Below are 62,539 nucleotides of genomic sequence, written 5' to 3'. Positions count from 1 at the left end.
AATGAGAACACTGCCCGTTTTACTCACGCTCAGCGACATGTTTTGCATTGTAAAATCATACGGTAAGATAAAAATCATTTACTGACTAACTGGCTTCTTTGTTAAACAACTTCAAGTCTTTCCGACGGGCTATCAAACTTCGTATCACGCATATGACAATATTAAAAAGTTGTTGAAAATAAAATTAAGCATAATTGACATGATACTGAATTGCAGAACTAGTTCATTTATCTGTTATCGATCTGTACCATTATTTAACTTTTTTGGATATAACTTACAATATATGAAAACTTTGTTTAAAGGGTTTACTGGAATTCAAGATTGGTAAGCTGTCTTATAATACCATTCATAGTAGGCAAAGTTATTTTCTGAAATCCAAATGACATGACAAGTAGTTCGTCTGCGTAAATCGAATTTTGAAAGGATATAATCATCACAACACTTATGGTGATTATTATTTACGTTCAAATGACAAGGGTAGTAGTTCGTGTTTAATTTCCCTAAACAACACACATTAACAAATGTTAACAATATCAAGTGTAAACAACAGGAAGAAAACTTACTCAATAAAATACGAAAGGTTAAAGGGACTTGGACACGATTTTAGCTCAATATGGTTCAACATTTATTTTTGTGATCAGCTTCGGCCGATCACTATTACGTCCATATGAGGCATCCGGCAAATGCTTCCACGTGCGCAAACATTCCGCTTGCATAAGTAGTTCTTATAAAAACTTGAAGTTTGGTTTAGTATTTATATAACATTTTACTCAGTTTTATTTCAATTCATTTACCTTAAGAAATGCAAACATACATACAATACAGTTCGACCTGTTAATTCAAGAATGCTCATTTTGTCTCACGGGTAAGAATTTCGATCGAAAGATTCATTCAGTAATGCAGTTGGCCTCGGTGAAATGACCTTAATCATAAGAAGATGCTCCATGTATTGATGTTGCATAATGGTAGCTAGGAAGACGGCTTGATTCATAAACAAGGCTACGTTAAGGTGCGACCTCAATAGGAAGTTATGTTTTCCAGTCGCATTAAATTGTTTTAATACAACTCTTTCTTTATATATGTGTTAATGCTCTTTGAAGAGCCCTACTCAGTATTCTGAAGAAGAAGAAGAAGAAGAAGATACATTACATGTAGCATTTAATAATTACGTTAAAATATAAAACTAGACAAGAAGTTTACGAGCGGCTTTCCCCAAATTTATTTCAAAATTAAATTTGTTGACGGTTTATAATGATGAAATTATGGTCTACAGATTCAAAATATTCCAATTTTATAAAAAAAAAAAAAACAGTACTTTTTAATTATTTTACATTACACTGATCATGTTGATTGCTTCTAGCTATCAGTATATTATTATTGCCGATCATTCCTTTAAAAGGAATACTTGTTTTTCCTTTTAAATGTAATATATAGTCAAAATAGATGTTTTCAACGCTTTGTCAAATTTTGAAAGTCCTTTATTGAGTTGCAAGAGTGTTGCGATGTTATAAATCTTTGTTTTGTAAACAGAACTTAAATCCTTTTATTCTTTACATTATGTGTTGTTTTTAACTATGGTTGCTTTCTGTTGTCGATAAAATTATTCATGAACACATGTTATCATTTATCTTGATTGTCACACGTTAATTTGCCGAAGAAATGGTAAATTCTTCACTTAAAATGATTTGTTAATCAATATATAGGACTCTAACTTTGTTTACATTTCAACGACTTTTTCCCTCCATATCTTGCTTATGTCTTGATTCTAACATTCAAATTTTAATGAATCATTCAAAATACACAAGTAAACCATTTTATACAAACATCAAATGTAAAATTTTCGTCTCAAATCGTTTTAGGTCCCTTTAAACAGTGAAACAAAGTCCTTAATTAAATAAAATAATTGCGTGATACTGCAAGAGAGTTTGAACGCAATAATATTTATAATTCTATAAGGTATATATGCAAAGGACCTGTACGTTCAAAGGAAATTGGTTAGCATGTTTTTAAACTAGCATTAAGGTAATTATTCATACGTAACAAAACAACGTCTGACGTAATCCATGCGTCATTACATCTTGTTAGTGTCCGGTCTGATTCGGATGCATCTTTACATGTAGAACAAAGAAATTAAACTGAAATAAAAATCTGACTTCAAACAAATCTATTGAAAAGCATCACAACTACAAGCAATTATTGTAATCCACGGAATAAAAGGGAAGATAAATACACGAAGGGACTAATTTGACCGATTCATTTCTATTTTATTCGCTTAGCAACGAACATAAATATATTATCCCAAAATACCATTTTGAGAATTAAAGTTATACGTTGACAAAAAGTTATTTTATTTTTAGAACAGTCTTTAAAACCAGTAAAATTAGCTGAAAAGGGGGTTTTGTCTTCAAATAGCGGGTCATTTACTAAACTAGTACTGCTGGATCGATAGTACATGATGACTACAAATTTTTCCTGTTCATTGATTATATGTTCTGTCACAGTGAACATACAAATAATGCAAGGCAAAGACAAAGGAGCAGGAACGAGATTTCATTGTCAATAGTTTATCATTGATAGCCTGTCGTCCTGGTTGGTATGGTGCAAACTGTGATAACAAATGCGACCCAAACTGCTATAGCTGTAACAGATTAAATGGAACCTGTCAGTTTGGATGTATCACTGTATGGAAAGGAAAAACATGCAAAAAATGGTAAAAAAAGGATTATCTAAATGTATATGCCTATACATTTGATGAAAAATGAAAAAAAAGATAAACGCTTTAATTTAAAAAGATTGAATGTATATAGGAGTATTAATCGATAGATTCATTTTTATCAAGCACAGGTATTAAAGTATATATTTTTTTACCGGAATGAAAAAAAAAACTTGCTTTGGTATAACGTCATGAATTGTGTAATTTTCTTGAATTATTCACAATATGTGCATTGTTTACATAGTATAGTGTATCAGGATTAAATTGTGAACTAAGACAAATCGATATCTTGTATGCAATATTATAAAGTTGTAACACCAATACCTTTAAAGTACAAGTATAAACTATTAAAGAATGATATACTTTGCAAATGACAAAACAATTTGTTTTTCTTCAAAGTAATTATAGTTTTAAACAAGTTGATTTTCATACGACATGAAACACTTACTTTTTTTTCTGAAAGAGACGATACTAAATAATTTCTCATATCTACATATTGTTACATGTTTAATTAATGAACCGATTTAGTCAACACATGAACACCCATTGCTATAATGCAGATACAGTCATGTTTTTTATTTGTCACTATGCCAAACTGTCAATATAAAATCGGCCAAGAAGTTTGAATCACTTTTTTGCTCTTGGTAAGAGTACTTTATGATTTATTCCCTTCAACAATATGTCGCTAGTTTTTTTTATCAATTTCCACAAAAGTAAAGTCCGGATCATATTGTATTGAATAGTGTTTTAAAAAAACCAGATTACATATATACTAAGATACATTTTTCTTTAAATCAGTGGACTTGTAAAGGATTTAAATAAGATGTTTTAGTGTTAATAATAGTCCAAAATCGAAACTTTTGTTGCATTTTATTCTAATTTAAAAAAAAAAAAGTTCTTTAGAAATTAAAAAAAAAAGATTAATGGCATGAATAGTGACATTATTTAGGAATGTGTATGTATTAAGCATAAATAACCCCCATAATAGTCAAATAAAAACATACATAATTTACCGAAATTATTTATATATCATCAATATGAAAATTTGAATTAATGAACTTTGATCTTTTGTGAGAAAAAAAAAATCCGTGAAGTGAATATAATGGTATGTAAATTTGGTACAGCTCTTAAAAATGCACGCTGCAAACCTGACCTTAAAAAGGTTAGTGGAAAGTCAAAAATTCAAATAAATAAGTTAGTTAATATCTACATGCAGCTTTTATATCGGATCAATCACATCAAATTTTGGCGAAAAATAACGGGTAGCGAAGATAAAGAAATTTGATACAGTCAAAAGTTGAGCTTGATGAATGGATACTTATAGCTTCAGCTGGTGCTGTTGACTGCATATTAGTCAATAGAGCTGGGTGGCATTGTAAACAATATTGATTGGCAAGCTGCAGTTACTATCATATATCATTTTTATGTAGCTTCAATACACTTAAATTCCTTTTTGTTGAAGCAAATTAAGTTAGGCAAATATGTTAACTCATAGGGTGTTGGAATTAGTGCCAGAGTAACAGTATTGCCCCTGAAATTATTAACATACAATAAAACACTTAAAACTGTTTTACCATACGTATTACAGACATCGGACCACTTGGAATTGAGGCGTCTACCTTTGCAAATTAAAATGGCATGAAGTTCATGGTCAAGGTCATTTGATATCTCTGTTTAAATGAGTTTTTATATTTCTTTTGTTTTTAAGATATTGAGAAACTTTTTAAAATATATAGTAGAGCTTCCTAAGACAAATAAAAATATAATCCTTCTGTCTATATCTTGAAACAATTAAGTTATTGCCCCTCTTGTATAAAATGATTGTTATCGCTACTCCTCATTACCTGTTAGAGGTAGAGAATTGAAACTTTTACCAATGTCTTCAGTACACTTAGAGGCTTCCTCAATCTGGTCAAACCAAAAGGATCCGAGATCTTCTTCAAGCAGTTATTGTCCCTGAAAGTTTCGGACATTCATTAAAAACACAAACAACTAAATTTGGGTACTTAATCTTTTGTCACTTTTTTAGGAAGTAACGCAGAGAAAATATATTGCATTAATTGAATTGAAATAGAAAAATCAATGAGGTGGGAATACCTCTAATCGTTCGAGAACAATTATTCTTCTAGTGTTTATTTTATAGTTGATTTTATATTCTTTATTTACATCTTGCTGGAAAGATTGTTTCATCACAACACGAAACTGTGCGGATAAGTCACAAGTATATAAGAAGTTTTTCAGAAAGGAATCCACTTTTAGTATAAAGAAGTTATACACCCTGATTTAAAAATTTGCAATTATGCAATTATAATCGTTGTTGTAAAACAAGGATCAGTATTTTTTTCCTTACCAGGACATTTATTTACTTTTGCTTAATTTAAGGGTGGAGAAGCTACTTTATTTGACTTGAAGGAAATAATGTCATATCAAGATAAAAAGGACATTGTCTTCCTTTACTGAAAACAGATTGCAGTAGAAATGTACTTTGTTAAGGAAAAAACTGTTAATCAGCTTGCATGATAAAAACAAGGATGTTAAAAGTACATTAAATCACATTTTTCAAGATAAGACATTCTTATATAATCATCTGATATTTATAATCAGTTTACGTTCGCTTCGGAAGGTCATAATCATTTTTTCGATTAACGGGTGTCTAGTCTATAAGACGTTTAGACTTTGTAATGAATGCGGTTTTGGTGTGTTCTTTATTCACAGTATTAATCAGTCTTGGAAAATCATATGGTAAGACATTTAATTGTCTGATGTATTTTTCTCTTTAAGAATACAAAAAGGATTAAATATAAGAATTGTTATGTGTTCAGAAATATCTTAATTTATAGGTGTAGGTTTCCAGGTTTAACTGCTCATATATACGTGTACAGCGCTAGCAATATTGTAAACACTGGGTAATTTTTTTTATATACTATACATAGCAACAGCAACTAACGGAGATTGATCTGTTGAAATTTTCTTCATTATTTTGTTGTTGTTGATATTTCTAGAAAATCTTGCATTAAACAAACCAGCATGGCAGCTGTATCCATATCATGGGAGACCTTGGGGAGCAGAGCGTGCTGTGGACGGACTGTATACAGACCTGTCTGGTGGGGGTGGGCAGTGTACGGTATCCTCGACTTACGAACTAACAACAGCAGAATGGCGAGTAGATCTTGGAAGAGTTCTCAGTATACACCATATCTTTATACAGTACAGGACGGATAATCTCTTCTGGAGTTAGTATCAAAAAAAATATCCGTGTTATTACGCACGGATATATTTTTTTTTTACTCTTCGTTTTAAATACATATGAAATACTTGTGTCTTATGTCTATATTAAAAAGCTCTTGCAATAGATAAAATTACATAAATAAAATGGATTCAAAGAAAGGATTCAAGTTTGAACTTCCAAAACATTGACGCTCTGTTATTTTTTAACTTTCGGGATAGTTGTACAGACAACGATAAAACCCCAATTTATTTGGATGTCTATCAAAATAATAGATATAAATGTATAAATAATAATGTATAATTATATCAATATATTAGATTGTTGTCAGTTACATTTTAGTTTTAATCCATGGATAAAATATACTCAGCGTGGTTGGCTATACGAGAGTATGTTTATTTTATAATTGAAAAATGTCTATATGAAATGTTGCAATACTTAAAAAGATAACAATGAAAGCAATGGTAAAATCTGAAAGTTTGGAAGGTCGCTGGTGTTTTAAACACGCTAGTTTATGGATTAATCAACAGTAAAACACTGTTTTAATCATTTATATTCAAATTGCATGTTTTTACGATTTAATATATTTTTTTTGTTGCAGTATCTAGATATACCAATTTATAACATACTTAGTAATAAATGCAAGTTTTTTTTATTGTTTTTTTTACATATTTGATACAGTTGACATAAACAAAACTCGTATTGGCATTTAGGACTGATACGGATCCGTATCACACCCCTTGCAGTACCTCTCTTCCTTTTTATTTGTGCTTGTTTAGTTTACAGATAAAAAAAATTGTTCTAGTCAACATTTTTTAAGTTCTGTTGTAAACTTCAATAGCTATTAAATGTTTTGGAGCAACTATTGTTTAAAACCTGGGGAAATTCCGGTTTTTAAGCTACATGTTTGTTAAAACAATTTGATGTCATATATTTATTTAATACATGTGCAGACTACTTGTACATGATATTTAAAATCAATTAATTCATGTTGATTTTTTTTTAATTAATAAAGAAAATATAATAATAGATACCCTTATCCATATCACAGCCAGTATTAGCCCTCGACCAATATTATCCCTCTGGCCTTCGGCCCTCATGCTGATAATGGAGTACTGGACTAATAATAGCTGTGATATGGAAAAAAGTATGCATGTATTATTTTCTATTTATTTTTTCATATCGATATATTTGTTATTCGCAAAGATAAAAGTAACGGCTATACAGGTAGATTCCTTGGATTCTCTGTATACATTTCAAACACAAGCAACAAAGATACCGGAGTACTCTGTTTCAAGGATACTTACTACACTCCTTCCACGATACCTAATCCAACAAACATAACGTGTATCACACACGGGAGATACGTCATCTACTACAACAACAGGACACACCCACCGTATCCTGATGGATATGATCTGTACGCTTTCAATGAGTTATGCGAAGTGGAAGTGTATGGCGAGTAAATCAAAATCACAATGCATTTGTAACGTGATTTTTCAAATGCTTGTCTGCTTTTGTAGTAAAAAGAAAACGTTAAGTTGCAAATAATAACATGCTAATATCACCATTACTTACAACTAATTGTAAACAGGTTTGCACAAACTATTGTTCTTAAACAAATAAACAAACGGTTACCTTTATATAAAATTATGTGACACGCTGCCGATAATATTTATTCCAAATAAGAAAGCTATATTTTTTTAAAGCAAACGTCAATCTTTTATACGTACCTTAAATGTATTAAACAATTTATTATCATTTAATACTTTATTTGAAGCTTTTGCAATCTTTTTGAATATGCCTACAATATATTTAATTTAACATTTACTTTAACATTTAAAGCAAACGTTCAAACTTCAATCAGACATGATTAAGGTATTTTTGATACGGCCAATGAACAAAAATAAAAATCTAATTAATCTAAGTTTTTGTTAAGCATTCTTTTGTAGAAATTAACTATCTAAATGGTCTATCGTCGTAATCTTCGTTTTTGACTTAAATTTTCTAGGCTGTCCCACACCTGGATATTACGGAGAGTATTGTTCCTCATCGTGTCCACAGAACTGTCAGGGAGGTCACTGTAATATCGTGGATGGAACGTGTCTGGGATGTCTTCCAGGACACACTGGACCAAACTGTGATAAAGGTATTATATTTTGTGTATTGATATAGGTACATGTAGTATATCGTTTCTATAAGGACTTTGATATTATAATGGAATAAATCATATATTAATTGGTATATGTAAATGCACCATAGGATGTCATACATGTTAAGCCAAAATATAATCACCAATTCAGTTTTTAAAAGCAGTTTCATATATGCATTAATACAACTTATTGTATTTTATAATATAAAGTAACTATATTGAAAAATAAGTGTTCTTCTAAATTAACATCTTTGCCAGTGTAAGCTTTGCTGCCCATAGATTTTGATTTCATTCAATGTATGACTTTAAATTAACTTAAAACTGAAGACGATACATATTTTTTTTATTTTAACGATTTTCGATTTGATTTGAATATCATAAGATTATTATGACCATCTGGTCCCTTTAAAATAGCACAAATGTAACACAAATGAAACACTGACAAAGAATAAACTCATTTTTTCACCACGTCAAGATTCAATACTGAATTTAACCGAATTTCATTCTTTGCCACTGCCATCTGATGAAGGATTCTGGTGGTTCTGAATTATCTACATTTAATGAGTTATTATATACAGGACAGCGGTTCGTCCTGTTTGGAGCATATCGCTGTTGCTACCTGAATACCTCCTAATATATTGTGAATGGTCAGCGATGTATGATATGATTTGGTCTTCAAAAAAGATTATATCAGCGTTGCCTAATTACTGAATAGATAAAATGTACAAAAGGCATTTATAGTTAATAACCAACACTAAAAATAAAACAAAGATAAGTATTCAATTATTAATGTAAACCTTAAAAAGATTTATTGATTTTCATGTTTCAAGGCTTTTGATTTCTGTGTTGGTGTATAAAATCAGTACTTTTGTGGATATATTGTACGATACTTATGACAGAATGTAGCAGAAACACTTTTGGTCTAGACTGTAAACGGATTTGTGGAAACTGCAGAAATGGAGAACAGTGTCATCACGTGAACGGTGGCTGCCCTAATGGGTGTGACAAAGGAGCCAAGGGCGTTCATTGTGACATTGGTAATTGAAATTGTATTAGATTACTTGAAGCACAGCGAATGCAAGTTTATAAACACAAATTAGCGATTATTGTGTTTTGACACATGTAATGGTAGATCAATAAAATAATCACGTCATTAAATTTGGTTAATTTGTGCTTCCTTAATTTTTTTTTGAATGTATATCCTGAGCTTAATGTGAAACTATTTTTTGTTTTTCATTTTAATGATTTTTATAATAATTATAATAATGTACAAGATCTTTTCTACGAATATGTAAAATGAGCATTCTGTGAAAATGTCAGCCCATTTAATTACAGCCTGTCCTTATGGTTACTATGGTTACAACTGTGAAAAAAATTGTAGCAGCAACTGTGGAGACCCAAAGAGATGTGACAGGGTATCAGGGGAGTGTGATGGAGGATGTCAAGTTGGGTGGGAAGGATTGACATGTAATACCAGTACGATATTTTTGCTCTAGTTGTACATGATGAAATAAATGTTGTTTGATACAGGTACAGATAACGGTCAAATAGATAAAACAAACAACAATACTCAAAAGAGAAACTCCGTTGTTTATAAAGGCATCCATTATAAACATGATTAAGTAATGAAAATTATTTATATTTAAAGAGTGCAACGGAGGTAAATTTGGGACAAATTGTACCTATGAATGCGGTCACTGTCTGCACAAAGTACAATGTCACTACATACACGGCACATGTTTATATGGATGTGACGATGGGTATCGAGGCATCCGGTGTAAACACAGTTAGTATATTAACCTAGTAGACTGAAGATTGCACTTAAAACATACAAAATATTTGCTTTGAATCTTTTGAAAATCATTTTTGAAAGTATAGTGAATTGTTATGGTAGATCTGGATTTTAGTATATGTCTAATTTTTTGTTTAATGTTTGTTTGGTTGTTAGTTTTTCCCTTTTCTTTTAAAATATAAATGGATAATGGCATCATAACAAAACTTTTTTTTATTATTCTTATTTAGGAAGTTGGATGGCCAATAAATTAACAATCAGATTTATGTAAAATTTTATGATAATATTTGTTTAGCTAAAAACTATTATTTAGTGAAGTTATTTTCATTTCATCTTTCATATGATTTTAGATATTTTCCAATAAAGAGTTTTGTTCTAAAGTGAGATCAATGCAGTCTAAAAAGACCATCGAGCCTTCATAAAAGAAATAAAGAAGCTGTTTAACGCTATAGTTATTATTAATAATAACTTATAAATGTCAACTTCCTGCTCAATGTCGTTATATTATTTTTGAGGATTTTGTACAAAATTGTTTTTAACTTTGACATTTTCAATATTAGTTTGCAATAACAACACGTATGGTTCAAACTGTTCTATGAGTTGTGGAAAATGCCTTTACGCGCACGGCGAACAGTGTCATCACGTGACTGGTCAATGTCCACGTGCATGTGTCAGTGGTTTTCAAGGGAGCCTCTGTGATGATGGTAGTCATTCCTGTTAAATTATAACTTAATCTGAAGAATATCACTTAAACAACTCTGAAGTTTATCAGCATAATCATTTTTTATTTGTGTCATCATGTTATTACCAAAATTTTAAAAGGTAGTTAAACAAACAAATTCTTAAATATTTGTAATTTAGAAGAAGCAAAGTCAATGTATTTGATTTTTAATGCAGAAAATGACCAGTTTCTAACATCGCCAGAAACAAGAGGTCAGCTGTCAGCTCCACTCTACACTTTTGTCACACTTTTCTGTGTCAGTGCACTCATTAACATAATTTTAATTCTAAGGTAAGATACTTAAAGATATTAAAAATGAAAACAAAAATCTATCTATCTATTTATCTATCTATCTATCTATCCATCCATATAAAGTACATGGTAATTCACTATACTGGAGCTCAACCTCTGCCCCGCCGGGGCTTGAACTCACGACCTATGGAACCCACTCTCCTAGCAGTGAGCGGCCACCGGACCAACCACTCGGGACGATTACAGTTAAACGACAATTTGAGAGGATCGTAACGATACACATTGCACAGATATATAGTTTTACGTAATAAGCACAAACATTGCAATATATCTCCATTTGACATATACCGGTCTATAGTGATTAACTTAAATGTACATACAGCAGGGGAAAATACACTTCAGAGGAGCTCCACCGCCGCCCAGGCCAGGGCTTGAAATCACGACCTCTGGAACTCATTCTCCTGGCAGTGAGCGGCCAGTTATAAATCATTATGGACAAGTTTAAGTCAATTTGAGAGTTATTACAATGTTTTATATATATGACATCATGAATTTATTTTCCTCTAAAACGACCCTCATTACATCATGACGTCATAATTAATGTTTCTAAGGAAAACAATTTCATATTTTAAGTAAGCTCACCTGAAGACAGATGTTAAAATCCAGAAAGTGCTAGTGAATAACCACTTTGGAACTATTCATTTTCTTATATAATACATGTATATATTCCTTTTAGAAACAATCTACTGAAGTGTCAACGTAAAAAAGACAACAAGGCCGCCAGAAACTTAGGCTCCAGTAAAGTTTCAAATATAATCTACACATGCAATTCTGCTTATGCTTATGATGAAGTGGGAGAAGTTACAAAGAATCAGGATTATGATATACTTAGCTAATTATAGGTGTTCATATTGGATATTAAAGTTATTATTTGCATGTGGTCTAAAGTTGTGCATCTTAAACTGATGATATATTTACAATGTGTGCGTACTTTCTAATTAAATTGTTTTTAATAAATATTACTCAAACACAGATACTTGCATTTGATTTCTAAAACTATTAACATCAATATATAAAATTAGGTAAGAACTGTGTTTGGTTTGTTTTTCATTGAAGGTTTCTCTACAATAGGGGGATTTTCGCATAGGATTATTTTGATAAAATACCTTAAATATTTTCTTCTCGAAAATCGATTTAAAATTTAAGAATTGCCTTCTCTTTTTAGATAAAGTAAAAGATCGCCAAACTTTTTAACAATGCTTATCAAAGTGTTTGTTTGTTTGTTTGTTTTGGGGTTTTGTTATTTCACACACGAAACATTAAATATCAAAGCTCTAATTCCCCTGAAAATCCCTAAGTATGTCATAAATAGGTGTGAAATGATTTTTCAAACATATATTATTACGATCAACAACATTGCTTCTATAATTCATTACAAAATCTTTATCGTTTTTAAGTTATATGTTATTACTTTACGAGTCTTTTAGTCCCTAATTAAGAAAGGCCAGACCCTTTTTCTCGATTTCGTACGAACTTTACACAAAAACTTGCATTTTTTGTTCTTTAACATGTCTTTAATTGTTGTTCGTTTTTTAGTTAGAAATGATTGAATATCCTAGAGCCTAGCCTTGTAGATCCTTAATTAGGACATACATTGGTGTTTTGACAGTGTAATCGAATAGAACAATCAACGCAGACATTTGCTCTCCCACAATGCTTAGTAAAATGTATGTCTCCTTTTCTGGATTTATTGCGTCAACTTTTGCCCCTAAAATTCCTAGTTACGTTAGAAATTAATGAGGCAATAATTTTTTTTTTTAAATAGATATTGTTACGATCAACAACTTTGCTTCTATGGTGCAATAAAAATATTGATCGTTTTTAAGTTATTTCAAAATGAATTTACAAGTGTATTGTTCCCTTATTAAAAGGGCCAGCCACTTTTTCGTCATTTCATTCGATTGTCTCTTAAATACTAACATTGTTTGTTTTGAACCCATCTAAAATTGTCATTTATTTTTGAAATACAAATGAGTGAATATTTTAGAGACCAGCCCTGTAGATCTGTAATTGGGACATACATCGGGTTTTTGATAAGTGGTATTGATAAGTATCAGACATTTTTCTTCTACAATGCTTAACAAAATATGTCTCCTTCCAAAGATAAATTGCGTCAAATTTTGAGTACTTTGGCCCTTAAAACCTAAATTACGTAATAGATGGGTATGACAATGGGTTTTTCTTCAAACAGATTTTCTAACGACCAATCCCTTTGTTTCTGTATTTGTAATAGTATTTATGAGTCTCTTGGTCCCTTCTTAATGGGGCTTGGCCCATTTTCTTGATTTTGTGAAAAGAACGTTTAATACTCCACCACTTGTGTTATATATGTTCTAACAAAACATTAACTGATAAAAAGAAACATAACAAAACGCATTTATTGTCATGGTCAACAACTTTGCTTTTTTAATGCTTTACAAAATTTCTGTCGTTTTTAAGTTATTAATAATTGAAGTTACGAGTCTCCTTGCTCTAAATTTAAGGACCAGACCCTTTTCTTGATTTTGTTAGAAAAAACTTTTGTTACTCTACAACTTTTATTATAACATGTCTCAACAAAATATCAACTAATGAAAACATGCAGATGAGAACGTATTAAAATATTGATACAAAATTTGTACCCCAATTTTGTGTCGAAGCTATCTCAAAGAAATTGCGCCTGTGATGCAAAACAACTAGAAAATTGCACAACTTCAAACTATAGATTACCTCTCCTGAAAAAATTCTGGGATCAGCCCTGCACAAAATACGTCGTAAAAAATTACAAAATCGGTCGTATATTAGGACCGGAAGTGACGACAACAAACATTTCAAAAATATATAAAACTCAGATCACATCTAATTATCTGTGTAAAAAGGCTTCAATGAGACAAATATTTTTTGAGAAGTCGCATGCACAAAATTTAGAGAGAAAAAATAATACGAAAACAATCAGGTCTTCCTTTGAAAACGGAAGACTTCAGTTAAATTCTCGAAAACTCAAATATTATTATTTATGGTTTTACTTGATTTAATGTTTTGTTTATTTTTCCAAACTGTTAAGACTTTTGCTCCTGGGCCTTTCTTTGGCACGTAAGGGGTTCAAATTTGCCCCATATATAAACACTCGTTTAAGTTTTGCCAAACAAGTACATAAATGCTCAACATGTAATATGACTATAAAATACTCATTTTACAAAAGGGATTCTATGATAAACATTAGAATACCTGGGAGAACAAATTTGAAATATTTTTTTAATATGATTCCATAAAGCTAATTTTATTATGTCCGTTGTTGATGTTCACTTATAATCGTGTCTAGGTCCTTTGAAATAAAATGACATGAACAGACAAATGGGTAAAGTAATTATGTACAAATAATTATCAGCCTTTGGGAAAATAATAATTTTGTAACATTCGTAAATAAGCAGGTAATAACAATGCTTAATTTGTTCAACCAGCCTGCTTTTGAGATTCAATTCATTGCAAGTTGTTCAAGGTAAAGAATTTTTAGTTTCTGTAGTTCTCTTTCTCTCTTTCTCACTCTATCTTATATATATATATATATATATATATATATATATATAGAGAGAGAGAGAGAGAGAGAGAGAGAGAGAGAGAGAGAGAGAGAGAGAGAGCTATCCTTTATCCCATTATAGATCATTTCTTGTTCAATTGCATTTAAACCTGTTAATGTTGCCTCAAACCTAAAATGCATTATCAGGCTATTTTTGGAATCGTGAGAATATTTTTCAATTTCTCTTTTAAATGAATATAAAATGCAATTAAAACTTTTTTATAAGGTCATAGAATATATTTTCAATTGAAACTATATATCCAAATGGAAAAAAATATCATAAGAAATGAGAATACAGTGCTGCTATCGTGAAAGTTGACAAAACTATCCTATCCTATCCTATATCCTGTATCCTGCATCCTATCCTGCAAATAAGCTATATCCTATCCTATCCTATCCCATACTTTCAAAATATAGGAATGCAAGTTAAATGAAACGAAATTTAAAAATAAAATGATTTTATCAATTAATGTAGTACTCAAAATGAATAATTAAATCTTAAAACCGAATACGGTAAAATTAAATCGTACGCGGGATGGAAACAATAACGTAAACAAACAAAGTAAGCGATTAGATTTTTGATTTAATTATATTTATGCATAAAAAAACAGATAAATAACTTCGATGCACTTATTGAGGAACTGTTTAGTCACATATTTTTATCAAATTATTTTCTTATCACATATAACTGAGCGTAATTCTCATTATTCGAGCGATACGTTCGGCGATAAATGTAAACACGATCTGAATATAAATAATTCCTTTAGGAAGTTTATTATATAGTTTATAGTTAAACCACTCGGAGTTATTTTTAAAGTATAAATTCTTAAGCCTTTATAGCTATCTGACATTTATTAATTCGATATGTTCAGGTTATTATCGGACGGAAATATGCGTCCCTGTTATTGGGCACCGAAGAAATTATATGAAACGTGAAGCAATGTCTGTTTCTTGTATACATGTTTATCTTTTAAAATGCCAAATTAGTCGTTTATGAATTCAAGCTTTTATTAATTTGCAGACTTTAAATGAAGTAAATACAGAAATCTATTTCTGACGTTGTCAAATGTTGCAACGAGTTCTCGCAGTAACTCCGTACTTGCGTACGAATTGAAATAGATGTAGCGCCGACATTTTAGCACGCATTAATGTTATGCACCGCGTTCTTGATAAAATAATTATTCTTAAATGGTTTAACTTGTAACACGTATTAAATTGACATTGTTTAGCCAATTTTCGTTTCGCAAAATAACTCTGAAATTTATACTCGAATCTGATTGGCTACAGGATGCAGGATAGGATAGGATAGAACTTAACTTTTATATTTCTATCATGTATCGTGCATCTTGCATCCTATCCTTGTCAACTTTCAGGATAGCAGCACTGTATAATTTTTGAATTCTGTAGTGGAAACTACGGCGATATTTTTTTTTTTAGAAAAACAGAAAATAATGGAAGGTAGGTCGCTCCTGACCTTAAGAGGGATTATATACAATATCTTCCTTATGTACATATTTGATTTCAGTTTTTAATATGCAAAATAGGAATGTTAACTAAGATATAAGTATTCAATGACACAGATGTTGCACTCAGTCCCAATATTGCAGCTCTTATTTTTATTATATATTGGAGAGTTTCCAACGCCAATATATGTAAATAATATAACCTAGTAAAGATTCCAAGGTTGGTATATGTAAGATACGTGATTATATGAATTATAGCGAGAACAGTTTTTCATTAAATGACAAATGCTAATTGATTTATAATCAAACGTTTTGAGTACATCGCTTTTGACACTTCATAACATATTCCTAAATAATCACTTAAAACAACAGCTAATTTTGTTCTGATGAATAATACATTATGTGAGATAACAGTTTTTTAAATGCTAGTAGTGCTCATTGAAGTACAGATTTTGTAAGCTGATTTCTTTCTCATTTCAAATCCCGCTCCCATTTTTCTCATTCTGTATCGTCTACATTCTTCAGAAGACAATTCTGGGAAAACGTGTAGGCTATTTTTACGAATAATATGTATTCATAAATATATCTTTTACACCAATGAAGTGTTGTGTCGTCATTTCCTATAAAGAATCGTTCATGCCTTATGAATCTGAAAACCATATTACTGCATATTATGATTTTATATTTTTCAATGCACCGCTCGGGCTGAAAACTTATACATGCATAAAAGCATTGACTAAGCCTTCTATGTTACGATCAAATCGACATCAATGACGATTTCGACATTTTAAATAATTGAGGAGCAACTATCAAATAAATTTTAGTAAAATATAACAGAATTCATTTTAATTCTGCAATGTTCAAAAGCCTCATATTTATCACATAAAACACTTAAAAAGAATTTAATTGAGTTGAGCCTCTCTCTCTCTCTGTTGAGTGGCATATAAAAGATAGTCGATACATGCAATGCCGACTGTTAACACAATTTCTATTCGTCGTCAAGAACATAATCTATTATTATACATAAATGAATTTATAGTTGTGCGTTAAAACCGTGCTTATAATGCAATCTAAGCATTTTCAAACAGTATAGTACTTGTGAAGAGTCTATTTGTAGACTTATCCTTAAATTGTATATGATAAGACCGTTTTTGCTCTTCAATTTAAATCGCTTGTTGAAATAATACGCTTTTGTTTACCCCATCTGGTTCATTTATATAGATAACTGATAATATTAAAAGTCAAAACAATTGATACATTTTGAAAAAAAAATGTCTATTTCTTTTTGTCACGTAACCAGCCAATACTTTTGTTACGTTAGATGCTAAAATGGGGAAAAGGTTACTGTTAAGCCCTTTTAGAGTCAATTGTGCTGCAGATTAATACTATGCGGTGAAAAATGTGTGTATTTGTAGAGACAAAAGGATTTGCTTTTTTGCGTATATTTAATTTGAATCAAAACTTGAATGAATTCTCTTTTCTTTTTTTTTAATTAAATTGACATTTTAAAAAATGTGGTTTCAATAATACTTGATTTTATTTAACTAAAGAGAAAACCAAAAACTACACTGCTTTGTTCACCTTACCAACGCTCCATTATTCTGTTGAGAGTATTTCTCTGCATGTCTTTATTCTTAATCTTATATTACATCTGCGCAATAATGTTGTTGTCTCTTGTTTTCCATTTCCATAAATTGTAATGGTGTTCACAAACGTTGTTTTCTCATAGGACCGGGCAAATACAAACGTGTTTTGTGTCCTATAAGATCCCCGATATCGATTGGTCAGCCTTAGCAACTGAAAGGTGTTCGTTGTGATCACTATATACACTAAAACTGTATTTTGATACGATCGTTTACATATTAGGTGTCGTATCTCTCTCTCTCTCTCTCTCTCTCTCTCTCTCATTGTTGTTAACGTTTTATGCCACCAAAGTCCACACAAACGTGAATCGTATTTTGATATGAAAAAGATAATAACAATTTCCCCTACATTCAATAACTGTTCTATTTGTTCATTATGTTACTATAAATACGCATGTTTTTGGTCAGTGAGCCGGGGGTCCATTAGCAGGCACTGCAATGGTAACACGATGTATAGCTATGCGTATTTTTTACCGTATCCTATCTCATTTGGGGGTAGGTTCGTTTTTCTTTATAAGACTTTTTGGTAACTGACTTTAAGACTTTTGGTAACTGTTTTATACGTGTTCGAAAGTAGTTTCGGGTTAACGTTTTACATACTTGTTTATTTACCGTAGAGTTTTGATGCGTTTGCGTGACAAGCGTGGTTTGCTAGTTTATTTGTGAGTTTATATTTTGTAGTCTGATAAGGCGTTATTGGTAATGCATTGACTGTTTTGTAATGTTAAAGGGTCTTATACACTTAACTATTCTGCGTGTTAAGAGGTCTTATACGCTTAACTGTGACAGTGTATTATACGTTAAGGAGTCTGATACACTTATCGTGTTTTTTTTCGAGCGAGTAATGTTCGGTGCGATTGTATGGTATGTCGTTACGGTAATTAGATAAATAAGTATATTGTTTAACTGGAATATTATAATTGATAAAGTGTTGTTTGTATATAATAAAAAGGTTCCAGCAAGGTTCCAGCAATGTCCCAGTGATGATCCAGCCATTGTCACCAGTGTTCCGATATTTTACATGTTACCACCCGATTAACCTCCTTCGTGTATTCACTTACTACGCTGGTAGCCGGTGGACGGAAGACGTCATCTTAAAACGTGGTACCAAAGGAAGACACATTGGAGGAACACTAGAGGGACACTGCAGACAAATGTTCCACCATTGGTTGTCATGATAAATTGGATATCATACACTTTTCTTTTCTTTTTTTTTTTGTCAATATTTTATTTTTTGTGTGTGAAAATGTATATTTCTAAATTTATTGGTTTAGATAGAGAGATAGAGATAGAGAGAGAGATACAGTAAAACACGCTTATAACGAACTCCAAGGGACGGACGATTTTATTTCGTTATAAGCGTAATTCGTTATATCCGTCAAGTTTACAACATGTAATAAAGTCACGGGGAATGAAAATCACTTCGCTGTAAGCGTCAATTCATTATAAGCGTGTCCGCTATAACCATGTTTTACTGTAGATAGATAGATAGATAGATAGATAGATAGATAGATAGATAGATAGATAGATAGATAGAAAAAGATTGTAAATACCTGTTCTTTATTGCTCGACAGCTGATTGGACACACAGCGGCTGTCATGACATTATTTATGAACAACTCTATGTAAGAATCAAAAACCCTAGCCACCGTTTGTCACCGATTCAAATGAAATTGTATATGTGGTACAATTAAAATTATATAAGACCAAAAAGAGTATCTGCAGCTTTGACTTTACAACGGTGGTCATAGAAACGGATTGTCTAAGTTGATACATTGGCAACATGGTAAAATATGTGATATATAGAACATTTCCATCATATAGATACTGTTTTGAAAAAACAATGTGAAAAATTATCATCTATTATATCTGGGGGTTTAGATACTTGGGAGGGGGGGGGGAGTCCTGTCTTTAAGCATTAATGATACATTCTTACTTTCATGTTTTGTAACTGATTGAACTATTGTCTATAGGTAAATTAGCAACATAATTGTAAATTGTTTTTAAAAGTTACAAACCACGTATAGAACACTAAGTATGGAGCACTGTTCATGTCATAAGTCCTTGTATTTGTACTTTATTGTCAAATTGCGGTAATTGTATTTTGATTCTTTTTATTCAGTTTATCATCACACACAATAAAGGTTTATTCAACTGTCTCTGGGACAGCACAATGTGAACATGAATTATGTTGAACTGTTACAGTAACATCTCTTTCCGTTTAAACTTTCTGAGTTAACCAGTTGATGGCATTATTATAGTGAGCTACTGTTAGAAGCTAATAGATTTGTAAACCTTCTGTAGTTAAAGTGATTTTTGGGGCATTTAAGAAACCAGTCCATAATAGCATTATTTAATGTTGCTGGTTACTCTATTGAACGGAACCATGATGCATTGTACAATATATATCAACTATCGGGAACCTTGATTCATTTCAGTGTTGTCATTCATGAAAATCGTTACAATTTGAGTAACATTTGTATGACTTAGAGGTTAAATCTATAGGTTTTAAAACGATTGGCGTATACATGAAGAGAATTGTTACTGATAACACATATGTTTTATGTATGATTGGATGATATCATGTCTCTGTTGTCATCTTTATTATATTTTTTTTCCACAATTGTAAGTCTGTGGTTAAGAAATAAAATTGAACACCTATCTCTTGCAAAGTGCCAAAACATACAATTCCATGTCAAAATATTTTTTATTGAATGTTTCTCCATATCTTTTTTTTTCTTCATCTATACTACTATATTAAAATAATGGACTCGAATTTTTGGGCTTTGATACCGAGAAATCGGAAGAGTACTGTCTTTTGTTTTATATATTTTTAACATTATTGGTACTTGGAGATTACCAAATTGTTGTTTTTTTTCTCAATCAGGCTTCGCTTATTAATAATCAACGAAAATTCCTTTTAAAAATCCAGAAATCGTCTGAATTTTTTCGGATTTTACAATCTTGCGCATGTGCATTACATTCACGCTTTAGTTTATGTTTCCACAATATCACATTTGCATGCATGGATAAACTATAAAACGATAATACAAATACGTGTAAATTTTCATTAAAAATTTGCTAATATATTGTTGAAAAAAATACGGGAGATAACTCTTACTCAGTGCGTTTAATATGAACATTTCCGAGAGTTCTGACATAATATGCACGCACGGGTCAAAGTCTGGTTTATATTGAAGATTCTAAGTTTGACATTCTATTGCTAAGTGTTAGAATTCCTTCTCCAAACGCAACTGTGAAAAACAGGAAAATTGCAATTTGCCAAAGCTCTAAATGACAAGAAATTTGCATAAGAGTCGGGCAAAAATAATAATTCAATATTAATAAAAACTACAAAAATTGAAAGATCAATTTTATGAAAAATAAACATTTATAAGCATTTGTTGTGAATATTTTTAAAATAATTAAATTTCATGATTAAAACTGGTAAAATTGGCTGATTTTACTAGTGCTATTAAGCTTAATATCACCACTGTCCGTTTCTATGACAACATAAGTAAGGGTTCAAAGGTCGAAATTGTGTTTGATGGTGTAATTGAAGATGACACAATCATAATTATAGTAATCTGTAACATTGATTGGCCAGACTCCTTCTCATTTCTTTGATTCTTATATCAAATTACTCTGAAGGATCTAGAAGTCGGAATCATTTATACAAACATCCGTCCACATCAAATATTCAGCAATAAATGAAAAAAATAATATTAACAAACCGTTAACCATTTCAAAAATACATTAAACGAAATACAAATTCACAGCAGAGCAACAGGGACCTCCTTCCTTTCTCTGAAATATATATATATATATATATATATATATATATATATATATATATATATATATATATATATATATATATATATATATATATATATATATATATATATATATATATATATATATATATATATATATATATATATATATATATATATATATTAGATTGGTACAACAAAGAGAACTCGTTTCTATAGAAAACACAATTGATTCACAATTCGGTTTATGACAGTAACTATACTTTGATAATCTTAAACACATATAATAAAATTAACGGATATTACAGATTGCGTTCAAAATGAATAAAACTAGGTCGTCCTTGTTGCTACCTTATACAAATGAAAGTGTGTTTAATATAGCCAATTCAGGAATTAAAGCAATCTTCTAATTAAAAACACATAGATACATAGGTAGATGGAGCTCAGTTGTACATAATAGCAACGGCGCTTAATGATCAAATAACGAGTAATCACGAATTTTGCATACATAAAAATGTGTCTGAATATTCATTTTTGTAGTTGTACGTCATAAACGATCGATATTAACTATTCAGATCACACAATCATAACTTCCCGTAATGGAGACTTTGTGGATGTTCTTACTGAGCAGTATATTTTGTAAAGTCAAATTATACGGTAATGTATAAATATTGATTATTGTCTGATTTGTTTGTTGGACCATTTGATTAATATAGGTATGAATTAAAATTGTTTGGGGATAATGTGATATACTGTTCATTTATATAGCTATCTTTTTTAGCAAGCACAGAATTACACTAAGCCATTCAGTCAACTGATATCACCGAATGCTTAGGAGTGGTGACCAGTTGGAGAATAATTTTATTTAGTTTCTCTTATTAGTTACATTTCGGTCCCATTTCAGAAGATTTAATGGAACTATTTCGCCCTTTGACGTTTTTGTTTTCTTCAGTCATTAAAGGATTTTATTTGTATTAGGTATTTTGACGTTAAAAGTAACCCCAGTACTTTTTTTATTGTATAATCTGTTAAAGGTTTATTGATTGAATGTCCAAGTGAAAAGTATATTTCCCTTCAATATTTATTGATATTTGAATTTAAAAAAAAACAACTTATGTCTCTATTTATTTACTGATGAAAGACATAACAAAGCATTTGTTATACCATCACGAGTTTCGTTAACTCACTTATTTTGTCAACTATGAGACTTTATCACAGCATAAAAATCACTCATGCCAAAATGTAAGAATAAAATCGGACATTTAAGTGCAAAATTTGACAGTTTATTTTGTCATGGGCAATGTTAAAAGTATTTTTTGATTTATTTCCTTCAACAACTAAGTATATAAAGAGAAATGTTTATAATGTGATTTGTAAGCAGCAGGAAGAAAATGCGTTAAGCATACAGCAAGTATTAAACATGAAAAAAAGAAATACCACTATAAAGCTAAAAAGGAAAGATATAAAACGAAACATATATGTAACATTTTATTCCGAATACAATTTGAGTGCACATAAAAGGCATTGACACATTAAAAAATTATAACTATTTTCAATTAAAGCTGTGCATTTTTTTTCCTTCAGAAAATTTGGCATTGAACAAATCAGCATGGCAGCAGCACCCTTACTATCATAGAAGAGATTGGGGAGCGGGGCGTGCTGTTGACGGTCTATATACAGACCTGTCTGGTTGGGGTGGACAGTGTACGGTATCTGGAAACAATCAAAATACAGCAGAATTGTGGGTAGATCTGGGAGAAGTACTCAGTATACACCATATCTTTATACAGTACAGGACGGACAATATGGATTGGGGTACTAGTACTTCGATTTGTGATTTTCTAAAATATCCATTATTTCAATTGTCCAAACTACTGATGACTTACTATTTTAGACGATTAGATTTATGCAACAAATGCGTAATTTATTCCATTTCATTTTTAACTGTCACAAAGCGTTTAAAGCGTAAAACATAATAAAGATGCAAAAATGATATTGATTTGTTATGAATAAAGAAACATTTCACGTTTATAAATGATGAAAGAAACCAGTATAAAAGACGAATTATAATTTTCTGGATTGATTTATACTTTCAACATAAAGATTGTGCGAACTTGATAGGAATGTTTACTTCTAGCACGCTCAATGTTCTTTAAACTCAGGACATAACCCCCTCTCCTCAAATATTGGCAAACAAACGCTAGTAGTTAACCACTTTTTCTCAAATCATATCTTTAAGTATAATATCAGACCTGTCTTTTACTGTCGTACATTTAAATTACCCAAAGCATGCACACTATTTTAATTTTATCTAAAGCGTTGTAAAGCAGTTGTATAGCAACCGGCAGTTGTTGAAAGTTACAAAAAAATGGCTAGACTTTGTAACAAATGCATAATTTCAAGAATGTTTTAAAGAGGCATTGAATATAAAAGGCAAATTTACAGATATCAATATTGCCGGAGAAGGGAGGGAGTAATCTGTTGTTACTCCAGGCAGTTGTAATTTTGTCTGGAAAAGCAGGATTTGATCTGTTGAAGCACAGTGTATACGTTACATGTATTCTGCTTTTTGATTCTATTACATGTTGTGTAATATAAGACAGTCAGATATCAAACAGTATACAGAAACTTTCAAAATAACAAACACAAATACTCAGTTGGCTCTAGTATATCAGTTTTCTAGGGCCGAACTGCCAAAAATGAATTTAACTGAAAATTACTTTATAACCGATGAATGCAAATATTATTTTATAACAATTCAGAAACCGTTCATTTCTAGATTTGTTAAGTTCTTGTTTTCTATTTCTATCATCACAAAAACGTATTAAACCAAGCGTTGGACGTGATTACCAGAAAAATAAGTTCAGATATGTTGATTGTTTTGGACAGGTTTCATAAATTGTTTTGTTACATGTCAAAAGGCACAATATAAAAAAAACTGAGATATTATGGCTGTCTTCTTTTTTTTTTACACTTTCAGTTTTAATAATGTGAAAATGCAACTTTAAGTTATTTTAACCAAATGAACCTGACATTGAAAAGGGGTAATACAAATGTACGATAACGTAATATTCTACACTTAAATAGATTTTGACGATGTGATTTCAATTTATTACCTTTAAAAACTTTAAGGCAAAGTAATTGCTAAAAAAGATATTTGCTCATTGCTAAACCGTTTAATACAGTCATTCGAGATATTAAGAATTTCAATCTTTATCGGTTGACTGCAAGATATGTTAAAGGTATGATTATATTTTTTTTTTGTATCACTAGAAAAGGCTCAAGCCTTCAAGGCAAAAAACATATCTGTGTCACAAAATAGTTCTATCTGTGAAATAGCGATTTTAAAAGGGGTTCTTATGAAACTACCACTTTAGGGTTACTTCCAGGTATTTGGAATCTGAAGCTTAGCTGCCACAAAACAGACTGACCAATAGAATATATTTAGCAATTTATAATTAGTTAAACTTTCTTTGTAATAATCTAAAACAAAAATGAAATTAGAATTTCAGTCTATTTTTTGAATGCTTGAATAATAATTAACAAACCCCATCAATCGCCTGTACATGCTATCTGACGAAACGGGCAAAACGTGTATATTCTAAAATTAATCTCTCTCCGCTTTAAAGTTCGTCTTTACAGTCCTAGAAATAAAAGTGCCTAAATAATTAGACCTACTTATCATATTATTGAAGCTTATAGTCTACAAATGAATAGGTGCAGAGCATTGCATTTGTACCCTTTTGAATACTTGATTTCTTTTGTTATGCAGGCATAGGAAATATTTTGTAAATCATGTGACATAATAATGTAAATAATTGATATAAAGAAGTACATTTTTTAAAGGAAAATAGTTCATTTTCCTAAAGCAAAAAAAATACTCCAATAATCATAATTTGTCAACCTGAACACATTTCAAGAAAGATATTTTTGTATAATAATTGATGAATTAAAATTCATAGATCTCATTCATTTTATATATCAGAATAAAACATTTAGTTTATACCATTAAATGTTTTTTTAGATAACTTTTTTTGTGATATAAGCAATCGGAAAATTGATCGTCAGTGGTAATTGATTTGTAAGATGTTTTTTTCAATTCTATATAAGAATCAAACTCGGTGGCAATGCATAGTCACGGATTTTCTAACAGTTAAATAGACTTTGTTGAAATAAATTGTATAATACCATTTCTGTGTTCTTATGTGGTCATATTGTCATGATAACAGAGATGTAAAAATGGCATTTTAATGCTTATTTCAGAACACATTGTGAATAAGAACAACAAAAAATAATATTATGAAAAAATTGTCATTTTTGAAGAGAAAAAAAAAATATGTAGAAACGCAAGTGTTTTGATGGTAACTAAAAAGGAATTTCAAACGACGATTTCTTCATTTGGTTTGAATTTTAAATAGAAACCTTGATTTTTTTTGTACACACTAATATGATTGTGCAATAAAGACTTTAAAGAATAAATTAAGAGCTATTGCTCTGGTTACACGCTGAAAATAAGGTTGCTTCTAGCATTTTGAGGCATGTTTGAATGGGTATCTTTCACATGTCAAAAATAAATATTTGATAGCAATGGTGAGAAAAAATCCAGATGTCTTGAACTTGTGAGCAACTTCAATAAAAAGTTAACTCAAATTTATAAAATAGCCCTTGCTATGATCTTTAAAAAAAAAAGAATTTATGTGTGAAACAGCTTGTTTTTTTTGCATAACAAAGCTTTTTTGTGGTATATAATAAAACTTAAGGAATATGTTTCTTATATAGAAATGATATAAATAAAGTTTTCTTGAAATAAAATGGTGATTAATACTTTTTCAAAATAAAAAAAAGGTAGTTCAAAGTCCATCAAGGTTCCACTAATTTCTATTTCAAACTTCACTTTTTGAATAGACATTTCGAACGGTTACACATCTAGATTCTTAGGATTCTCTGTGTACATATCGAACACAACGAAAAAAGATGATGGGGTGCTGTGTTTTAAAGACAGAAATTATACCAGAGCCACAATACCCAACCCTACAAACATAACATGTATCACACACGGGAGATACGTTTTCTACTACAACAACAGGACATATCCATATTCTCCTGGGTATTCTCACTACGCCCACAACGAACTGTGTGAACTAGAAGTGTATGGTGAGTGAATTCAATACAAAAGCTTTTGGAATCGATGATTTAAAAAACATTTAATTGCTTTTTTCTATGTAAAAATACCTACAAATATTAGTTTACCATTACCACTCATTTAAAAGCAAAACCAAAATGTTTACAATCAAATCTGCTTATACGAATGTTGTTAAAAGGTATCCAGACATTGCAGAACACGGAGATATGATCGTGTACCTCAAAATAATAGTTGCCTTATTTCAACATTGCACTTATTTAAGTATAGGCTATTTAATTTATACTTACTCGTCATATCGTTTTAGCCAGTTATTAACCTTGAAATTTTATTCTCTTTTATTCAGAATAGATATCAATTGATTTTATTTTACCATTAGCTGCATATTGACGATCACGAAAATGACATTTTTAAAGCAATTTTATTCTTAATTTATTGGCCTTTTGATGTGATTATCAAAAAGAAATCCTAAAAGGTTTTGTCCGCGCGTGCTATTTCATAATTCAGCTGATCGTCAACGATCATTATAATAGCGTTAAATCATTACTTATGAGGGGCGTATATTTAAAGCGTTATATTATGATTCGCCAGAATAATATTTCAAAAAATCTTATATTCATCTTCAAATCGAGTGCTAAGAAATTTACGACATCTCTATCCTTCTCAAAATAATATCCGCTTGCTTTTTTCTAAACTTTGCCTCTATGATCCACGGTTATGACAACGTCAAAACGGTGTGTTCCTTTTAACCATTTTAAGGACATCATGGTTAAGTTTAAAATTTTCGTAGCCAAAGATTGTAGAGTGTTCACAAATGATCTCTTTTTATATTTCTAAGATTTTTACATCTTAAATCTTAAACAATTAAGCTACTTCTAAGTGATTAAAAAAATAGCAAAACATGTTTACAGAAAACCTCATACTGAGAGGATTTTTAAAAAAGAAAAATTAAAAACATTTAGGGTCAGTCTTTAACATACAAGTAAACAATGCAGATCAAGCAATGTGTCCCTATTTAGCCTACATAGGATGATCAGACAAATCATTAAAAAAAGAACAAAACTGTATTCATTTTTTTAAAGAATTACACATATCTTTTTTAAAAGAGGATTAAAAACATTTTTGTTTTTCTTAAACATAAAAAATCCCAGGATGTCCCATGCCAGGATACTACGGAAAAAACTGTTCCTTATCCTGCCCACTGAAATGTCAAGAAGGTCACTGTAATGTTATTGATGGAACGTGTCTGGGTTGTGTTGACGGATACCAAGGTCCATATTGTAACAATGGTAATTACGTCGGTTTTGAAATTTTTAACGTTCTACCTGCAAGGTAGGATAAATACACATTCGCTGTTTTTAATGTTTTTTTTTTTTTATAGTTAAACAGTTTTTGATGTTTAGAGTAATGGAGTAGCTACACGCAAAAAAAACCTTTGCTTCACACTCATATAACATGACCATTAAAAATATATATTTTTTCAGAGTGCAGCATTGGCACGTATGGGCTTGAATGTGAAAATTTATGTGGTAACTGTAGTAACCGTAATCGGTGTAATCACGTGAACGGAAGTTGTCCAAACGGATGTGATGTAGGGTTTTTTGGTGATGAATGTAATAAAGGTAAAGTTAAATATATTACAACGTAAAATAAAATAGTCGTTTTATTCAAGAGTTATATAGAATAGTCGTTTTAATTTCTAAAATAGTATCATCCTGTGAAGGAGAACTTACCTGTACAAAAATGTCAGTAATTTAAAATACGAAACTTGAATCTTAATAACCATGGCATGATGACGTTAATTGGAATTAAACAAAAGGTTATTTTTGGAAAACATAAAAGAGGAAATGTGTTTTTGTTTTCTTATTATCATTGACAGCCTGTCTTCCTGGTTGGTATGGTCAAAACTGCACAAACAAATGTCATCAGAATTGCTTAAGCTGTAACCGATTCAATGGTGACTGTAAGTTTGGATGTAAGCCTGGGTGGAAAGGAATAAACTGTGAAAATGGTAATGACATGCTTATCTACTTCTTTATACATATATTAAATAAACAAATATCTCCTTTCAAGTAAACCAAAATATCATACAAATTAAGACTTATTTTTATAACTTTAATTAGAATAATTTGTTTTGTAGCATAGGATAATAATCCTATTACATCCGAACAAATCCTAAGGACTATGTGCGGTTTTATGCATTGTTTTTGACCCTAAAATCAAAGTTTTAGAAAGAGCTTTAAAAATAAAGTGAAAGATAGTTCAAATCATATTGGAAGTATAGGTGTAAAAGGTTATCACCACAGTGACGTCTTAAGTAGGAATGACGTCATGAAGATTGCATTATCTTGATAAAGTGTTTTTTTTGTAGCAAAATGTGGGTTTTTTCGATGGTTTTTCGACTGGGAAACATCGAGCGCAGGCTTGCGCAAGTACCATTTTTAGTATAACTTGTATAACTATCTGAAGAAAAACATATGTTAAAATAGCACTTGAGCAGACCTGCGCTCTATACTTCCGAATGCAAAGTATAGTGCAAAAAAGATAAACAGCGAATGAGCAATGATGATTTAAATAAATATTAAAGTTATAGGCATCCTCTATACAATGATTTGTGAAGATTTTATTTTTATACGATTCTATTTAAAAATTGGTTGAAATCGGGGGCAGATATTTGACCATACCGCACAAAGTCCTTTGTCCGACAAATGACCAATTCGTCCGAACAACTTGTAATTCGTTCGAACACATAACTTACTGTGGTTTCATTAATATTCAAAGGCATCAATTTTCGTGAATAAAGTAAAAACCACAGTTTCAAGGATACGTAAATTCGTACCAATAACCCTATCAATACAAAATGTTATTAAAAATTGCACTTCAATGAACATTCAATTTCGTGGATCAACTAAGCAACGAAATCCACGAAAATTGGTATTCAACGAATATTAATGAAACCACAGTATTTGTCCGAAAACAAATCCTAATTCGTCCGAACAGTTAGCTAATTCTTCCAAAAAAATAACTTAGATTGTCCGAACAAATCAAAGTTCGTCCGAACACGAATCATAATTCGTCCGAACAAATAGCTAATTCGTCCGAGCAAATAAGTTATTTGTCCGAACGAATAACTTATTTGTCCGATCAAATCGTAATTTCTCCGATCGAATAACTTATTTGTACGAACAAATCCTAATTCGTAATGGGTCTGAAAAAATACTTAATCTGTCCGAACAAATAACTTATTTGTCCTAAAAAATCGTAATTTGTCCGAACAAATAACTTATTCGTTCATACAAATTGTATCTTTTTCATGTCCCTTTCACGCCGCCGTTAGAATTAATATTGTATTAGTGATACGTGGATTTCTACACATCAGTCATGACAGAAATTTGAATTTTGTCTAAATTTAATCGAAAATTATTGCAAACAGATTCAAAATAAAAAAAAAAATCTGAGAACTCTACTAAATATTTTGGTATTATTTGTTGAGAATTGAACATGAAAATACTGAAACATTAGTTAGGTTTATCAAACATTTATGAAAAGGTATGCAATTATGCTTTTAATACTTGGCCAGGAATTCCTCTGTCGTTATAACTGATACAAACATTTCTATTTTAATTTATAGTTATCACGTGATAATGCACCGAGGTGACAGTTATGTTCTTCCCGGTTTTATTGCAGTGTCACTTACAATAAGTTTTCGGTCCGATTCAGATGAGTATTTTCATCTGATCATTTTGTGTATCACAAACAAAATAAGACGATGAATTGCTCATATGCTTCCTTAACCTAACCCCGTTAGAGACAATTTTTATTTATAAATTGCTAGTCAGTGTTATTTATTTGGTACTTTGAGGGTACTTTGTTCCCCGTGTTTTAATTTCAACTTACGACAGGAATTTTTTTTTTTATATAATGATTGGTTTCTTGAAAGCTGAAAATAAATTTTAGACCGTAAATATGCTCAAGCATACGCCTTTCGGTGTATGAACTCTGACTGTCACTTCTTGATTCGACAATGTATCGTATGTATAATTATTTAAACTGTTTAACCTTTGATAATTTACTATTATTTTACAAACATAAACCCGCGATTAATTTGTACATTCACTCCTGTATCAATACAATACATTAGTTTTACGTTTAGATTAATTTAAGATTAAAGCTTTAATCGTTTTTATTTCCCCCTTAACCATATAAAAATATGTGTAACTACGAATCCTCTAAGAGGATTTCTATTTACACTACAATAGCAAAGTACGCAATGTTTTAGATATAAGAAATATACTGTATCAACAGTAACGTTATACGTACACGTACTCTTGCTTTGATAAAATTATCACACACAATACCTAACAAAATAGGTGTGGGGTTATTAACCTTTTCTGGTTTTAAATAAAGCTAGTGTCATAAAATCAAAAGACGCTTCCCATTAAAACAAGTGTATTAAAATATGTCTTAATATTGAATTAACAATTTTTCTATTAATTATGTGAGTTTTAAAGTGTATCACAAAGTATACTGTAATACCTAAGATGTGTGAATATTATTTCCATATAGTTTTTAAAACTTTTGTCTTTAAGCATGCGATGGTCATATGTATGGGATTAATTGTACAGAGAAGTGTGGTTCGTGTCTAAACGTTGAACAATGTCACCACATAAATGGGACTTGTATGAATGGATGTGACAGAGGATTCCATGGTTCTTATTGTATTGAAGGTTATTCATTGTAACAATATCAATCCTTTTTAAAAGAGCACTTGCAATTTTCAATTTGAAATTTTTCCACTATAATCTTTTATAATGTTTAAAAATTAATTTTTTTTACTTTATCAAATTGTAAAAAAAAAAATGAATGAACAAATGATTCAAAAATAAATATTGCATAGATTATTTCACGTTGAATAATTTACGTTAGCATGTTCAAACGGGTCGTATGGATACAACTGTAACGATACCTGTAGCACTCATTGCCAGCTGTCTGGGATGTGTGATAGGAAAACAGGACATTGTTACTGTCAAGTCGGTTGGAAACCAGAAAAATGTGACTCATGTAAGAATATGTTGTTAACAATGAATGAATTTTACATGAATGTATAATCTACAGCGCATCTTTGATAAAGATACGCTGCCCCATGTAGTAGTTAATCGTTTTCTTTCAGTCATTTACGACATAAACACACCACAGAATATCAAGATATTGTTAATTGTTAATATCAATAATATTACATCAAAATAGTAAACCAGTGATGACAGCTATTAATAATTTATTTAAGAACTGTGCTGAAATAAATACAATATTGTGATATTATTACAGAAATATGTATCATAAAAATGAACTAAAAGGAAAATTCCTAAAATGATAAAAAATGCTGTTTTTATACTGATTTTTGTTTCTGTGAACCTATATCATATCTTTATTTGATTACCGTAAAAAAAGCAGGTTTCGCGAATATTTTTAACGGCCCTCGTAAAAGAGTGCACGAAAAACAATGTGTGTTAAATTGTATTACACAGTAAAACCATTTTCATTTCTATATTATTAAAATCTATGATCATGAGTTATCTTTATCTTTAAGCATGCGATGGTCATATGTATGGGATCAATTGTACAGAGAAGTGTGGTTCGTGTCTAAACGTTGAACAATGTTACCACATTAATGGGACATGTTTGAAAGGATGTGACAGAGGATTCATTGGCCCTAGTTGTATAGAAGGTTATTCAATGTAACAGGTTTTTTTTTTATATTACCACTTGCATTTTTTTTTTAGCTTTACTATTTTAATCTGTCGTGGTGTTTAAAGAGTTTATTCTTTATTTGCAAAAAGTGCAAAAAGAAACAATAATTGATAACACCCCCCCTCCAAAAAAATGGTTCCATTGTTGTATGAATTTGATAAATTTCCTTTAGAATGTCCAAAAGGGTCGTATGGATACAACTGTCAACACAACTGTAGCATCCATTGTCAGATGTCTGGAATATGTGACAGGAAAACAGGACATTGCCACTGTCAAGTGGGGTGGAAACCAGATACATGTGACTCGCGTAAGACATATGAGCGTAAAAACGTTGTCGGTCTCTTTTTTTAATTCTCAAAAATAGAAAAGAACATCGCATGCTCAATATTAACCAAGTAAATGTTACCTGTTTGACTCTGCTCACACGTTAGTTTACGACATTACAGTTCAACAATTCTAAGAACAAACACATTTTTTTTACACATATGGCCTGTGTCAATGTTCTTATCCGTCCATGATTAATTTTTCATATCGATCCTGTCTTAGCTTTGTATTTAAATAAATCATGAAATAATCGCTGGTATACATGTATGTTAGTGAACAATTAGGTTTCTAGTTTTAGTAACATTATACTGGATATTTTAATGTCATGGGAGAGATTGGGATTTTCTACTTGAATAGCAGTATTATTGAATCTTTTAACAGAAATCAGTAGTTGTGCTTCATCGTATGATTAAGTTGTCAACTCAGTGGTATTTTATTTTATTGAGTCACGTGAACAAATTTAATAGAATAAAATTTAAGAATTACAATTCAATATTTATTTGCAATTAAAGCTAGAACATTATGTTTTGAAATTAGAAGGTTTGAATTTGTTGATTACATATATATGACTGTACTATACAGGAAATGATCTGTAGATAAAATGAGGAAAGGATAAAAAAAAAATCAATTGATATCATGCCATATTGGTGAAAGCAGGGCTTGACAAGAAAGAAGAGGGAAATAAATATTACTTGTCCTTGTTAATGACTGATTCATAGCCTGTAAGAAAACAGGAACGATTTTTCATTGTTAATACTTTATCATTGACAGCTTGTCTTCCGGGTTGGTATGGTCCAAATTGTACTATCAAATGTGGTGCAAACTGCAACAGCTGTAACAGATTTAATGGTGACTGTGAGTTTGGATGTAAACGTGGATGGAATGGATTAACCTGCCAAAATGGTAGTACAAAAATCATCTAGATGTATATATACATATACTGAATAAATAAAACGTATAAAAGTAATCCACAGTTAAAATAAGGAAAAAAGTATGGAATTTGTATAATAAAGGTATACCTTATTATTTTGTTTTTATTTTAATGCTCCAACGCTTTAAATTTCTACATTGGTGTATTTAATTGGTACTTATTAGCAAATATTGTACGATTTTTAATGGCAGAATGTAGCGAAAACACTTATGGATTAGACTGTAAACAGATCTGTGGAAACTGCAGAAATGGAGAACAGTGTCATCACGTGAACGGTGGCTGCCCTAATGGGTGTGACAAAGGAGCCACAGGCGTTAAATGTGCCATTGGTATATGACAATTAAAATAATTATCTATAAACTATATAGGCTACTTTCAAAACGAAGATGAAAAATGCTGGAATGACATTGTTTTCTCAAGCATCAGATTTTCATCATTTCTTAAACTTAGGGTATTTCCTTCTACATTTCTTTTTTTCTTTAATTTAAATTTCATAACTCATTGTGTAACACACTTTTTCACTTTTAAAATGTTATGTGTAGTGATAAAGAACCGACTCGATTTTTTAAAGAACATTTTAAAGATATTTTGAGAAAATTTGCACCTATTTAATTATAGCCTGTCATCATGGTAGCTATGGTTACAATTGTGAAGACAAATGTAGCATCAACTGTGAATTTCCAGAGAGATGTGACAGGGTGACAGGGCGGTGTAAGGGAGAGTGCAAAGTGGGATGGAAAGGACAGACTTGTGATACTAGTAAGACTGTTCAGTCCTTGTAGTAAATAATGAAAAAAAAAGTTGTGTAATACTTATTACATGTAACGACGACCTTCAGATAAGTAAGTCAAACCACAATACTAATTAGTGTGAATCATTTTTTTTTCATTAGTTCATCATAAAAATGCATTTATTATCCTTAAATGATTAAGTAAAGAAAATTGATAGGCATTTTTTTTTTAATATTTACATTTTAAATGTTTATCTACAAAGGATGCAACGGAGGTAAATTTGGGGAAAATTGCGCAAATGATTGCGGTCACTGTTTGCACAAAGAACAATGCCACTACATAGATGGCACATGTTCCAATGGATGTAACGATGGGTATCAAGGCATTCAGTGTAAAAACAGTGAGTAGATATTTCACAGAACATTAAAGATTATTCTTAACAATTTAAAAAATAGGTTCGAATCCTTGAAAAAAGAATTTTAAAAGTAGAGTGTTTTTTTAAGTAGATCTAGATTTATTCCTTTATTCTTTTTTTTTTTTTTTTGCTCGTATGATATATTTTGGTTGGTGAACATCTCGGTGCAATTTTGTTTGCTTGGTAGGTAGGTTGGTAGTTTTTTTTGGCAATTCGAATCTTTTTCTATCACTTCAAGAATATAAAGTAGTCTGCTAGCATGTGGAAATTTTCTGTATTGTTCGTTTTAAAAGAAATTAATAATGAGCTACTTTTTAAATTAAGTAAAGATGTAGTTGCTAGTTTCATCTGAAAAGCAAAAATACAATTAGGTTACATAACTTTGACATTTTTAAGCTTTAGTTTGCAGTAACAACACATATGGATCAAACTGCTCTCTGAGTTGTGGAAACTGTCTTTACGTGTACGGGGAACAATGTCACCACGTGACTGGTCAATGTCCACGTGGATGTGTCAGTGGATTTCAAGGAGACTTTTGTGTTGAAGGTATTCCTAGTATCTGGAGGATTTTAATACAGAAAAACTGATTACACTGCGATTTGAACATTATATTTAAAACTAAATTCTCATCTTATCTCAATATGTTTTATATTGATAATAAAAAAAACTATATGTTGCATTTCTTTTAAAAAAAAGAGCCAATTATATTTTTTTTGTTATTTTTCAACGCAGAAAATGACCTGTTTCTGCTATCGTCTGAAGCAAGATGTCAGCTGGCAGCTCCACTCTACTCTTTTATTTCATTGTTCTGTGTCAGTGTTCTCATCATTGTATGCTTAGTTTTCAGGTAAGAAACTCGCATGTTAAAGAATACATCGTTGAACTCTAAAAATGAAGTTAGATGATGAGTTTCATCTTTTGTTTTGTAGAGTTTTAAGAAACCATTTGCCAAAGTGCAAACATAAGCAAGAAAACAAGAAAACTGGAAACTTCAGCTCCAGTAAAATTTCTAATATCATGTATACGGGCGACAATTGTGCTTATGATGAAGTTGGTGAAGTTACAAAGAATCCGGATTATGATGAACTTCAATAATTATTGCTACTCAAACATGACTAGGAGTAAATTTTATTAGAATGATTATATAATTGCAATTTCTGCAAAGTTTTAAGACTTGGATATTTTAATATTAATGATATTGAAACAAAATGCATGCATGTGATTTTGTTACTGATTTGCATCAGTATGTTAAATCAAGTGAGAATATAAAATGTTGTTTGTTTGGTTTTCATTAAAGTTCATGTTGAAACTAGAAGCTGACAACAAAACATAAACTAATTATTAATCTTAACAGCTGATTTTAGGTATTACAAAAGAAAACCTCTTTCAAGTATTACAATGACAGTATTGCCTTTATTTCAGCTCACGCATATTTTCATTGAAATTACAAGAAAACACAGATATGGTAAAGAAATGATGTACGAAGAATTTCATCTCTGTTTTTTTTTCTTATAAGTATTACATTATGTTTTTATAATGTTTATGTAAATAAACAGGTTATTACAATATTAAATATTAATATTAAAATAAAGCTTGCTCCTTAAATAATCATTACCTATTGCAAGATATACAAAATAAAGAACTCTCTGTCTTTCTCTCTCTCTTTCTCTCTCTCTCTCTCTCTCTCTCTCTCTCTCTCTCTCTCTCTCTCTCTCTCTCTCTCTCTCTATTTCTCTCTCAAGTATACTCTTAGTACACTTATTACCGGAAACATAATTTGATAAAATTTTATTTCTGTTTTATTACCACAACCTTGAATAATCTTAACAAAGTATTATACAATTATTGAATATAACAAATTGCATTATAAAGAAATCGAAATAAGTTGTCCATGTAGCTTCCCTGTACAGTTTTAAGCGGGTGTTTAATGTATCTAATTCATTCTTTAATGGCGATCTTAACACCTTGAAAAAATAAAGATGCATAAGTAAGAGTATCTAAGTTGTACATTATAAGATCGTTCTACGTTATTTGATCTAATCGACAATAATGACGATTAAGATATTCTACTTAAAAAAATAGAAAAAAAACCATGATTAAGATCATACTGTTGTTATTTACAATGTATATAATGTCCTCGTTAAATGAAAACACTATTGTTGATCATACTAAGCAAAGTTTTTTTTTACATATTGAAATCATATGGGTTTTGAATCCTATAGTTTAACAAGACGTACATTAAATTATTTTGTTTATATCGAAGAATTGTTGAACATAAAACCATGCCTAGTTAAGTTTAAGAAAGAAAATATAGAATATTTATCTTATTTACAAAGCTGATTTTATGCACAATAAAAAGAGTTAACTGAAAGTTGCTAAAGATGGACTGAATGGCACACCTATTTCAATCAGTTTACTCAATTAGTTACTTTTTCGTTACATTTTAGTCGATTGAATGGCATAATTTCACCATGTAATTTTTTTTTATCGATATAACCTAATAAATATCTCAGGTTGTTAAGCTATATTTACGTGATTGTATCATATCTCATCACTATAATATAGTGAGAAAAGTTATTATAAGAAAGTCAAGGACAAATGTAAATCGATTTAAGCGTATAAAAATCCACTTTTGACACTTATTTGTTTTTTTGTTTTTTTTTTCACTGAAAATATCATCTGTCCCATTCACACCGTGTGACACATCTTGAATTCTCCCACTGATATGGTCAAAAATTAGTACATTTCACAGCACATATTGAACCACTGCTTCGATAATTGCTTAGTCTTCGGTTGTTTATCTTCGTCATTAGTTAACTTGCATGTCGAAATTGTACCCAAAAATCCTTAAAATTTGCTAAAAAACAATAAGGTTTTTTTGGGGGAAAATAATTTGATTAAAGTAAGCTGTTTTGTTAATGCTGGTAGTGCTGCATTAAATAAACATTTTTGGTAGTTGATTATTTTTCTTATTTCAAATTTGGTTCTCTCTTCTCTAGTTCTCTATCGTTTACGTTCCTATGAACACAATTTTAGAAATGTTCTAGCTATTTCCACTTATTTATAAATGTATCATATACACCCATGAAGTATAATTTCGTCAATTTCTTCAAACATTCGTTTGCGACTCATAATTTTAAAACATACGCCTGCAAATGATTTTACATCTATCAATTCGCTAGTCTGGCTGACATCAAACTTGGATTAAAAGTCGTGGTGGTAAAATTTTATTAATATGAAAAAAAATATTCACTAATCCCTCTACATGTATGTCACGTTCTAATGGACAATAGATACAATTTCGATAATCTACTGCAATTGTAAATAATTAAGGAAGCGTTCAAACAGGTATAAGTGAAATAAAACATTTTTCTGCAGTGTTCGTTACTCTCATATAAATCGACAGGAAAGACTTTACAAAGAATATAATTGAGTTAAGCCTCCCTCTGTAAAGTGTCATGTAAATGATCATCGATTAAACGGAACATGTAATAACAGCACACTTTCCATTCGTCGGAGACTAACAAATGCATAACCTATTATTATGCGTTAATGGATTTATAGCTGTGCGTTATAACCATGCTTATTGTGCAACCAATTTTTTTTTTGTAACTTCAAGTTACTTGTGAATAAACTACAAGTTTAATTCTCCACAAAATGTATAAGCTGTGGTTGCTTTTGCTCTTCAATTTAAATTGCTTGGTGAAATCATACGGTAAGACATTTTAATACACTTTTTTTTACTCCTTTTGTTAAAATAAAGAAAGTAACTACTTATCATTTTAAAAGTTTGAAAAATAACCCTGAAACATTTTTGAAAAAAGTCTTTATCTGGGGTTTTTTTTACGGAACCAACTTTTGATTTTGATACGTTACATCTATCCAAAGATGACATTATGATTTGTAAACTACTGTAGAGTCAATTTAGCTGCATAATTAAAAGATGTCGTGGAAAATATTCATATATTTTACAAGCAAAAGTGTTTCTTTTCTTGAGTAAATTCCATTTGATTCAAACTTTGGACGAATTTTTTTTTAATTTGAATAAAATGCTTATTATTATTGATGTATTTACATTACTTGCTTCTCCTTAACTATAACGAAAGTAACAAAAACGTATAAACTCCTCGCCAACGTTTCTTTAATCTGTTCAGATTTTTTTCTCTGTATGTATTCGTTTTTATTTTGATATTACATATGCGCAATAGTTTATTGTCTCTGAATTTTAGTTACCCCCAACTGATAGTAAAGGTATTTAGAACTGTTGTGTTCCCAAAAGGACTGGGAAAACCCAAAAAACAATCGTGTGTTGTGTTCTTATAGGATAAGGATATGGCGAATAAAATAGTTTTAAATGAATACCCTTTTTATGATTAATTTAATACCTGCACTAATTTTTCTTTAAACACGAATCTTCATTTAAAATATTGACAATAAAAAAGAATTTGAAGGAAGTTAACATACGGACATCAGTTCATTATAAACTGTCTATCCTCTCGCAACTTTTATATTCTCTTTCATTTTTGACAAGCTGATATGTAAATTAAGTATAAAGAGGGAAACTTGAGATATTTAATGAACGTTGCAATGATATGTGATAAGTGAGTATCCTTGTAGTTTTAAAGAGATATCGATATAATAACTTTCTATGAAAAAAAAAAGAAAAAAAAACTTTATATGAAAATGTGATTCATTAAATAAAGACTTTAACAGATATGGAAACGGTTGAAACAGGCATTGCAGAAGCTGATATGACAAAGAGCTAGAGCCACGAAGCATCAAAAATGGCCCTATCATTAAATATTACCATATTTTGGTAAAATATAGGGTGGAATCTTAGCTTTTCATAACTGTTTTTCTTTTTTTGATATCCATCATACTTTTTTATTAATGGAGTTTACAATATGGCATTGTTTTGATGAAAAATGTAGAACAGACGTCATTTTTGTTAAGGTAGCTCGCGGGTTTACCTGCTTGTGAGAAAACCTACCTTGAAAAATTGTCCACGTGATCCATAGGTTTCAGAGTTTTATTTCTAAAATTTATTTGAGATTCGTCTGCGCGGTAATAATGTTATCGTGTTTCAAATACAGTGTCATTGATAAAATCAAGCAACGCCATTTCAATGAAATATATAGTAAAATGCACATCTTACTCGAGAAACGCATTACAAAACCATACTCCAAACTTTTAAACGATTCAGACGAAATTAATTATGCTCAACACAATAACAGAGGAGATACTTATGAATCGATTCATAAAAAATAATCAGTATGTGTTCTCGGCCAATTTTTTGCAAAAAAACTTTAAAGATTTAAAAGATTTCTCAAAACCTTATATTTTCATTACGACGTTAGCCCGACGTCATCACTTCCTTACGTCTGAGAACCCAAAAATTGAAATGCATTTATTGACAAGACTAGCTGATTAACACATTTTAGAACTTGTAAATACTAATTAGACATTATTGTGAATGTTATCAAATGCACAAATGCAATTTATGTAAGGCTGTAAAGATACAGAAAATTGCTGTTATTTTTATGAAATTCTGAGTCAATCAATGCCAAAACAAAAATGCCAGGCAACTACTGACATAATAAGTTTGTAATCGTATAAGCCAAAAGAATTTTTAACAAATTGATCGGTAGTTAAGATTACGGAAGTCATAATTGAAAAAAAAAACCCACCCCGATTTTAATGCATACGGTTCAATTAATTTACTTGTCTATTTAAAACATGATTTTAAATGGAAGAGTTCCAACGCACACTCTTACTTTATAGAACAAAATGTGACAAAGTATGTGACATCTTTAAATTTTCAGCACTTGATATTATAAATGTTTGTATAAACAGTAATAAACTGCATTTAAGCTTTTTGATATATTTCTTTTTAAGCTTCTAAATATCTCATTTGTCATTTTAAAAAAAGCATGTATGAGTTTACTATGATGGTCGACTCTTAACGTCGATTCCTATTGTGACGTCAGCAAACCCGCGAGCTACGTTAAGTAACGTCATGAAATGATAAAACTACGTATGACTTGAATCTAATAAAATAAACAAAAAACAAATAAAATTATCATGTAGACATTATAATTAATTTATGAAAATAAATTTATTGATGAAAATACCATGAAAAGCTTATTTACAATAAAGTTTTAAAAATATTACAAAGACCAGTGCTGAAGGTCAATAAAACGGCGGTACATTTAAATATGTCGGTGTCATAAAAGTTTTTTTTCTGCAATTTGAAACTGCATGAAGTAATGATGATGCGCAGTGTATAACGGAGGATTAATCATTGAATTCTACCAATGTAATCACAAATAATTAAAAATAAATATATAAATATGACAGAGATACGGTAATTGAATTTAATAGAGATGTATGTAATCTCGAATTTTAATGCATTGCTGTAACAATCTGTGTACATTATTCTGCATGATTATTTTACTTGTTTCAAGGCTTCGATATTTTCAGCCAATCCTGGCGCTTTACAGCAGTTAGATGCCAGGGTTCAGTCCTTTGAAATGTTTTATTTTCCCATTTTCCCTTGGTCTCACCGTGCGTTCATGTGCGCTCACCGTGCGTTCACTTGCGCCAGCTCTCCGCTCCGCTCCCGCTCATCGTTCACAAAACGCCCACCGTGCGTTCACAAAGATTTCGCCTTGCGCTCACTGCGTTCGTTTAGTGTTCACTTATTGTTTAGTCAGATAATATTATATTTAGGCTTATAACAATACAAACATGTAGTTTATTGTTATTATTTCCTGATTACCATCGAAACACAATGTAACAATACCTCCCGGGGCACTCCGAATAAATCGTTTATCTTGCGTTCACATAGAGGACATATATCGTTCACCGTTCACTTTGCGCTTGCGTTTGCGCTCTGCTTACGCTCACAGTTCACCGTTCATAAGCGCTATCCAAATTCGGCTCAGCGTGCACTCACCGTTCCTTTAGAGTGCACTCACTGTGTGCTCACCTTTCACAAACTGTTCAAGTGAAAAATAAAACCTTTTAGCGACTGTGTATATGTAATGGATATACTAGTATGGCGAAAGCAGTTTCGAGGCCCGTTATAGGACCGAGAACTGTGATATTTTTTCATACAGAAGTGTTTGAGGCATATATAGTACTTAAATCACTCCATTGAATATCATTGTTGATTCCTGAGACAGTCCAATTTTAAAGAATAACAGTATTGTAACCACTGGTAATGGTCTGATATTAAGAAGCTCTGTAATATATCGGACTGTCATAAGTAAAATTCTTGACTGCTGGAACAAGGGAATGACATTACAGCAGTGTTTTAATGTTCATTAATTAAATGAAAAAAGAATATCGATTTCTTTAAACATATTTTTATGAGTTTATTATTCTTTATAAATGCCATAACGTCTATTCATTAACATTTCATTTTTTCTAGTGATATTCATGTCTTTTGAGAATTGTTACAAGTGATAAGCTATCCGTAAATGTCTTGAGAATTAAGATCATATTTCAGAGAGAGAGAGAGAGAGAGAGAGAGAGAGAGAGAGAGAGAGAGAGAGAGAGAGAGAATGTGGGTTTACTATTTTGAATCGAAGATAGGTTAAAATGAACATTTTTATTTAAAACATCAAGCAGTAGCACATAAATAATGTCGTTAAATTGTCTTGAAAAGTCGAATTGATAGCAAGCATGTAGAATTTGTGTTATCATATATATAGATTTGTAATGAACTCGGCCGTACATCGATTTTTTTAGAGGGTAGGGAAGGGGGGGGGGGATTGAATGGAAACAAATACTGTTTTAAATCTCTCTGTACGCATCGTTGATTTTTTTTAAAGAAAGGGCCCGGCAATCTGAATTTTTTCTATATGCCATACAAGAAAAACTTTGATGAGATTTAATACGCATAAAATGATCGAAGATAATTTCAATCGAGAATTTTATAGGCAAAAGTAAGTCACCGATGTGCCCACATTAAGGGTGATTTTTTATTTTATTGGACAAATTATCAACAAAGACATCGCAATTGGGACTAGACTTTTATATAGTGAACATGCTGATAATGTATTCTAAGCTGTGTATACCAAAAGCCGTCTTTATCGAAACGGACACAATCGAACTTTTAAGAAAGGAGTGTAACTGCATGTAACGGTTCACCGGAAATACATTGACCACGCGACGAATCAACACTGATCAACAGGTGGCTGATAAAGAAAAGACATATGATTTGGCAAAATGTTTTTATGCTAGGGACGATGGCTTAATATTCAATTACAGCTGTACTTACGAATTAAATAATCAAGTTTTTTGACGGAATAAGTTAAGTTTATCATATATGTACATGTTTACACGTGATGTCGACTGTCTTTCTCCCGCGGTATTCAGGAACAAGTACTTGTGTAAAAAAAATCGCTTGCATCTTTCCTTTCGTTTAATGCATTTCACCGTTTGACAAAAATCCCACAACTGGCTACTTATACATGCTATTGATTATTCTACATAAAGGTATAGGAATATATATTTACTTACGTATGTACAATGTTAACTTTGCCATAATTTAGTTTTTCCCTGTTTGTTAACAATGTTCATGTATCTCATGTATTCATGTACATTCTACTGCCCTTGAATAATACCGTGGTACATAGAAATAATGCTTTTTAAAAATGCAGACTTTACTGGTAAATTTTATTGGCAAAATACAGAAAGAACTCAATATTCCATGTACAGATTCAACTGACGTCGCAAACGTCAAACTATGACGTCATTGATGATGCACGATGTAAGCATGAATACACAGTATAAAATTACTAGATAAAACATGTTAAAGTTCAGTTTATGTTTATATGCATTTCTTCCTCAAATATTTAATAAAATGATGATTTTGTAAATAATCAGAAATAATTCTTTATCATTATTAATCAAATTCTGCTATTTCAATAAAAAGGAAGCAAATAATTTCCCTAAAATACAGTGGTCTGTTTTATTTTCTGATACTAAAATTTTCAAAATTTGTAAAATACATATTGGCCACACTTGAGTACCTCTACGAAATTTTGCAGGCAGAAGCATTTATGCAATATCTCTCAGTTTTAAAAGTTTCAAAGAGGTACTCAAGTGTGTCTTATTGGAATTTTGAGGGCTGATTTAACAAATTTTTTCACAATTTTTAAATATTGTAACATTCATTGAGGCAAGCAAACTATGTTCTGTTTTATTATTAAAGAGATGTGGGACATTTTTCTTTCAGAATGTTGGGCTTAATTCAATTTCAACTGCATACAAGTGTGTATGAATTCGGAAGTCGTCGTTATCTCGCATCTAATTTTAACATGTTTTTGTAATATGATTGCAACGCTGATTACAACTGCATGATCGTCACAAATATCTTTGTATTATCGCGGTTTATTTTTAAAAACATTATTTTTTATTTGAAAATCGGGATTTATTTTTACTAAAGCAACAATAGACACAACATTTAAGTGTTTGGTTCGTATTAAGAAAGTCGCTTATGGGAAAAATTCTGGGAAAAATTATCCCAGAAGGGAAGGCAGTCTCTTTTAAGAGAGAATTGCAATTGTCAGCATTTGATTAATTCCGTGTGTTCCTTTTTTTATTCAGGTACGGTTTGATTTTTTAAGATATCGATCACTAAGTTTTCATTCTTTATACTTTCTTCTTTAACTTTGTTTATTTTCAGTAAACGTTGCATTCAATAGACCAGCATGGCAGAAGTATCCATTTTTTAATGGACTATGGGGAGCGGAGCATGCTGTGGACGGACTGTATTCAAATTTGTCTTCTATTGGAGGACAATGTGTGATATCAGCCAATTATAGATCAACAGCAGAATGGTGGGTAGATCTGGGAGAAGTACTCAGTATACATCACATCTTTATACAGTACAGGACGGATGATTTTGACTGGGGTAACAAACGTTCTAATACCAGAAAGTTTATGCATTTTAAAAATCACCCACACCAGTTCATGACACTTAGGGATGCTTATATCTTATGCACAAACATTAACAAATAATTTACAAAAAATCCGGAAAATATATTAAAGTCTAAAGTATATTAAGGCCAGTTACTGAACTGAAGAAATATTCAATGAGATAATGTTTTTGTTACTTTTTCTTCAAGATCTCAATAACGAGCTACTTTTGATATGGTTATACATTGCATGATATCGAAAGTGAATGTGAACATTATGCGTCCTTGTGCAGCATTACATCATTATATAAATGTTTGTGCATTAGATATGACCAACAGTAAGTTCACTGATGCTATTTCTATTTAAATCAGACCGCAATTGTACCCAAATGTTTTAACAATGTGCAAAGAATTCCTTCGTATTACTTTAGATTTATTTACTTAGAATTGCCTATAAGTTAACAATAACATGGTTATCCACTTTATATGATGATGGTGAAAAAAAATCAGCATTTCTCTATCTATGTCAGCCTTGATATAATGTGTTTGCCATATATACTTTACGATTGAAAGTTAACTTACTGAATATACTTGAGGACAATTTGCATTCGAAATGCCCAGAGGAACAATTTCTACTAAATATAAGATGTAGAAGTCTAACGCTAATAAACCGCTTAGTTATGCTTAGCGCTTTAAAATGAAATGCGACATATGCTTACCATATATTTAAAAAAGTTACAAGCTTGATAACCAATTTGTAATTCTAATCTGAATTAAATTAGACTTGCAGAATGGGTACACCTATAGATTTTTAGGATTTTCGGTGTATATATCGAACACTACCAACAAAGAGGAGGGGAAACTATGTTTTAAGGACAGAAACTATACACGGGCCACAATACCTAATCCTTCAAACATAACGTGTATCACACACGGAAGATACGTTATCTACTACAACAACAGGACCCATCCTCCGTATCCTGCTGGGTATTCTCAGTTCGCTTTCAATGAGCTCTGGGAATTGGAAGTGTATGGTGAGTAATTGAAAATAATAGTGGGTGTGTCGTGGACGATTGTATGATTGGTATGTTGTTTTAGGGACCTTTTCTAAAAAATGTTGAGAAAAAAAAAGAAAAAAAAATTATAATGGAACTTTTCAATCACTGTTAAAGTGGTGTATTCTTTTATTAATCTTAGTTAGAACTAATCAGTAATACGATATTATAGAATAAACTGAGTATTCTTGATTAAAAGAATTATAACAGGACTGGGCTAACAAAGTTCTAATTTGGTTTTGTTATGATGGATGAAATAATCAGAATTTTATATCAATCCAAATTTAAAATAAGAAATATGTGAAAGCAAAGATAGAAATAAATATAACAGATATGTAACTATAACGTCTGATGGAACTTTTTGATTAATTTATTTGCTGAATTGATTTATTGAAAAAATGGTTTAAAAGACCAGTAGACCAATCTGATTTTAAGAATAAAGTTACATTATATACTGTATTTTGTTTCATTGGTTGCTTTGTTCACTTGTCTTTTATTATAAATAAAGAAACATTAGTTATTATTTGATGTTAGATTCCGTATTTTAATACCGTAAAATATTTGCAATATGTAAATACCTAAGGGGTTAAAAGTATGAATCATTTATACAAAGATATCTTTCGCTTAAAACAAAAAAAAATGTTATCATCACAATGAATTTAGAATGAATGAACCTAGTTACCCAGTAAAGTTTTATCAGAAAAGTCATATTGAAATATGTTCCAATTAGAATGCATCGTAAAGGCACCTGGATGTACCAAAAACAGTCGTAATATAAGTATTGATACCCAACTGTTTGTAGTGCTTGTTTACCAGTCTGGTAAGTTAGGTCAATTGCTGTTTGATTACTTACGGTATCCAGATTCCATGTAAAAATCTGACTGCCATTGGGGCAAAACCCTGTCTTATGGAACCATGAATTAATTATATACACTTGTCAATGATGTTTTTGAAGAAATCACGTCTGTTCAGGCATGTTGGTTTTCAGAGAAAGGATATTAAAGATCTTTCTTTATACATTTCGAATTATGCTCATTATTTGCTGATATCATTAAGCTTTACTTGGGAAAAAAATGCTTGAAATGTTATTGACTTAGAAAAATGGCTTCTTGCTAAACTTATATATGATCAAAATTAAAGATATATTCTTTGGTTGGTGGTTTTGATCTTGACGTTAGAAGTTGATATTGTTCTATGGACGTGAAAAAAATATTATTTTCACTAATGTAGCATGACACGTTCACATTTTACAGTCGTTTCGATCGTTTGACATACACTAATTAGCAATTCATATTTAGTAATTTTGTATGATTCAGCTGAAATGTTGCCATACACGTGCACATAGTCGTTTAGCACATTTTCTGCAAAGTTCAAAGTGAACACATTCAAAAGCAGCCAATTTCTACAGGCTAAGGCGTATCATTTACAAGAAGAATGGGGTTTTTTTCATAAGTATTTTAAACCACCTAGTGCTTTAGGCTTGTGCTGTTTTTGAAGTTTTTGAATTAAATTAACAGGATGTCCCACCCGAGGATATTTCGGAGAAGACTGTTATCAACATTGTCCACCGAACTGTCAGGAAGGTAATTGTAACATCGTGGATGGAACGTGTCTAGGTTGTGTTGCTGTTTACACAGGTCCAACTTGTAACGAACGTAAGGTTTTTTTTCATGGTTAAGAATTATTTTAAAATATCAAATCTACTCTCTCTATGTAATTAATACACAATTTCATAGTAAATTGGATTTACTTTGAAATATTTGAAATTCGTATCATTAACATTTTTACTCCGCTGTTTCATTTCAAAAGATTTCTTTTATAAACAAAAAATGTATGTATAATTAATTTTCTCAATTCCAAGAATGCAGTAGCAAAACATATGGTCTGGAGAGTCAGCAGAATTGCGGAAGCTGTAAAAATAGTGAACAATGTCATCACGTGGTTGGACGTTGTCCGAATGGTTGTGACAGAGGATGGCACGGTGCCAAGTGTGCGTACAGTACGTGACATCAAAACCAAATTCCATGAACTTCTAACATTAGCATTTTATAGGTGTTAAACGTTTTACACATCCTTTTACATATGAATTTCTTATAATGTTACAATCAGTTTTTATTATGTTCGATTTCTGTGTTTCACATTAACAAAATGCCCAGTTGTCGCATCCCTACAACAAAATGCCCAGTTGCCGCATCCCTATAACAAAATGCCAAGCTGCCGCATCCCGCAGCAATTCTTGTATTCCTCTTTGATTTCAATTTTACTTAGATATTGTAATACAATGCATAAATGAATTATATCCTAGGTTCGAAGAGATGCATCAACTGACCAGCCCTGTTAACCTTAGCATTAACATATCAAAAAATAACAAAATATGACATTGAATAATGATTAAATGTTAAAGGTTGGTTATTGAGACTTGTATCCAAGGTACATCAATAAGCAATTCTAGTTTATACTAGGGCTCTAATTACCAAAGAAATGCATTTGAAAAAATCAAAAATGAAAAGCTATTTTAAAGGAGGGATGCAAACACTGAAATATGGATAATTTTATTAACTTTAAGTATATATTTCTTCCCCAAAAAATAACATTAAAGTTTGAATTTCCTCGATTTTCTAAAGTTTACCTATTTTTGATCGAGTATTACAAAAAACCTGACTAATAGGAGCCCAAAACCTTTAATTGTCTAAAACTACTTATATTGTATATATTGTGTTGGTATTAAAATCATATAAGATCAGTAATTAAATATTTGAGATTTGCTATCTTGAAGTGGTTTTATTTATCTTTTTTTCTTTTGATTATAGCTATTGCGTGTCAGCCAGTAATCTAAAATTTTACATGAGATAATAAAACCAAAAAACTTGTAAAATGATGCGACAAAATACATAGAAACTTAACTTTTGCGATTAAGTTGTTACCAAAAACAATTCAATAAAAAAAATGAAAAATTTAGCTCGAATATCCTCTGTTTCAATTTAAATCTACATTAGTCATAGCATATTTTTCTCAGATACACAAACCACGGATATCATTTTTCATAGTGTTTGATAATATTGGTATTTTGTGTTTTTAGAACAATACTTTGATCTTTATGAAACTATCTTTTTTTTTTAAATTTGAAACCCTGAGTAAACGCAATCCTTTAAAGCACTGTGTTATTTAATAACTGCTAGTCACTTTATAAGCTTATTGAATTAATGCCTTAAAATTTTTATATTGCAAAAAATAATTATTCAAAAAAATTGTATACCATATAATCATTTTAATCAACAATCTCATATCTTTCACAACAATGAAATGTATAAAACAACAGTTTTATTATAAGATACATGTGATAACATTTTTAGTTCCTCTGTAGCGTGTAATAACAACACATATGGATACAGATGCTCGCTGAAATGTGGAAGCTGTCTTTACGCGTACGGGGAACAGTGTCATCACGTGACTGGTCAATGTCCACGTGGATGTGACGTTGGTCACCAGGGTGATCGTTGTGACCAAGGTATAAAAAGCGCTTAGAGTGTTAAAAAATGTCAATTTGATAATAAAGTTACTTTCAACTCATTTCAAAAATATTTTAAAGAATAATTGAACATTTTATCCCGTAAATTAAGATGAATTTTATTTTTTCAGCATCAAAATTATAATCTGAAAAGGTTTTGGTATTTGTATTTTAAGTTGTAAAATATTTTGTGTTAGTTACCACTGATCCTGTCTCCAACTGTCAATCATCGATTCCCCTCTATGTCTGTGTTTCCATAATTATATTATTTGGATTGCTAATTGGGTTTTTAGTGACTCGGTGAGTAAATGCTTTTTTTTTTTTTTTTTGGTCTAAAGATTGATTTTATTGTTTTTTTTTGTTTAATTTTCGTCAATAAAAGTGCATTGTTAATGCTTATATTTGCATGCTTTTTCAGACAACTTGGAATCAGTGTATGCAAACCACAAAAAAGCCAAAAAATCAGAATTGAAAAATTAGATAAACGTAAAAAGGATCCAGAGTACATAGAGCCCTCTCTGATGTTCGTGTGTGACAAAGAAAACACCACTGCACATGCGTTTGAAGAGCTGGGGGGAAATTTCACCTTACTACCAAAACGACAAACTTCCATGAGGGAAAAAAACCCTGATAATTTCTATGATTTTAAATATCATATATATTTCTATTGTAAATCACAGATTCATCAGGTGTAGATTTTTATTTTTTGATGTATACTATTTAATCTCTTTGTTCATCATTATATGTGATTATATATATATATATATATATATATATATATATATATATATATATATATATATATATATATATATATATATATATATATATATATATATATATATATATATATATATATATATTTGAGAAAATTAACATGCAAACGTTCAGAGGATTGTTTATTTTTGCCGATGTATGAAGGGGTAGTTAAAGTAACGCCATTTTAATAGGAGCAATGGTAAATTGAAGGATCCCTCGTTAGCCGACATAAGCACCTTAGGTTTTGTTAAAAACCGAAGCAGAAAGATCGGGAAAAGGGAACATGCCTCATCCATACTGATTCAAGGTGGTTTGCCACAACAATGTTCTTTTTGACGAATCTTTCCTCTTTATTTTTGTTCTTTTTTTTCTTCTGTTTGTTTGTTTGGTTTTGTTTTTTTTGTTTTTTTTGTTTGTTTTTTTTTTTGGAAACATGATTTTACGTTTAAGAGACCAATGCTAGCTCTGAATATTTTTCAATAAGCATTTTGATTTTCTAGAAAAACATGTTGTTTTTAAAATTTCAAACGAAATGTAATTGATCAACCCAACAAGTTTTTGTATACAGTCAAAAACAGACATACCTAATAAGCGAAATTATAATTTAGATGTCATTGCCTTTATAGTAAAGATAATATACAAAATTGCACTCTGGTTCACTAGAACAGCTTTAATTGTATATATAGTTTTTAAAATCTAAAACCGTAATATGTATATTTAAAATAGTGTGTTTTCATACGTGCACTTTAATACGTTTAATTTTATGTAATGAATTTTCTAATCATTAAGAACCAAAACTTTTGTAAATGATAATACCATTGAGAATTTAAATTCTTGTAAACATAGTAACATATAGTTTCATTTTAAATCAAAACTAGTTTAAAATAGAAACAAATATCTTCACTACAGCGACATACTAGTGATTTAATTTTGTGAGATTTCTATAATTTTTAGTTTTATTGCTATACAGTCATTTCATAACCCTTCAACTTCCCTTTTCCCCTCCCACATTATAATTATACCTCTCTGTTGATTTTATTGCACAAAAACTGATCTTTATCATTTTTACTTCATTACAAAACCTTGGCAGAAGTGTACGTTATTTTTTGTATTAAATTTAGAGATGTTTTCCAAATTTGGGTGACGCAGAAATTGATAACCGTTGTATACAAATTGTACTCACAAGTTTAATGTGTAGATTTATTTTCTGGAGATTTTAGCTGACCGAATATCTTAAACAAAATTAACTTGTTTGCTAGTATTTTTTATACCTTCTTTTTTCAATCTCTGTCGTAACAGGAACCACATTTGCTCATTTAGCACACCAGATATTTTTTTTTAATAAAAATACATTTAATTTCATAATGGAACTACTTGAATGGTCAGTATTTCCCTCGGCCAAACCGGCGGAAGTAGTTGCTGTATCGGTGGACAAAAACTTTTTTTCATCCTCATAACCAGTAAATATGTCCAATTATAATGTATTTGATCCCCTGTAACTCCTTGTATACTTTGTAATCTTCTGTCATCCGCGATTCACATCCCCTGTCAGCCCCTGTTATTATATGAACGCCTCTGTCATTCTCTATATGTGCCTAATGTTCAATGTAGGTCTATGACTGTTTCTTTTTTTAAAAATAATCTTCTGTGAATTTTTTTTAAATAATTTGCCAATAATGAAGTGATTTGGAAGACAAATTATATTAAGATATACATTTTATGTTTGTTTATTTAAAAAAAAATCAAATATAAGATCAGTACTCACAAAAAAAAAACTCACCATAAGATATACATGTACATTCTGGAAAGTTTTCATTGCAATCTATTTAACGTTGACTTGCAGCCTCTATACCTATGCGTAGTACATCTCTTTTTATTTAAATGGACGTGTACGTTCTTGTCTTTGTACATGTATATAGATCTATTTACAAAATTTTATTATTTTCTGAACAAAAGATACTATTTCTAGGGCCTGGTAAACCAAAAAATACAAATCCATTAAGTAGGCTTTTGAATGGATTAATAAACCGATATTAAAGTATGTAATACAAACAGAAAGACATCTTCAATTTTAAATATTTAAAAAAAAAAAATTGAAAAGGAATATAATTGCGCATCGGATGTGAGTTCCTAAATTACGTCTGCGACGTAATTTCTGTACAGAAAGCAATGGTTAACAAATGTTAACACGTATCTTTACATCCTATTTAATATGTTACAAGGCAGAAAAGTACAAATGTACTTGTTGAAATAAGAAAGAGAAAATAATTTACAACGAGTATTGGCGTTCAAACCATGCATACTTTTTTTAACGTTTCCTGAGTATCTGAATGTTTGTTCTTAACTATATAAATCAAATCATAGAAAATGAATTGAAAACAAACTCAACAGTTATTTTCTTTATATGTTTCTTATATAGTTTTCCACTATTTATTTTTTGTTCAGTCTAATCTGACCTTCATTTTGAGCTTTTGCTTCCAGACTATCTTCCCTAGGAAAAAGTCAACTAAAAATATTTTAAGTTCTGGAAATTAAATATTAATTCCTATCTTAAACTATTGTAGTACTTCCCTTGGCTAACTTGTGTGGTTGATTTTTGCCTTTTACCATCAGACTATATTACATGTGCAAAAGTGGATCATATCTATCCTCAGCTTTAAATCACTTACTAAATCTGTAATCTTAAACAATCATTATTTTTTAAATCAAGCAAAGCATAATGAAAAATTATTCGTTGACACGGATTGAATGACCCCATTGCCTCATTTATATAGGTAAAAATAAAAGAGATTGTCAATACATTATCTTTCAAGCAACTCGTTCGAAATTCATACTAAGTCTTAAAGTCGACTTGAACTACCAATTTGTTTTAACGATTTACATTTTTTTTTCTACAGTTCCCTGTGCGTCATGTCTATTTTTACCGAACCTTTTAAAAATACCGAACTTTATATGGAAGGCGATATTCAGAATTTGTGATACTTGTTACTCCGCAAAATTCTTTGATAAGGAGGTCGTTATTTATAAAACAATGCACAAGCGTGACCTAAAATTTCATCAGTCTAAAATCCAGAAATGTTATATATAGGATTTAAGGAAATCAATACCTTCTTAATTCTATAATGATATGTGATGTCGGAATTGTTTTCTCAAACTATAAGCAAGAAACATGTATAAGAGTATAATTTAGAAAAAAAAATACTCTGATTGCAAGTGGATTCTAAGCAATAACGCATTGATAACGTATTTATTCAATCTTGCCTTCAGTTTTTAGAATCCATACATAGACAAAGCAACATACACACAATAAGGGGTGCTCTATTCCATCTACAACAAGTTGCACATGGGTAAAATGGATTGTTATACCCTTTGATACTCTTCGTAAAGGTCTGATTAACAAAACCTCCAACAAACAAATATTATTCAACCATTCAAACAAATTCTGTGTTTACCGGTCTCCAAAGATTGATTGACCGCTACTTCATAGCTTATTAATTTTCGTCCAATCCTGGTGGAGGGGGAAATAGTCGAAGAGCTTTGCGACATTAAATCTTATTATACGTGTATCAGTAGCAAAGGGTACATGTATAACAAAACAGTTGTTGGCTGATCATCGGGCAAAATATGATTTGTTTGACATTCAGACAGAAATGTTGTCCTGGACCCCTGGCAACATTTATGTCTCTAGGTCAAAGAAATCATATGTTGCTCTCATACATTTGAGACCCGAATCAAGTGAATGCAGCGAGCGCTCAAGCGATCAAGAATATACGTAACCAGTTCATTTCCTTATAAACGAACGTTCGTAACACAGTATGGCGTGGCTGCTCTTCATAAGTGAATTTATTTGCCAAGTAAAATCATATGGTAAGACTTAACCATTTTGTTCTTTCTTTAGTTAAAAGTTTGTTGAATGCTTATTTATTACATGCAGTAGCATATTTGAAAGTTAGTTCTAAAACATTTTTGTTTTTATTCTTACATTGAATAAAACTTTATGTAATTTACATATACGTTGTTTTTATTTACAAGATCTATCTATCTGTCTGCGTCTCTCTCTCTCTCTCTCTCTCTCTCTCTCTCTCTCTCTCTCCAAATGTCTTTAAAAACTATACATTTATTGTATATTGTTTATTATAAACATTATGAACATTTTTAAAGACCGTATTTAAGCAGAAATTAGACATTCATAATACGAAGACGGAAGATGATTTTAACTTTCAGAGACAATTGAAATATTAAGGAAAAAACCGGAACATGGGACACTTTTTATTAAGAGTTGTTTGTTCGATATTAAGTGTTTAAGCAGGAACATAACTTATGAAACCAATACACTAGTTATGAAATGATAAATGTAAATATATCCTTAATTGCATAATAGTAAGACTGTTTATTTACGTTTTGCAGCTTGATAGTTTAAAATTTACACAAAAGATACAATGAAGGAACAATAACAGTATACATAATACATTAATGCGATTGTATAGACTTCGTAATTTTAAAAGCTTTAAATTGCACTGATAACATTATTATGTAATATCATTAAGCGTCAGTAAGCAGACATAGCGAAATGTAAATGTATCATCATAACACTTTTTGCTTTTGCCCATTCACAGAAAACATCGCTCTGCTTAAACCGGCATGGCAGCAATACCCCTATCCCGGTAGACCGGAGTGGGGAGCGGATCGTGCTGTGGACGGAAACAAATCAGACCTGTCTGCTTATGGTGGACAATGTGCGATATCAGCTAATTCTAAATCAACAGCGGAATGGCGGGTAGACCTGGGAGATGTGCTGAGCATACATCATATTTTTATTCAGTACAGAACCGACAACCTTGCTTGGGGTATTTTAGCTGTGTTTTTCATCTTTTGTTTGGTCTCTTTTATATAGTGACATTTCTAGGCATAAAGAGAGTTGATCAACCCATGTTATTTGGCTTTTCAGGTTTCATTACCTGTTAAATATTTGATTTGTATTTAACATCTGAAAAACCAATTGTTATGAAAAGCAGGCTAATATTTGGGCTGCACTTATCGTTTTATAAAATAAGTCACTGTATTCTATAACGCCTTTATTTATCACGACTCGAAAAGCTAATTTATATGTATTTCTAGATGAAATCAGCCAGCACGCTTCAAGATTTCTAGGATTCTCGCTTTACATATCGAACACAACTAGTAGGGAGGCTGGAATACAGTGTTTTAAGGATACCAACTACACATTAACAACAATTCCTAATCAAATAAACATATCTTGCGCGGAACATGGGAGATACGTCATCTACCACAACAACAGGACCCATCCTCCGTATCCTGCTGGGTATTCTACTGATGGAGGATACATCGAACTTTGTGAAGTTGAAGTTTACGGTCAGTGTTCAAATGATATCGATCTAATGATTAAGTGACGTTTGTATTATAATCTAAAAATTTTTGCATGTAAAATTGAAAAAAGAGAAAAACAATTCAATATTTCTGGCCATTTTTAAACGAGACAATTAAAAAAAATAAGGTAAAGGTATTTTGAAAAAAATGTTTTAAGCAATTAACAATACTTTCAAACATTAAAAAACCATGATCACACATGTCCACGCGCTCAAAAGTGCAGGCACGTACATTTGTATGAAGTTACTTATAAAGTGCACTTGAGAATGCTCGAACACTAAATATAAGTTTCTTTTTTGATATATTTCACGTTTACTCTGCCATACTCTGACACAAATTACAACACACCAATTATTTTTTAATGAATAAAGCAACTTTCAATCTTAGGTTGTCCAACACCAGGATATTACGGAGAGGACTGTTCTTTACCGTGTCCACAGAAGTGCCAGGCAGGTCATTGTGACATTGAGAATGGAACTTGCCTGGGTTGTGTTCCGGGTTACAAAGGTCCAGAGTGTGATCAAAGTATGAAGTTTCAACGTTGTTTTGATATGTTGATGCAACAGTCCACAAAGAATGCTTTCTTTTGTTAATTTATAAAGATTCTCTTTTGTACGTTAATTGCTATACATTGATAAAAAAAAAACCTTTTTTTAAAAAAAGCTTTCTTTTATGTCTTTCATTATTCACTTTAAGACAGTGGGAAAAATAAACTAATTTGGTAAATTGATGGTATAGATTTTTGTTTTTGTTAAACCCTTCATATATATCAGGAAAATATTTTGAATGAATGAAGTCTTTTTTAGAGAAAATCGAGTTTATAATTTGACTTGCTTTAAATTACTAATTAAAATTAAAGCCATTCATACATGTAGTCGTACTAATTTTAATTCAGATGTTCTTATGGATCCACAGTTCTTGAATTAAAGAATAATCTAATCAACAACATTTTTAGTTAATTAGAAAACCAATCTCCTTGATATATCATTATTTCAAACATTGCATGTAGGATGTGCAGGAACATGAAAAAATGAGGTCTACATTGCCTTCAATTTTAATTTCCAAATTTTACCATTAAACTTTTAACTTTAAAAAATAATCATTATTTAAACGTTGCCTTAACCTTTACTGCTTCGTATATATTTTAGGGACTATCTCTCTACATAACGTGATGCTAGTTAAAAAATGGTATTGATGCAAGATATTTAAGGTCTTTACCAGTATTTATTGTCTGCTTTATTTTAAAAATATTGAGTGATGTTTAACAACAGAATGCAGCGGACACACGTTTGGACTAGAATGTTCACGGATTTGTGGAAACTGCAGAGATTGGGAAGAATGTGACTATTTGAACGGAAGTTGTCCACATGGGTGTAACAAAGGCACTATGGGTATCAACTGTGACATTGGTATGACTATTATTTAATAACCATCTGTTTTGAATTAATGGCAGTTTAATAAAAAAAAATGAACGAACGAAATTGATTTAAAAATACTATGGAGGAAATATTGAACATTTTACATTTAATTCAAACATATTTTTAAATCATTGACATCATAGCATATCATAGCATTTATATCTCATAGCATAACATTGGAATTTCATACCAAAGCAGTCAATATCATAGCATATTTTTAAATTCTCATTCGTCATACATGTAGGATACCATAGCATACCATAGCAAAAGATATACATAATTTCAACTCAATTTCCAAAGGCTTTTCTTTTTTAGAACAAATGTTTGTATTGCAGATCTATTTAAGTGGTAAACTTTGGTTTTTTTCATAATTTATTTCAAGTTTTTAAGAACTCTTCTTTATGAAGAGGCGGTTTTGTTTAAATAACACAGCAAAGCATAGCAGGCCACATCATTCAGCATTTCATTTCCATTCTCATAGCAAAGCGTACACATCTCATAGCATTGCTTTAAAATCCTATAGAAGATCATTTAAATCGCATAACGTAGCATAACATAAACATAACATAAAAATGGCTTCATAAATTTGAGCGTTTCTCATAGCTTTTTCTTATTCATCAATTCATAAAACCTAGTTATGCAGCCTGATCTGAATTAATTTTAGCACTTTAATTAAAACCACAGTCTTTAAAATTAGCTACAACCCCACCAACCTTAAGAAACCTTTAATAAAGTAGAAAACCTTAAAAAATGATCATCGTTCATTTTACAGCCTGTCCTCATGGTGTATATGGTATAAACTGTGAAGACAAATGTAGCATAAACTGTGGAGTACCGGGGCAATGTAATAGGGTAACAGGAGAGTGTGAGAAAGGGTGCCAAGTGGGGTGGAAAGGATCCACCTGTGATAAAAGTACGAGGTTTCGGGGTTTTTTTGTGTTTTTTTTATGGTTGCGACTAATCAAAATACAGGTCTTACATGTGTAAGTAGTATTTATTACTTCAGTGTTTTCAAAAAAGATGGGTTTTTGTTACATGATAATATACACAAAGGCTAGTAAATATCATGACTACAATGAAATTTGATTAAGATTCTGATTTCCCTGGCCCTTGTTGAAAAATCCCAGAGATTTACCATCCATATTTTGATTCCAATTTATATATAACGTAAGATATAAAGTTTGAAAACAAAAAATATACTTGTTAACATATAATTCAGATAAAAAAGGTAGTTTTTATAATTCAATAAATCAGTTTTGTATGCATTGTGAAAAGTATGCATACGCTCAGCGGCTGTTAAATGCTGCATAATTTTAACGAGTTCATTTTAAATAATTGCATTACATTATTGCATTTCGATGTTTCGTGAAATTATAAAAAAAAATGAATGACTAAATACTTTCACAAAACCTAAACTGACTATGTCCATGTCTACCCTGTATAATCTCTAACATGTCTTGAAGAAAAAGGTCACTTTGCAATCCATTGATGTCTTCAGTCTTACCCTTAAGTATTTGAAAATGAAGAATGTATTGAATCAAATGTAAAATTATGCTAAGAGTAAAAAAAATGAATTATTTTGCTTCATACATTCAATTTCTATCAAAACAGAATGTAACGGGGGCACATTTGGGAAAGATTGTTCAAATCAGTGTGGATTCTGTCTGAATAAAGATCAATGTAACTACAAAGATGGCAGCTGTTTACACGGATGTGACAGTGGTTATCACGGACTTCAGTGTAGGCACGGTGAGTACATCGAACATGAAATTCTATGGTAAATTAGACTTTTTGCCAAATGAAGACACAGGATAAAACCTATTTATTAAAAGAATCTATTGACGATGGAATGCATCAAATATCGTATATTCTTTTCAAGTTAATTTTATTTTAGATACTTTGATAAGACAAACAAAACACAAATATCCACGCCTTCTTAAACCTTCTATATATTTATAATCAGACAGAATTATGAAAAGAAAGGCTTTTTTATTTTTCCGTGAACATATAACATACCCACAAAGACTCGCTCATTCCCTTTATTGACATTTTAAATTTTCTAAATTTTATTAGGCAAATTATTCTTCAAAATGTGTGTTTTGAAAATCACAGTTCTTTGTGTTTATTTTGTAAAGTGATATCGTGACATTTGTATCTAGTTTGCAAGAACAACACATATGGGTCTAACTGCTCTTTGAGTTGTGGAAACTGTCTTTACGTGTACGGGGAACAATGTCACCACGTGACTGGTCAATGTCCACGCGGATGTGACGTTGGTTTTCAAGGGAACCTTTGTAATGACGGTAATCCCAATTACTGCTCATTAATTTCGAAATTCAACAGTAAAATATTTCAACAAAATATTAAGATTATGAATATTATTGTCGTATGTTTAATACTAATTGATAAGAATCTTTACCGTTAAATTTGGGTTAAACATTTGATGCGCTCGATTTTTTTTTGTAATTCGCTGCAGTTAATGTCGAGTCTTCATCATCAAGGTTGCAGCTGTCATATGAACTCTACTCATTTGTTTCATTGTTCTGTGTTAGTGCTCTCATCAACATCTGCTTAGTTTTCAGGTAATGAACTTGAAATGTCAATTGATACAATTATATATTAACCCAATCATTTTGTATACATGATGATGCTTTGTTTCTATGATACTTTTTTTGAAGGGTTATAAGAAACAAATCAAAGAAGAGCCAGCACCAGAAAGAAATCACGAACGTCGGAACTTCGAGGTCTTTTGAAAGTTCTAATTCTGTATACATTGCCGACAATTCTGCCTATGATGTACCAGAAGAGGATCTAACAAATTTCGACTATGATGTACTCGATTAACGTTCAGCCATCAAATATGAAATAGGCAAAACTCGATTATATCGAACACGGATATAGCTAATTTAGGTCTACAACGAATTCTTATTGAATCCTAGCAAAGTTCTTATATTAACCTATAAAACTGTCGTTAATGTTTATAAGGAACACGGGTATAACGAATATACTGCTTTAACGACTTAAACGAAGTAATTTTTAAGACCCCCCCCCCCTGCAAAATTTTTATGCATTTCATAATCTATGTAACGAATATTTCCATTAATACAAATTTCATTGAAAATACATAAAATTTTATGATGTACATATATATAACAGTGGGACGGACAACTTCGGAATGGACATTTTTCCGGCGTTGCGCACCCCTTTCCATTCACAATATTGACCAAAGTTTAGTACCAAATGGTGGGGTTTTTTATTCTAAATAAATTTATGGAAAAAAAATTGAAACATTTTTAGATAGTTTTTTTAGATATTTGAACTTAAAAGTTCCAACCCCATGGGATTTTAGTTTGGAAAAAATACCCCACAGAAAACCCCATGCAAACCCCATGGGGTTTTGCAATAAACCCCATGGGGCAAGAAACCCCATGAAATTATTTGTGGGGAAAAAAACCCACCATTCCCGAAAAAAATCAGATGGGGTTTTTATCCCCATATTTAATGCTTATGTTGGGTTTTTTCCCCCATATTTACTAAAGTAATGATAATGGGGTAAAAAAACCCACAAAATATTAATCTGAAGTGAAGGAATAGAATCTGCTTAATGTCTGATATTAGGCCGATTGCATAGTTGATATACCTTACAAATTTTTACTAGGCAATTTTCAAATAAAGTTGAATTTACTCATCAAATGTATGATGGATCTCTTTGTGACAGAACAGGTTGCAAGTGATTTTAATTTTTGGTTGTTTGAATAAATCTGTAAAATATTTCTATATTAGCTAGTTTATGCTTAAAATTAGCATTTAAAAATCAAGGAAAATATATAGCAGCCCAGGTGAAAACTTAACTAACCTAATGTCAATTGTTGGAAAGTACCTGTTCATGTATTCTTACAAAGTCTACTTATTAATTAATTTCCTAAGTTATCCTAAATTAATTGTGACTTTCACATTGCAATGGCAAGAAGTGGTATTTATCAAAATTTTGGTCAGCTAGGACGTATTACGTGTAGTCTGTAATGTTGCAATCAAAAATTTTGCTGGTAATGAAGTTTTAAAAGTAAAAATATTTCAACAGCAAAACGATTAGGTAAAAATCACAAACAGCAAAATAAAACTGGACCAGTTAGCCTATTCAATATCAATCTACAACATATATATACTGTCTGGGGTTCTGTGTTCGTCAAGAAGAAGAACTCGTGATATTATGAGTATATAATGAACTACGAGAGCAAGTTTCACACGCAAAAATCTACAATCCCTTATTTTGTCCTTACAGCAAATGAATTCTTTGAAGGTGTTGTTTAGTGAACTGATTCACGCCATCGAAAATTAGATTCTCGGAAAATTATTTACACGAGAAACAATTTACAAATGCATGATTCAGTCCAAACACTGTGAGTGTGACTCTTGTTCAAATGTTGCATCGTGTTTGTTTCAGATTGTTCTTTCCAGACTGATAATAACGTAACAGTAAGCGCTTTTAAGACTATGACAGGTGTTGACTAAAATCAGAACATGCAATTGGGGAAGCTAATACACGAAACTGTCTGTTTTGAAGTTATTTCATTTAAAAAAATATATTTTAAAATATTCTAGAAATAGATCAGAACATTGTATAAGGCCGGCGGAACTGCGGTGACGGTTGTTGTCTCAGAAAAAAGATCGTTGTTTTTTTACATTAGTGTACAGGTGTATCCTCGACCATATATTGGAGTACAGTACTGCAGTGTAATGGTGAATATATTGTACAACGGCTGCATCAGCGAACAGTGGTCATAAACTCTGTTGTATACACAAGCGCGAAGCGTGGTAAAGATATTTACTTCCGAGGCAAGTGTATGTTGACATTTAACATGGCATTTTAAATTGGGTATATCTTATAGTAGTAACTGCAAACTGTTTGAACTTCTCTGAGAGCTAGCTAGCAACTTAACATTGCTTATTTCTGGCAAACCCTATTTCATATACTTCCCAGTGTAAGTGCATGCATTTCCAAGTTAAAAGAAAGAACAAACCCCAATTAAGATACCTAAAGACACCCCACACACCTTCCCCTTAATGTGCTAATTACCCCTTAAAATTGGTTTTCGTCCTCCCTCCCTAGGAATTCACCCCTGCCCCCCCTATTACTTCTACTGGTCTGCATGGGTTTGATCCCTAATGATGAATACATCCCTGAATGTTGAACATATTTTATAGACATATTAGACTGATTTTTTTGCAACATTGAAAAACCAAAACTTTATGATTGCAACATGTCATATAACCTGGAATTAATATAGCAAATGGTATATATATATCATAAGTAAATAAGGTTTATCCCTTTCCATTTTTGGATTTATTATATGATTTACTGATTTTATTAATTGTCTTGGTTTTTATATGAGGATAAATTTAATAGTTAAACTAACATGAATTATACATGTTATATGGCAGCAATTTTTTAAAAAAAAGTTTCAGTTTGATATGAATACAAATCATAACTGCCATGAATCCATATTTTTATGAAAATTATACTAAATGAAAATGGATCAGTTATAAACTTTCATTAAGTTATAATAAGTGCAGTTGATTAACAGCAGGAATGATCATAAAACTGTTATTTTAAGTAATTACAATTTATGAAATGCATTTAACTTGGAATAGGGTTTCAATAAACCTCATAGACCCCTTTACTGTAAGAGTGGTACTGCTCTCTTGCAGTTATCTGATGGGGAATTTAATAATTTTATTAATCAGCCAATTACAAGTAATGAAATTATAAAATGTATTAAATCACTGAAAAATAATAAGTCATGTGGAATCGACAGGATTTTTAATGAATATATTAAAAATAC

General features: G+C 30.8%; 3 protein-coding genes and 1 pseudogene across 4 annotated transcripts; all 4 read left to right on the top strand.

Moving 5' to 3' along the window:
- The first annotated feature begins 2,478 nt into the window (after nucleotides 1–2,478).
- On the top strand, nucleotides 2,479–11,803 carry LOC128171573 (multiple epidermal growth factor-like domains protein 11). 2 transcript variants are annotated; one of them, XM_052837369.1, is made up of 10 exons: nucleotides 2,479–2,710; nucleotides 5,716–5,946; nucleotides 7,146–7,397; nucleotides 7,951–8,088; nucleotides 8,991–9,128; nucleotides 9,427–9,567; nucleotides 9,740–9,877; nucleotides 10,444–10,587; nucleotides 10,781–10,895; nucleotides 11,593–11,803. In XM_052837369.1, exons 1-10 carry the CDS (start codon nucleotides 2,653–2,655, stop codon nucleotides 11,750–11,752), a joined length of 1,515 nt encoding a protein of 504 aa, XP_052693329.1. In that variant the 5' UTR covers nucleotides 2,479–2,652; the 3' UTR covers nucleotides 11,753–11,803. The 2 variants fall into 2 exon arrangements, with proteins under 2 accessions (XP_052693329.1, XP_052693328.1); XM_052837368.1 differs by lacking the exon at nucleotides 2,479–2,710 and adding an exon at nucleotides 5,271–5,455.
- Nucleotides 11,804–21,952: 10,149 nt separating this feature from the next.
- Nucleotides 21,953–36,762, top strand: LOC128174535 (multiple epidermal growth factor-like domains protein 10). The gene is made up of 17 exons (XM_052840067.1): nucleotides 21,953–21,983; nucleotides 22,938–23,168; nucleotides 26,259–26,507; nucleotides 27,645–27,782; nucleotides 27,978–28,115; nucleotides 28,373–28,504; nucleotides 31,083–31,220; nucleotides 31,420–31,554; nucleotides 32,081–32,218; nucleotides 32,414–32,548; nucleotides 33,337–33,468; nucleotides 33,688–33,825; nucleotides 34,115–34,255; nucleotides 34,490–34,627; nucleotides 35,045–35,188; nucleotides 35,375–35,489; nucleotides 35,572–36,762. Exons 1-17 carry the CDS (start codon nucleotides 21,953–21,955, stop codon nucleotides 35,735–35,737), a joined length of 2,439 nt encoding a protein of 812 aa, XP_052696027.1. The 3' UTR covers nucleotides 35,738–36,762.
- On the top strand, nucleotides 35,754–49,746 carry LOC128174534 (uncharacterized; annotated as a pseudogene).
- Nucleotides 49,747–53,691: 3,945 nt separating this feature from the next.
- Nucleotides 53,692–59,738, top strand: LOC128171574 (multiple epidermal growth factor-like domains protein 10). The gene is made up of 10 exons (XM_052837370.1): nucleotides 53,692–53,757; nucleotides 54,507–54,737; nucleotides 55,009–55,263; nucleotides 55,666–55,803; nucleotides 56,550–56,687; nucleotides 57,469–57,609; nucleotides 58,308–58,445; nucleotides 58,856–58,999; nucleotides 59,173–59,278; nucleotides 59,375–59,738. The coding sequence occupies exons 1-10, from the start codon at nucleotides 53,706–53,708 to the stop codon at nucleotides 59,538–59,540; spliced, it is 1,509 nt and encodes a 502-aa protein (XP_052693330.1). The 5' UTR covers nucleotides 53,692–53,705; the 3' UTR covers nucleotides 59,541–59,738.
- The last annotated feature ends 2,801 nt before the right edge of the window (nucleotides 59,739–62,539 follow it).

This window comes from Crassostrea angulata, chromosome 2 (genome assembly GCF_025612915.1).
Source record: "Crassostrea angulata isolate pt1a10 chromosome 2, ASM2561291v2, whole genome shotgun sequence".
Taxonomy (NCBI): Eukaryota; Metazoa; Mollusca; class Bivalvia; order Ostreida; family Ostreidae; genus Magallana; species Magallana angulata.
Note: the sequence above shows the minus strand (reverse complement) of the source record. Positions and strands in the feature narration are given on the sequence as shown.

What these genes read in the sequence shown, in the direction of transcription:
- LOC128171574 (XM_052837370.1), top strand. Translation starts at nt 53,706, where the DNA reads ATGGCGTGGCTGCTCTTCATAAGTGAATTTATTTGCCAAGTAAAATCA. An exon ending in GGGTATCAACTGTGACATTG is followed by an intron (nt 56,688 to 57,468) that starts GTATGACTATTA and finishes TTCATTTTACAG; the next exon opens with CCTGTCCTCATGGTGTATAT. An exon ending in AACATCTGCTTAGTTTTCAG is followed by an intron (nt 59,279 to 59,374) that starts GTAATGAACTTG and finishes CTTTTTTTGAAG; the next exon opens with GGTTATAAGAAACAAATCAA.
- LOC128174535 (XM_052840067.1), top strand. Translation starts at nt 21,953, where the DNA reads ATGGAGACTTTGTGGATGTTCTTACTGAGCA. An exon ending in TGGTTCTTATTGTATTGAAG is followed by an intron (nt 31,221 to 31,419) that starts GTTATTCATTGT and finishes AATTTACGTTAG; the next exon opens with CATGTTCAAACGGGTCGTAT. An exon ending in ATTGTATGCTTAGTTTTCAG is followed by an intron (nt 35,490 to 35,571) that starts GTAAGAAACTCG and finishes TTTGTTTTGTAG; the next exon opens with AGTTTTAAGAAACCATTTGC.
- LOC128171573 (XM_052837368.1), top strand. Translation starts at nt 5,395, where the DNA reads ATGAATGCGGTTTTGGTGTGTTCTTTATTCACAGTATTAATCAGTCTT. An exon ending in AGGCATCCGGTGTAAACACA is followed by an intron (nt 9,878 to 10,443) that starts GTTAGTATATTA and finishes TTTCAATATTAG; the next exon opens with TTTGCAATAACAACACGTAT. An exon ending in AGGGAGCCTCTGTGATGATG is followed by an intron (nt 10,588 to 10,780) that starts GTAGTCATTCCT and finishes TTTTTAATGCAG; the next exon opens with AAAATGACCAGTTTCTAACA.